At 38.1% G+C, this 72,089-nt stretch overlaps 2 protein-coding genes across 2 annotated transcripts; both read right to left on the reverse strand.

Annotated features, from left to right (window-relative positions):
- Positions 1–29,735: 29,735 nt before the first annotated feature.
- On the reverse strand, positions 29,736–34,415 carry LOC149815593 (cysteine-rich receptor-like protein kinase 3). The gene is made up of 7 exons (XM_089988532.1): positions 33,501–34,415; positions 32,497–32,607; positions 32,284–32,423; positions 31,991–32,201; positions 31,649–31,883; positions 30,669–30,813; positions 29,736–30,556 (listed from the first exon to the last, which is right to left on the reverse strand). Exons 1-7 carry the CDS (start codon positions 34,255–34,257, stop codon positions 30,221–30,223), a joined length of 1,935 nt encoding a protein of 644 aa, XP_089844658.1. The 5' UTR covers positions 34,258–34,415; the 3' UTR covers positions 29,736–30,220.
- A 24,833-nt stretch (positions 34,416–59,248) lies between these two features.
- LOC149815594 (uncharacterized) lies at positions 59,249–62,086 on the reverse strand. Its single transcript, XM_089989558.1, has 3 exons — positions 62,008–62,086; positions 61,802–61,931; positions 59,249–59,459 (listed from the first exon to the last, which is right to left on the reverse strand). The coding sequence occupies exons 1-3, from the start codon at positions 62,084–62,086 to the stop codon at positions 59,360–59,362; spliced, it is 309 nt and encodes a 102-aa protein (XP_089845684.1). The 3' UTR covers positions 59,249–59,359.
- Between the last annotated feature and the right edge of the window lie 10,003 nt (positions 62,087–72,089).

Below are 72,089 nucleotides of genomic sequence, written 5' to 3' on the forward strand. Positions count from 1 at the left end.
TCCAATTTTTATAATTTCACTTTTAAGGCAAGAAGGGTTTGGCCCAATGCTCAGCTCATCTAGGAGGAGCTCTCCAAGTTGACAGAAAATCATGGTATGATTTTCTAAAACCACACAGGCCTCCCTAGTCGGACTCGGTAATGATTAGGGTCCAACCTGTTTGCTAGTGATGGGGTTTTGTTGGCCTAGCTTAAAAAAACACACACACACACACAAAAAGAAAAGATGGATTTGGATATGGGTCCGAACCAAACGTACTTATGATGCAACAGCTGCAATAAATCGTGACCGTTCAGGTGGGGGCCGACTCCGTGAAGAACATTGACATCACGAGAGCAGCATTTTCATCATTTTATCAAGACGACGATTCCCCCCTTCAAGTGTGCACTGTGCAGTGTGCACCACTCAACGGCAGAGGTCATCCGTCGTGAGGGAGGAAGGGAGAAGGGAAGCTTCTTCTAGAAGGTGGACGGCGTTCTCCCATCTTTTTCAATATCTTTGAAATATGCGTCCTCCTTAGGCTCCAAGGCACGTCTCGTCTCTTCCTCACCCGAAGCATAAGGAGGAGAGCGTAGAGCCAGAAAACGCAGGTTCTGGCTTTTCCGCCGTTTGGATTACTCGGAAACCCTAGTTTTTAGTAGTTTTCGTCTCGATTTGTCTTTTATGATGCAGGATGGAAAGGAATTACAAATGGAGGGAAAAGGACGAGAGCCGTGCGATTCCGATGCCGAAGAAGCCCTCTCGCTGCGCGATCTGCCGATCTCGTCGGGATCGGTAGAACGCCCGCCGGAGGAGCGCCGATCATCGACGTCCATCGCCGATCTCGATTGCTTCGAGTTTGCTAAAGGCGGGGCCGGCGAACTGTTCGGGGCGGAAGAAGTCTTCTCTTCGTCCGGAGAGATTCTTCCCTGGAGCAACAACTCCGTCGTCAAGCACCGGGTTCTGTCGAAAAGCCGATCGGAGGAGTTCCGAGCGAAATCTTCGAGCTCGGGTTCTTTCCTTCAGATGAGTTTTGAGGCTAGGACGGGACGGAGCGACTGGCGTGGAGGATACCGGAAACTCGAGAGCGTTGAGCGAACCGGGAGCCTCCGAGAGTGGCTGATGCCGTCAAGGTCGTGGTTGCGCTTGTTCGTGCCGATGAAGGCGCCAGAGATCGAGCTCAAGGATCTGCGGTTGCGGAAAAATAGGAGGTTTCCGGCGGGTCCGTGCGGAGAGGGAGGGGTCGTAGAGGGGGGGAGGAGGAGGAGGGACGCGGAAGTGGAGGCGAGGATGCAGTGGAAAGTGATCCGGGCGCTGAGCTGCAACGGCAACGATAGCACCGTCGTCGCCCCCTCGCTCGTCTGCGTGTCGCATGTGTGATAACTTTCTCCAATCGTGCCCAAGTAACAGACCATCCTGGCCGTCCGTTTGATCACACCGTTGAGGCCGTTGATTGTGTACGCTGTTTCTGTTACAATTTCACTTGTGACCCTGCTCGTTCGAACCAACTATCCGACAATATTACTAGTGAACAAACGTTGCTAACAAGTTTAAATCTGCATAAATATCAATGGGAGAATATTGGCTACACTCTAAGGTACGGTACTCTCTAGCTAATCTAACAGGTGTCAGCTTTATTTCATGAATCCAAACTCCACGGAAGTGTTCATCATAGAATTAAACGTGTTTTTGATATTTTGTTGCAGTGTGGGCCGTTCAATTTTGTAGCCCTTAAAAATCAATCTTATATAACCCAATTGGATGATCAAAAACATGTTTTTGACTACACAAACATATAGATCATATCCATAGAACTTGATCTACAAAAAGAAAATAGCGAAAATGAAGGTGAGCTGGTGAGGGTTGTTTCTACTAGAGTATACTGTACATTTGATTATAGCCAATATTTTCCTGGTATGAATAATTTTTATATTTTCCTACACAAATTCATAAACCCAGTTGACCCAACACTACTGCGACTTTTTTTTTATATATTTATACGGATCAGATGCCTAGTTGCGCTACCGTCGCTGTCCTGGCAGTGCAAAACTCTGTAGGTTATTCAGACCTGTTTATCTCTCTATCTCCGAAAAAAAGCGACCTAATTATAAGGCAACGGTTTGAAAAAGATATTTTCTCATCTGAGGCGGTTACTATGTATATGGTCAGAATGGGGTGGACACTGACACGTCCATGTCGGGTTTGGGTCGAATATCTGATCCATGATCACCATTGGTCGGGTCCTATAGGCTCGGCTCCTTAAAGTCCTGGCAAGTTAAATAATGAGGCATGGCTTGCGGTTCTCATACCAGACTAATGAAAATCAGAATCCAGTTAAGTTCCAAAATTCTTTATAAAAATCATGATTCAACACATTTTTTTTTGCTTTTATTTGCATATATATTTTCTTGTATTTTTAAACTATATATTCCGATATGCTCCAAAGATTTTTCATAAAAAAAATTAATTTATAGTCAAACTTTTTCCTCTTTGAGAAAACATTCGCAGTCATTTTTGAAATCGGTAGGGGTGGTCAATGTGGCTTGCTGACCCAGAAGGGCCGCTAATAGTCTAGTCCATTTGATTTGGGCCCAGTTGACATTTTTGAGATCAAACTCGGTCCAATAAAACAATTACATGGAAAAAGGGCAGGGCTGCTTACGGGCTGGCCCAGCTTATTGATGAGCCGGATCTGACTAGCTAGGTCCAGCATGTTATTGGGCCCGTCGTCCTTTTCGGGAAACCGGCAGATGTTAGTAGATTGTTTACTGGATCCAGATCTGGTACATGCTCGATAATCTGGTTATGTCAGATTTGGTAAATAAGTGGGTCATACTCGATCCAAACCGTTTAATCCTGGCATCGTGTGTTCGCTTGCTGAAAGGACACGTTTTGTCAGCTGCTCTCTCCTAGGGATGTAAATGGGCCAGACTCAGGTCAGGTTTAGGCATTACGAAGTCCAACTTGATCGGGTATGGCCTAATCGGGTTTGGTTTTGGATTCGAGTTTGGATGGAATTAGATAAAAACAAACCTAGAACCTACTAGCTTAAAACCCGACATTTACACTTAATCAGATTGGGTTCCGAGTTTTGTCGATTTTGGGTTTGAATGCTAAACTCAAAACCAAACCCGAGTCCGATTATTACCTGCCAAACTCGAGTAAACAGGTTCGGTTCAGCTTGGTCAGGCACCAGATCAAAACCACGTGGCATTCATCCAAAATGCAAACAGACGGCCATGATGTCGGCATGAGCAAAAACGCTAATGTTCAGCATGACCTGATCTGCTTCCAAAAAAGGAGGGGCTATGTCATATTATCTTGGCTTGGAGATGTCATGGTTCAAGTTTGCCACTGAACAGAAACCCGTATACTTGGCTCCATAGTTAGGGGTGTCAATGGGTCGTGTTTGATCCAGACCAGTACCAAATCCTGTAGGGTTTGGTGATAAATAAGAAGGCCTGATTAGAATTTGGATGGGACGGGTCTGATTAATATATGAGCCGGGTATCATTTGAGAAATTTCATATCAGACCCATGCCTGACCTGAGCTTCGATTAAGATCTAACGAATATTATTTTACCGACTATGTTTCAGGTATGGTTCATGTAATTCTTATAGGATCCAGGTATGTTTTTTTGTTATGAAGGGTCCGACTAGACCTGGGTCCGAACCCAGTACCATCATCTCAACCAGGTTTGAGTCTGGCTCCACCTGGATCCGAACCAAACCCAACCCGTTTTCACTGCTACCCATAGTTCACCATCTCGGCAAAAGAGTTTTTTTTTTAGAAAAATTATCAAAAAAATAGTATATTTTAATTGTAATAATATATAAGAATATAAATAAATAAATAAATAAAAAATATATATATATATATATATATATATATATATATATATATATATATATATATATATATATATATATATATACAATATAATTATAAAAAATATACCAATATATAGATTTTGTATCAGTAATAAAAAATGTCATGAGATTTTCAAACGATTGGCCCAGGAAATCATTAATTCCTGGGCTCCCACTGATACAGGAGGCTGCAGTATCAGAAGTGACATGTTTCTTTAATGAGGGAACAGAAAACACACGCACACAAGCTTACCTTTAGGGCTGCACAACGAGCCCAACTATAGCTTGAGCTCGTCTCGGGCTCGGTCTTAAATGGGCCGAAGTTAAACAAAGCCTCAGGTTCGGTGCAATCTAGCTCGGTTAGACTCGATTGGCCCGATTAAGGTAGGTTTTGTGGGTTTGGAAAAGGCTATAAATGGGCTTGATGGGCTCATTTGACCAAAGATTTTTTAAGGGCATTTTGGTCTTTATGGCAGAAACAACAGCTGCAGTTGCTGCACAGCTCAGCCAAGCCAGCAAGTCAGACCAGCCAAGGGCAGTTGGACCCATGCCATGCGACAGGGCTTTTCTTTTAGCTGACTACTTGTTGGCTAGATCAACTAGGTTGGTACCTAGTTAACCCAACTAGTGGGCTAATTAACTAGAAACCCACACCCCTGGCTGGATGAAACCCAACTAGATCTGGACCCAGTGTGCCCAGATCTATACCCATGCATGATATATGAGATCCTATTTGAGATTCCAAAATCCACGCCCCTCATTTTCTTTCTTTGGTTGAACTTTCTCTCCCACCTTCACTCTCACACTCACTTTCTCTTTTTCCCTACACTCCCACCTTATTCCTCACCTTGGTGGATGCCCCACCTGCTCCACCATTATCTCGGGGTCGAGTTGCACCAATGTTGGAGCTTTGTTGCAGCTGGAACGAGGTGTGGAGGTACCTCAATCCATACATAGGCATTGGTTTGGAGTGAATGACTCCCTAGTGTGTGTGTTGTAGCTGGGATACTCGTGTCATGTGTGGGAGCTACACATAGAGTGTTAGTAGTTTGTGTTATACATTTTTTTTATCCTATTCTAGTTAGATATAGTGGTGCAAGGTAGATGATCGATTTATTTTCTAGTAGGTAGTGAGCATGCTAGGACTACATGTAGTTTTTGTGATGTTTATGAAATATCATGTTTAGAATATTTTTATATGCTAGAAAATTTAATTTTTGGTGATGTTTGTGGTTAATGAATTTAACCGAGTTGCAACACCCCTAAGAGTGTTGGGGTTGAGTTCATTTGAGTTGGATGCTTCAATCCACGAGATTTCAGTGTTTCAAAAGTGTGAAACTCAACTAGAATGCCTCAGGAGTTGACTATTGCATTTCTAAGGTCGAGTATTTTCAGGTTCTGGTTGACTCGAGGATCGACTCCTGTATAATAGGGGTCAATTGTTCCTTACATGTTCTGTTTGGCATAGTTAAGTAGCAGAAGAGTCGACTCCTGCAACATTTGCTGAGTTGACTCCTGAATGCAAGAGTCAACCCTTGCAGTGCAAGAGTCTACTCCTGCACTTTAAGAGTTGATTCCTACAACACAAGAGTCTACTCCTGAAATAGAAGAGTTGAATCTTATGTGTAGTTTATATTTATTTAGCTCAAGAATCGACTCTTGTGCGCAGGAGAGTCGACTTATGAGTTGGTAAAGTGATAAACATTGTGGATTGTGTGCGATTATGGACTGTATAGCTTGAGATTTGGAAGAATCAGCCCAAAAGATTCCTGCATAGGTTGGTTGGACCAGTGGTTGCTATTCCTTTTGGTTTGCGCTCACATTCTTCATGAATTTTCAACTGAACCATGTGCTTTTTCTCGTGCATTTGCTCAAGTTAAGTTTTAAGAACAAAAATATGTTCTTATTGCTATTATAAATTATGTATATGCAAATTTGTATCTGCTTTCTATTGCAAAGAATGTTTAAACTTCTAATTTTTGTAACTATTAGATGAGCTAAAATTTCTAAAGTTCTTTCTTGTTACAAAAGTATTGAAAAATCTGGTTTTTGTACCTCATACATGAACTAAAATTCTATTTTAGCACATTGGCTATTTTTAAATGTATTTTTTTTAAATATAGACTATTAATTTTTTAGAAAAAGTCATGTTTTAAATTATGGTATTTTTAGAAACTATATGCACAACTAATTTCATGTGAAGAATGCATGATTTAGCATGTTTTTTGGATTTACAAGCTTCCAACTATGTAGATATTTAGATTGTTTGGTAAGAGCTATGCTAGAAATTGAGAAGTACAGTTTTAAGAACGAAATTGGGGGTTTGAGAGCTTGGAAAAGATGAATCTTGGGTTAAAATCGATGGTTTGAGAGCTTGAAAAAGATGAATCTTGAGTTGCAAAAATGTATATGTTCTTTCTTGTATAGCCCAAGTTCATATTCATGGCTATGGTTGCTTAAAATTTTGTCTTATGCTTGAGATTTTTACGAACCATGTATGTGGGTGTGTTTTATCTCACACCTAGAAGGTTGGGTTTGAGTTTGATGGGGTAGAACCACTATTTGGTGGAGTTTCATAGCTCGTAAAGGAGTTTTGAAGAAGCTACCCAAATCTACAAAGCATAAGAGTCAACCTTTGCTGAGCTAGAGTCGACCCCTACTACTTTGTAGCTGTTGGGAAGACCTGAGGGTCGATGCCTTCTTCCTGGAGGTCAACTTCTCTCTGGATAGGGTCGACTCCTGCTTCTGAGAAGAGTTGACTCTTTGTTAAAGAGTCAGCTCCTTTCAAAAGAGACAACCCCTGTTTCAGAAGAGTTGACTCTTGTTCCCTATAAAGTTGACTTTTGTAGACTGAGAGTCGACCCCTACAATGAAAGAGTCAACTCTAGAATCAACAATGTTGACTCTTGTGAGTTGGTAGTGAGATGTCTGACCCAAGAGTCGACTCTTGAAAGATGTTTAAGTTATGTTTAGCCTAAAGGTCGACTCTTGTATTTAGAAGAGTCAACTCTTGTTTTTCAGATTGTGGTTTTTAGATGTTTTGAGCTTGGGTAATGGTTGTTGAGCCTGAGATTCAAGTGAATCACCCCGGGAACATGCTGAAAGGCCTGTATTTATTGTAATTTTGGAAGTGATCATTGGTATGAGTTTGATGGTCCAAGGGGGGATCTGATTTGTGTTGCGATGCTCAAATATGCAAGTATGCATGCATGGGATGATGCATCTGAATGTGTTTATGTTTTTTATTTTCAGTATTATTATTGAAAAGTTATTGTTATGTCAATAATGCAAGTGTGACATTACGTGGTTTGAGCATTTATAGTTTTGCTTGGTTGTGGTTCATATTTATAAGTATGACAATGCGAAGTTGTAGTGCTGATGTGGGCATAAAATTCTGGTTTTATTTTGCAGTAATGAACAATACATAGATGTATGCATGACATGATGCAGTTTGGGGTATAAGAGTGACCTCATGTGTGCAATAAGGATGTTTGCATAAATAGAATGTATATTACTTAATTAAATTGTATAGCTTGTTGGGCAAATACCCAAGGTACTGGTGTAGGTACCTAGATACTTTGCATTAATGCACGTAAACTAACGATAAAGTAAAATAAGTTACACAGAGTTGTGTGGTTATGCCTTGAAAAATGGGGTAACTTGTCACCTTGAGTGACTTTGTACTCATCTTATGAGTGGGTTTACACCAACCCCGTGTAATATACTGAGTTGCCGATGGACTCCTTCTCAGGTAACGGTGGCATGTTGTTGTTGTGGGTCTCATCTTGGTCACTAGGGTAGATTAGTCTCCAACTATGGTGGTTTAGGGGACAAGGACTCTTTTGTGTTGGAGGTCCTGCTAAATACGCTAGTGATAGTGTACTACGACTTTGTCTAGAGAAAATAACACCTTGACAAAGGGTTATGAACCTTGGTGCTGGTGTAACAGAGTGCTCTTGGGGTTTATAAAAGATGTAAAATATTAGTATATGAAATTACACCCCATGTAGACCGATAAGCCTATAGTATCCCAAGGCAGTGGTGCCCTCATGAAAACAATAACTAATATCGAAACAAAGTAATTGTATTTGCATCGAGTAAAAAGCAAAAGAATAACTTAAATGGAGAAAGTAATTAAAAGATGTTCATCCATCTCGATCTCCCTCTTGAGTTAGAGGTTGAGTTGAGTTATATTTCGTAGAGAGTCAGGTGTTGGACTCTTGTAGAGATATGGACTTGGTTGGAGTCCAATTAGGCTCATTGACCTATCCCTGTTTGCTATCACAAGATGTGATCTAGAGTTTCTTGCTGAGACATGTGTTAGTCTTACCCTTGCTTACTTTCCCTTTTTGAGGTACCCATGGCTAGACGTGCTTTGGTGGCTATGGATATGATGAACTCGTGTACTTCTCAAGATCGAACCTGGGACCCTTGTATTCCTGAGACCTTAACTTTTTAGGATTTTTTGGTGTTATAATTTTGATATTTTGTAACTGTATGAATAAACTTTCTTTTGTATGAAATGAAAAAGATCAGTTGGATTTAAATGTTGAGTTCATTTCAATGTTGAGAATATTTTTGTTTAAATCAATTTTTCTAAATCAAGTTTCTTCCGTTGTTGTTCTTCTATATTCATTTAAAAAAACTATAAATTTCAGTAGTGTCAATTTTCATATCAAAGTTGAGTTTTCAGAATGGTCCAAGATTCGATTCAAAAACATTGAGATCTGCATCCTGCCGACCTTCTAACCCTATTAGAATGGATAGTAGTTCTGTGTAGTGACACTTTGTGATAGCTGTTTTTTTTGTAAAGTTGTTTGATTAGACAATTTGTTTTTTTATGCATGTTGTGTAGCTCAGTAGCCGTGGTAGTGATTACATTTATTTGTGCGTTTTTATATGTCGAGGTATCCAAATGACTGGATGAGTCAAAGGGATTTTGTTATAAAGGCTCTCTCAACCTTGACCCAGTTAGCACAGACTCATTAAGGGATGACGTATAAGAGTTTCATGGACATGGATCCCCACTCATTTTGGAGTAATTCGGATCCAAAGCAAGCCAAGTTTTGGATCCAAAAGATCGAGAGCGTGTTTGAGCTTCTCAGTGCACCAGAGGAGAAGAAGACCTTATTTGGGTCTTATCGATTGATTGACGATACGGTGAAAGGGTGAAAGACTACCAAAGAGATTCAGTTCAGAGGTGTTGCCATAATTTCTTGGGAGGAGTTCTCTTCAATGTTCTTAGATATGTAGTTTTTGGAGTACACTAGGGACAAGAAGGTTCAAGAATTCTTGGAACTGAGACAAGGTAGTTCTACTCTGATGGAGTGTATGGGCAAGTTTCAACACTTAGAGAGATATTGCCTGAATACATTCCTGACAGAGAAAGCCCGAGCGTTGAAGTTTTTTCAAGGGCTTTACAATGGGATTCACAGCAAGGCCCTCATGAGGCGACCTTAGACACTGTTGAAAGTGCAGTAGGATCGAGGCAACGAGCACTAGAGGGGGGGTGAATAGTGCTTTTAAAAATTGTCTGCGGAATATTAACGGATTTTGCAATTTAAAAAGCAATCACACAAAGGAACACAAGAATTTATCCTGGTTCGGTCTTTCCCGACCTACATCCAGTCCCCAAGCAAAACCCGCTTGAGATTTCCACTATCAACCTTGTGTAACTACAAGATCATACACAGACCAAATCCGGTCCCACTTCCAGTAACACACCTACTGAAAGCAAACAACTCCTTTAAACCAAGGAGTCCTTCCTTTTACAGAAAATTGAAATAAGTAATAACTTACAATACAACCTATGAGCCCTTCTTTTGAATGCAAATGAGATGCAATTGGCTTTTGAGGTTGTTGAAATACTCTACTCACGAATTCACTATCTCTCAAAGGAATTTGAGTGAAAAGCTGAAGTGAAAAATATCACGTGAGTGAGAAAATGAATATGAGTGAAAAACAAAGAGTAAATGATTCAAATTGATTGAATTGAAGTTATTTTGAGTGTAAAATGCACTCATATTTATAGTTGAAAGTTTCTATACGTTGAGGGTATGAAAGGGTGTCAAAACAGTTCATTTTGAACGATCAAAATGTTTGAAAAATGAAAAGACACGCCTTTTTAAAGTTTCAGGAAAAACGGCAAAATTAGTCGACTGGAACAGTAGTTAGTCGACTAATAGTTAGTTATTAGTAGACTGACAGTTATCGTCGGTCGACTGATCTGTTTATCGAGCCGTTTGAAAATCTGAACTTTTGAAACTTAGTCGACTAGAGAAAAGTTAGTCGACTGATAATATCATCAGTAGACTGAAAAACCTTTCAGTCGACTGCTGCTAAAATCTTCTGAAAAACAAACATTCTGTCTGGTCGACTGATAAAAGCATTAGTCGACTGCTGCTAAATTTTTCAGAAAACAGACATTCTGTCCAGTCGACTGATAAAACCTTCGGTCGACTAATTTGACAAAAATGACTTTTTAGAAAATATGGCGTGAAAGGATTAGTCGACTGGTGAGTCTATTGGTCGACTAATAAACACGAAAATTTAAGAAAAGAGTTTTCTAAAAAGATTTTCATGAGGGGTCCTTTTAGAAAAGTTTTTCTAAAGACTTTTTAGTTGAAATGCAACCAAAATATGCACTCTAAGTAAGGCTCTTACAAGAATCTAAGACTTTTAATGAATTTAACATTTGCACACTAGTCTTCAAAGATTCTTTATCGAATTCTTCAATGTTTGTCATCTTTCTTCATCGCCTTAGCTGAAATGCAGTTGATTTACTTGTTCATCATCAAAACCTTGTACTTGAAGTATCATGTATGACTTCATTGTCGTAACAATCTCCCTCTTTTTTGATGATGACAAACTTAATCAAAGATGAAGCATTTAGATGCATAGATGGAGATTTTACTCCCCTATCAATATGCTGCAAAACATTAAAAGTTAGCACATTTAAAGCACATATTGATTGGTTTGCATTTCCATTCATCATTACTTCATGCATTAAATTTTTTTTTTTATAAATGCAATTTTTAATGTTTTCTTTTTCTCTTAATTTCGCATTTCTCATGCAAGATCTCCTACAATTTTGATTTTTATCTTTTTCTCCCCCTTTGTCAGAATCAAAAAGAGTAAGGGCAGAAATAACATAAGCAAAATGGAGATACAAGTTTAAAATATTACAACCCATAAAGTATCAAAGTTTAGACAACAAAGATCAGAAAAGTGAGTTGAGCAAATCCTTGATTGAAGTAATCTCTTTCTAAATCGAAGATAGTTGTTGAGTCACATCTTCACGAAAAGTGCGTTGATGCAGCTCCAAAGCTTCCAGTCGCTGCAAAACTTCATCATTGTCTTGACTTGTAGAAAATTTCTTTCGTTTTGCTTGAGATGAAGGTGTCGCAGAAGATGGTGAGGGTTCAGAAATTGATGGTTCAGTAGGATCAGATGGTTCAGTTTGATCAACATTTAAAGGAGGCAGATATTTAATTTTCATTCTTTTAAAAATAGTTTGATCAAAGAACTCCTTTTGCTCAATATATTTTTCATTTGTTAAAGGAACTTTGAAATGTCTGAAAATACGAGTTAGAAGACCTCCGTAAGGAAGAAATGGTTTTTGTTTCCACAAATTAGTAAAATACACATTGGCCCAATTTACAGAAATATTTCCAAATAAAACATAAAGAGCCGTAGAAAGATCTGTGGAATAATAATCAAAAGAACCAGTTTTAGGTAGAACATTGTGGGCAAGAATTCATCCAGCAATGCGTGCACGAGTTTGAAGATTAGTATTTTTGAAAGGAGGGCAGTGAGGTGCACCTGGAAGAAGAATTTGTTCAAAAATTCTCTCATCATTCAGTTCAATAGTATTGAAAAGAGTGTCTGAAGATGGAATTTCTAGGATTTCTCCAAGTAGTTTAGAATCAAACTCGATTTCAACATCACGAACAAGAGAGGACATAACTCCAGTTTCATGATCAAAATGTAAATTTGTATAAAACAAGTGAATCAGAAAAGGATAGTGAAGGGTGTCTACACAGGCATCAAAAAGATGTGAAATTCCTGGAAATAATTCTCTTATTTTGTAACGAGAAAACAGGTGAAACAGTACATTTCGGTCTGGTAAAATAGGTAGTGCAGAAATCGATCCAAAAGTATCATATAAAAGAGGATTTCAGAGTAATCTGAGAGAAAATCCATGTCTTGAAGAAGGTGTATGAGAAGGAGAACCTAAACCTTTTGCAGATGCAGTCTTCAAACGAGGCATGGTTAAAAACAGATTTACCAAAAAGAATGTCGGCTTCCAAACAACGTCCGACAGAGGAAGATATTGTCCGGCGTTGTGAAGGAAAACCAATGCAACAGAAACAGTGAATAGACGAGGAGGAGTCCGCGGTGGATGACGGTAGATGCGAGGAGGCTGCCACAAAGGGGATTCCGACGAGAACTGAAGATGCACCATCACGGCAAGAGGATTCCGACGAGATTTGAAGATGCGCCGGTTACTGCAAGAGGATTCTGGCATCTCCCTGTCACGGCAAGAGGATTCCGGCGAGGATAGGTTCGAACGGCACTCCGAGGGTTTTTCAGAAGAGAGAGAGGAAAGAAAGAGAGAGAGGGTTTCGTTTTAAGGGTTTCGTTCCTTTTAAAAAAAAATGAAAAGGTACAAAAATGAAACGATGCCAAAAAAAAAAATGGGTGTTAAAAAAAATCCAAGGGCTATCGGGTCCCTTCAGTTAAAAATTTAAAAATTTTTAGTCGACTAAAATTTTATCGGTCGACTAAGAATGTGTGACTCATTCTAAAATTTTAAGGCATCAGTTGACTAAAATTTTATCGGTCGACTAATATAGTGCGATTTTGAGATTTTGTTCAAAAATCAGCATTTTTATAAATCCAAAAACGAGCAAATGCCTAGTTCTCTCCTAATTCTCATAAAATCTTCATTTTTAAGTGGTTTAGTGAAGATATCGGCATGTTGTTCTTTAGTGGAAATAAAATTTAACGAAATATCTCCTTTCAACACATGATCTCTTAAGAAATGATGTCTAACTTCAATATGCTTAGTTCTTGAGTGCTGAACAGGATTTTTCGAAAGATTTATAGTACTGGTGTTATCACAATAAATAGTTGTTGTGGAGTAATTCAAACCAAAATCTTTTAAGGTCTGTTTCATCCATAGTACTTATGAACACGCTAAACTAGCCGCTATATATTCTGCTTCAGTTGTTGAGAGTGACACTGAATTTTGCTTTTTACTAAACCAAGAGACTAAGGAATTTCCTAAGAAATGACAAGTTCCACTAGTACTCTTGCGATCAAATTTACTTCCTGCAAAATCTGCATCACTATATGAAACTAAATCAAAGGAAGATGATTTTGGGTAAAACAAACCGAAATCTGAAGTATCTTTCAAATAACAAAGAATTTGTTTTACTGCAGTTAAATGAGATTCCTTTGGATTAGCTTGAAATCTTGCACACATACAAACACTAAACATTATATCAGGTCGACTAGCAGTTAAGTATAATAGAGATTCGATCATACCTCTGTAGAGCTTAGTATCTACACTTTTACCATTTTCATCTTTATCAAGAGAAGTAGTTGTACTCATAGGATTCCTTCTTGATTTCGATGAGTCCATCCCAAATCTCTTGAGAAGTTCTTTTGTATACTTAGCCTGATTGATGAAGATTCCTTCTTCAGTTTGCTTTATTTGAAGTCCAAGGAAGTAGTTTAATTCGTCCATCAAGCTCATTTCAAACTCTTCCTGCATAGCTTTAGCAAATTCTTTACAAAGAGAATCATTAGTAGAACCAAATATTATGTCATCAACATAAATTTGCACAATAAGAATATCTGAATTAAGATTTTTAATAAATAAAGCGGAGTCTACCCGACCAATGGAAAAACCAGATTGTTCTAGAAAATTTCGTAGTCTTTCATACCACGCTCTTGGTGCTTGTTTAAGTCCATACAAAGCTCTTTTCAATTTGTAGACTTTTTCTGGATATTTCTCATTTTCAAAGCCTGGAGGTTACTCTACATAAACTTCTTCATTGATGTGTCCATTTAAGAATGCACACTTAACATCAATTTGATATAACTTGGAGTTCATGTAACTAGCAAAAGCAAGCGTCATTCGAATTGAATCCAATCGAGCCACTGGTGCATAGGTTTCATCAAAATCTATGCCTTCTTCTTGATTATAGCCTTGTGCTACTAGCCTTGCTTTGTTACGAATGACTTCACCATTTTCGTCCAGCTTATTTCGGAAGACCCATCTTGTTCCAATTACTGGATGATCCTTTGGTCTATCAACTAGATCCCAAACATCATTCCTAGTAAATTGGTTAAGTTCTTCAGACATGGCCAAAAGCCAAAATTCATCATCACAAGCCTCATTCATATTCTTTGGTTCTATTTTAAATATGAAAGCAACATTTGCAATATATTTTTCTAATTGTCTTCTAGTTTAGACACCACTCTTTATTTCTCCAATAACTTGTTCATGTGGATGATTAGGAACTTCTTTCCAAACAGGTTGAAGAAGAACATTTTCTTGAGAAGTATTCTCTATCAAGGGTTCTTCTTGAAGTATTACTTCTTCTCCTTCGCTTAGAGGTATAACCTGCTCACAATTCTCATCAAATGCAACATGTAAAGATTCTTCAATGCAAGATGTTCTTTTATTGAAAATACGATAAGCTTTACTTCTAGAAGAATATCCAAGAAATATTGATTCATCTGATTTTGAATCAAACTTATCAAGATTATCTTTGGTATTTAACAAGAAGCATTTACTACCAAAAATTTTGAAATATGAGATCTTTGGTATACGATCATAATACAATTCAAAACATGTTTTATGTAAGATTGGTTGAATAAGAACACGGTTTAAAACATAACATGATGTATTTATTGCTTCAGCCTAAAAGTATTTTGGTAAATTTTTATCTTGAAGCATGGTTATAGCACATTCTTGCAAAGTTTTATTCTTTCTTTCAACAACTCCATTTTGTGGAGCCGCTCTAGGAAAAACAAAGTTGTGAGATATACCATGTAGATCACAAAACTTTAGAAAAGATTCATTTTCAAATTCACCACCATGATCACTACGAATTTTAATAATAGATGTAGATTTTTCATTTGTAATTCTTTTACAAAGTTTGGAAAATTCAGAAAAAGCATAATTTTTGCTTTTTAGAAAAATCACCCATGTAAATCGAGAATAATCATCTACTATAACAAAAGCATACTTGCTACCATTCAAACTTTGAATTCTAGAAGGTCCAAATAGATCTAAATGTAAAAGTTCAAGAGGACGTTTTGTTGAAACTATATCTTTGCTTTAAAAGAACTCTTGATTTGTTTACCCCTTTGGCAAGCATCACATAAGTGATCTTTCTTATATGGTATTCTAGGTGGGCCTCTTACAAGATCATTCTTGGATAACTTGGAAATAATTTTAAAGTTAACATGTCCAAGTCTCTTGTGCCATAACCATTGAATTTCATTTGAAACAATAAGACATTTTTCATTAAAAGTGGGTAACTCATCTAGATATAGTTCATACACATTGTTCTTTCTTTTACCTTTAAAAATGATCTTTTTAGATTGAAAATCAGAAATTAAGCATAAATCATTTTCAAAAGAAGCATGAAAACCTTTATCACATAATTGACTAATAGATAATAAATTATGCATTAAACCATCTACTAAAAGAACATTTTCTATTAAGGGAAATTTTGGATTACCAATATTACCAATACCGATTACTTTTCCCTTGCTATTGTCACCAAAGGTGACGGTTCCTCCATCCTTACTTTGGAGGGTGAAAAATAACTCCGGCCTTCCAGTCATATGTTTGGAACAATCGCTGTCCAATATCCATTTGCTCTTTATTTTGTGTACCTACAACAAAATTAGAAGACAGAGCATTTGACCCCTTTTTATTTTCGGGTCCATGAGAGTTAGTCTTAGGAACCCATATCCATTTGGATTTTGGTTTCCTTTGATAATAAATATTCTTTCTATAAAAAGATTTAGCATTTCTAGAATAATCATGTCTAGGCTTATAAGCATTATAAGTTTCATGATTAGATGCATTTCTATTAGAACTAGAAAATTTAGTTCTATTAACAAATGGTTGAGAATATTGTCTTTGATTTTTCACAACATAGTTTGGTCTATTTTGAGTATCAAAGAAACTATATCCCAATCCGGTTTTATTAACCGAGCATCTTTGAGAACCAAGAAGTCTTTCTAGATTCTCTTGACCATTTGTGAATTTGGTCACTATAGAAAGAAGATCATTTGATTTTTCTTTTAGACTAGTTATTTCTTTTTGTAAGAGATTGGTTATAACTCCAATTTCTTTTATCTCAAATGCTTGGCAAGAGCTTTCCTTCTTGAGATCTTCTATCTCTTGAAGTAATGCTTTGTTTTGAGAGTCAAGAGTTGAATTTTCAGTTTTTAACTCTTTATTTTTAGAACTTAGACTCTTAAATTTAGCATATAAATCATTAAATGCTTCTAATAACTCATCATAGTCAAATTTACTTACCGAATCTTCTTGTGCTATAAAGCACATGTTGGCGACTTCTTCATTTGATTCTTCATCGAAAGAGGAGTCACTATCATCCCAACATGCTTGAAATGCCTTTTTCTTCTTGAATTGGTCCTTGGGCTTGATTTTGAGAAGAGGACAATATTTCTTGATATGTCCATCCTTTTTGTAATTAAAACACTTGACTTCATTGGGATTGGAAGAATCCGCTTTCTTTACCTTTCTTTGAAATCTTCCCTTTTTGATGAATCTTCTGAATTGCCTTGTGATGAGGGCAATATCTTCATCTCCATCTTCTTCTGAATTTTCAGAGTCAGAAGTAGCCTTAAAAGCAAGAGATTTCTTCTTGGGTTCTTCTTCTTGTCTGTCTTGAAGTTGGACTTCATATGCCATTAGGTTACCAAGCAAATCTTCAAGAGTGAGAGTGTTTAAATCATTTGCCTCTTCAATAGCAGTGGTTTTTCTCTCCCATTCAGGAGTTAAACACCTTAGGATCTTTCTGACTAAATCCACTTGTGAATATTCTTTTTCAAGGGATTTCAGAGTGTTCGTTATATCGGTCATTCTTGTTACCATGTCCGATATAGATTCATTTTGCTTCATTTTAAACAATTCAAATTTATGAACTAAAGAAGCAATTTTAGATTCCTTTACCTTTGGCGTACCTTCGTGAGTCACGAGAAGAGTATGCCAGATTTCATTTGCTGTAGAGCATTAAGAGATGCGATTGAACTCTACCTTGTCAATGGCGCAATACAATGCATTCATCGCCTTGGCATTCAGTGAAGCGATCTTCTTTTCTTCATCGGTCCATCGGCTAAAATCAGTTGATGGAATTTGATACTTATCTGAAACAACTCTCCAAATATCGAGATCCATGGATTGCAAGAATATTGTCATTCTCACTTTCCAGTATCCATAGTTTGTTCCATCAAAGAGAGGAGGACGAACAGAGGAGCATCCTTCTTTGTGCTGAGATGTTGTAGTTGCCATGCTAGATGATGGTCAAATCAAAATAATAGCAAACCTCGCTCTGACACCAAATGAAAGTGCAGTAGGATCGAGGCAACGAGCACTAGAGGGGGGGTGAATAGTGCTTTTAAAATTTGTCTGCAGAATATTAACGGATTTTGCAATTTAAAAAGCAATCACACAAAGGAACACAAGAATTTATCCTGGTTCGGTCTTTCCCGACCTACATCCAGTCCCCAAGCAAAACCCGCTTGAGATTTCCACTATCAACCTTGTGTAACTACAAGATCATACACAGACCAAATCCGGTCCCACTTCCAGTAACACACCTACTGAAAGCAAACAACTCCTTTAAACCAAGGAGTCCTTCCTTTTACAGAAAATTGAAATAAGTAATAACTTACAATACAACCTATAATCCCTTCTTTTGAATGCAAATGATATGCAATTGGCTTTTGAGGTTGTTGAAATACTCTACTCACGAATTCACTATCTCTCAAAGGAATTTGAGTGAAAAGCTGAAGTGAAAAATATCACGTGAGTGAGAAAATGAATATGAGTGAAAAACAAAGAGTAAATGATTCAAATTGATTGAATTGAAGTTATTTTGAGTGTAAAATGCACTCATATTTATAGTTGAAAGTTTCTATACGTTGAGGGTATGAAAGGGTGTCAAAACAGTTCATTTTGAACGATCAAAACGTTTGAAAAATGAAAAGACACGCCTTTTTAAAGTTTCAGGAAAAGCGGCAAAATTAGTCGACTGGAACAGTAGTTAGTCGACTAATAGTTAGTTATTAGTAGACTGACAGTTATCGTCGGTCGACTGATCTGTTTATCGAGCCGTTTGAAAATCTGAACTTTTGAAACTTAGTCGAATAGAGAAAAGTTAGTCGACTGATAATATCATCAGTAGACTGAAAAACCTTTCAGTCGACTGTTGCTAAAATCTTCTGAAAAACAAACATTCTGTCTGGTCGACTGATAAAAGCATTAGTCGACTGCTGCTAAATTTTTCAGAAAACAGACATCATGTCCAGTCGACTGATAAAACCTTCGGTCGACTAATTTGACAAAAATGACTTTTTAGAAAATATGGCGCGAAAGGATTAGTCGACTGGTGAGTCTATTGGTCGACTAATAAACACGAAAATTTAAGAAAAGAGTTTTCTAAAAAGATTTTCATGAGGGGTTCTTTTAGAAAAGTTTTTCTAAAGACTTTTTAGTTGAAATGCAACCGAAATATGCACTCTAAGTAAGGCTCTTACAAGAATCTAAGACTTTTAATGAATTTAACATTTGCACACTAGTCTTCAAAGATTCTTCATCGAATTCTTCAATGTTTGTCATCTTTCTTCATCGCCTTAGCTGAAATGCAGTTGATTTACTTGTTCATCATCAAAACCTTGTACTTGAAGTATTATGTATGGCTTCATTGTCGTAACAACTGCTAGAGGCAATAGAGGTGACAAACATCATCGACGGGGATTAATAAAAGTCCTTAAAGACGAGTCAAACCATAGTAGAGCCACAACCATCGTCATTTGGGACGAAAAAGGATTCTCAGAAGTCCTTCAAGAAGTCATTCCAGAAGAATCATCATTAGCAGCTAGCCTCATACCAAATGCAACAAAGGTTTAGGGGCAGACAATAGTAGCAGCAGAGACAATCTGTTGAGAAATGTTGAAGATGCTAGAAGGACCACGAGGGTTATCCTTGTCTCCGTGAAGCTGGAGCATGCTTGCAGTGTGGCCAGAAGGGACACTACATCAGGTTTTATCTGTAGAGGTTGGCCTTACCCTAGCCTTTGCAGTATTGATTGTTGCTGCAACAGATCCAAAAACATTTGATCTAGCCAGTTCAACTACGGAAGAGGACCGTGAGCCATGTGTATGCAACCACCGTTGATAAGGCAGGCCCAAGTCATTAGGTCATCGAAGGTACTTTGAATATTACAAATTTTTTCGCTTGTGTATTATTTGATTATGGTGCGATACATTCTTTTATATCAAAAGAGTTCACTTAGTTATTGGATATTCCAATCGTCGAGATGGATAGTTGTGTGACAATAACCACACCCTTAAGAGCAAAGACCTTTTGTGTGTTGCATATTCTGAGGGTTATTGTTTCGATTGAGGGTTGTGTTTCCAATAAACCTTATCCTCTTTGAGATAATGGGCTTTGATGTCATTCTTGAGATAGATTGGCTTTGCAAACACTTTGTTAGTTTAGACTGTCATGAGCGTAGGGTCTTGCTAGAGAGACTTGGTCAACCCATATTGGAGTTTTGTACGGTTTGACCTTCTAATGATGGGAGAGTGATCTCTTTATTGAAGGCTTCGAGATTCATTCATTATGGAGATCAAATGTTTCTTGCTAACATGGTTGCCTTGAACCATGAGGAGGCATTGGTCTATGACATGGAGATGATTCATGAGTTTGCGAATGTGTTTTCCAAAGACTTGTCAAGATTACCACTACCAAGAGAATAGGCATCAGGAGCTCAAAATTTTCAATATCGGCTTCAGCTTGCCAGTGCTCATACCATATACGCTGGTCCTAGAAAGAAAAGAAAGCTTGATGGGGTAAGCCACCGAGACTCTGAAAAAAGCCAAAACACGAACAATATACAAAGGTTAGGAAATTCTACACTGATTATATAAATAAAAAAATAAATAAACATAAAGAAACAAAACCAAATTTCATATCGATTTTAAGTATCCCTTTCCTATGATGTGACAAATGGCAATATTATGGCTAAGCACAAGCTCCAAAGGTCGGTGAGATAAAAAATATGAGTCATAGGCTAAGTTGAGTGGGTTCAGCTAGGATAAAATGTTGAGTCTAGTTGTGCAAAGATTTTGGCTGAATGTAGAGGAGGCCAAATCTCAAACCCAATATGTTGGAATAGGGAGAGTGAATCCCTATTTATAATTCTTCTATCAGTTCCTGACACAATTCTCATAAATCGAGGATTCATAGAGTTGGATATGTTCAAACATGAGATGGCAGGATCATATTGACGAAAATTTGAAAAGATTCTTCTGATTAGCCAAGTGTTCTTTTTACTCTTAATGTAGGGATTAGGTAGGCTAGATAGTATTTAGGGGCTCTAGGATTAAGGTAGATTCTATCTCATAATTTTGAGAGATAGAGATAAAAAATGAGTAGTTTATCTTGAAAATTGTGTGTTTTTTAATCAAATGAATTGCTAACAATAATGCTCCTAATGACACATAATACTAATGACACTGCAGAAGTGCTAACGATACTCTAAAATGCTAATGACAATTCATTATTTTTGGACCCTTCTTATAACACATGAAAAAAATTGCTAACAATACTTTACAATTTCTTACGTTAATCTATGTATCATTAGCATTTTCCTAGCGATACATGGATTGTCGCTAGCAAAATAGGCTAAAATATGCTTGATAACACTACAAGAAAAACATTAATTAGCGACGAAAATTTACAACAAATTAGCTAGAGAAAACTAGTCGTCCCTAAAATTGGAATTAGTTGTGGAATTAGCGACAAAAAAAATTTTGTCTCAAAATCCATCACTAATTAGCGATGGAAACTTTCTGTCTCAAACTCTGTCACAACTTCGCGACAACATTTTTTCGTTGCTACTCCGTCACTAATTTGTGGTGGCATTTGAGACAGAATGTTTTTGTCGCTACTTTCCGATATAAAATGGCCAACTAGGGCACGAAATTATCTCCTCCCCTGCTCTCTCTCTCTCCCCTCTTTCGCCGATCACCCCGTGCTGCTCGCCTTCTCCACCCCCGCTCTTCGGTGACCCACCATCTGACAACTCCCTCCCCCTCTCATGCAACTCTTCCCCTCCTTCTGTGATTGCTCCCCACCTGTCCGACCTACGAGCTTTGGCCTGCAGCTCGTCAGAGACCTCGCCGATCACCTCCCTTTCTCCTCCCTCGCTTGTTCCCCCCTGTTGCTCCTTTCCCTCGAGTGAGCCCTCTCTCCCGCTCACCGTATTCCGTCCACCTAATGCTGGCGACCTCCACTCCGCATTCGGCCCTCTCAGGTGATCTCTTACATCCTCTTCGTTGTCTTCTTCTTCATCTTCTTTCTTCTGGTCTCTCTTTTCCTTCTTCGATTGTTTGCGACAGAGGCGAGGACGTCACTGCCCTCCCCCTCGCTTGCTCTGGGTCGGGCTCAGGCAAGCCCACCCCCTCGCTTTCTCCCTCTTCTCGTTTGATAGGGGAGGGGCTCGGCTCCCTCCCTATTTCCCTCTCTTTTGGCACCGACCAGAAGGCATTGGTCCTCCGACCTCCCTTTTCTCCCCCCCCCCCCTTTGCAGGGTCAGGCTCAGGTTGGGCTCGATTAGGTTGTCGATCCCACCCCAGCCTCAGGCTGATTTGTCTATCCTTTCTTACGAGCCCCTAGTTTGCAAGCGGTGCAGAGCCGTGCTGAACCCCTATGCACGGGTGGACTACCAGACCTGCCTTTGGGCTTGCCCCTTTTGCTACCAGAAGAACCCATTCTCGGGTTCCTACACCGGCATTAGCGAGAACAATCTCCCGACTGAGCTCTTCCCCACGTACAACACAGTCGAGTATCGACTCAATCAGGGAAGGCCCAATTAAAGTAGTGGGCAGTTTCCATCTTCCTCCTCTTCGTTCTCCTCTCTGTACGCGAGCAACGAGTTTAGTTCGAGGTTTGAAGGGCTTGCTTTCATGTTCATTGTGGACACGGTGACCGTAGAGGAGGAATTTCAGGTTTTGAAGAGGGAGATATTGCATGTGGTAACTCAGTTGCTGGATAATTGTTTGGTGTGATTGGTTAGTTTTGGGTCGATGGTGCACGTGCACGTGGTATGATCTTTTCGATTGCACGTTCATGTTTTTGGGTTTTTCTGAATCAATTAGTGTTCTTTAAATGCTTTGGAGTGTGAGTTGATGTTCACTTCTGGTTTCTTGCAAAGCTAATATATTGGATATTAGCAAGTATAGGGGAAGAATACTGTTTGAATTATCCACTTGAGTTGAATTGATGGTTTTCAAGAAGAGCTATTGACTATCTTTGAAAGTTTGAAATATTGATCTGAATTGGTTATTTGTGAATGGTAGAGGAAACTTTAGTTTGTTGCTCTAGTTTTACATGAAGTTGATGGGTAGTTTGAATTTTATGATTGATGTATTTGGCATTATGTTATTCTGGTATAGGTATTTGAATGATGCTTACTTGGCAATAGAACTTGGTTCTCTGATGTAATATAATGGACAAACTTGCTTTTAAAGAGTACCATATGCTAAGAGTTTTTCTTCATGTAGGTTTTGCATGTTAGAAATATTATGCAAAATTCAAAGGATTGGCAGTTTTAAAACATTTACAAGACTTGTTCAAGATAGACTCCTCTGATGATTAAGGCTAGTACGTTTGATCAACTTTGACACACTCAACGTTCTACGACTCTCATGAAACTTCCTAATTTTCTTGAGGATTTAAAAAATCTTACTTTTTTGATATAAGCTAGTGAAATACATCTTGTAATACATACCACATCACTTTCTCATATGCACCATCTATTTTAACATTATATCTTGCATATCATGTTACATTCCATGTATACTTAGCATGTACATGCACAATTCATACATAGTTATAAAACTGATTCATGTAGGACCTTTAAATCTTTATATTTCATGTATATGTCATGTCCATGCATGCCATGCTAAGATCAAGAGTTATGTAACTGATCCAAATAACATTTTTATTTGTTAGAATATGGTTCGTGGAGGTCGCAGTGGTCGAGCGCCTAGTGCTTGAGGACCAAGTGGAGGCCGTGAGACAACATTAAGTAGATGTCTTTGTGTTATATTTAAATATAGGCATTCATTATGTTTTTGCTTATATGTTGATATAAAAATTATTACTTGTTAATCATCTTTATAGGATCCCAGCTCAGTGATCACCAGTCTCAGCCTTCGTTTTCACGTACAACTTCGATAAGTATATCATTTAAATAATTATATACTTGATTAGTTTAAATGTGCATTATGTGAATTTCTAACTTATTATTCTATAGATGATGTTTCGCTTGCACATGACCCACCTACACCAGCTACTCATACACATCACGAGTCAACGTTGATTGATATGTATAGTTTCATAATGGTTAAAGTTATTTGCTCAACATGTAGATATAATGCATACATGGATTTTCTTATTTTTGTACAACAGTCCAAGAGAGTCATACAGATGCTAGGTCTTCTCAGTCTGAGACACAATGACTCATTGAAATAGTGTATATCGATAGTTGATCGTAAGTATTTCATTGTCACTTATCTAAGACTTATCTTATAAATAGTGTATATCGATAGTCGATTGTTAATGTGTACTAATTTATATGCAACGCGAGGTTCAAGCCATAAGAAGTGATTCGAGAGATTAGGAAGTCACTAGTTCAACATCTTTCAGGACCGATCGTTCAATGAAAAGAGTACCTGAAGGAGGTGTTGGACATATTATGGTCCTCATTCATGGTATACAATTATTTATCATAGCTAATGTGTTTCATATTTAATTTTTTGTTATAGTCATGTGTACTAACTTTATGAAATTATTTGTAGGTTTCGAATCGCTTTGCGACTGCGAAGAAGGAGCAAGACACGAGGCTAGTGTGGCAGAAGGTGACTGCCAGTCGATTTGCCGACATGCTTCACAATATAAAGACTGCAACAAAAAAACAACTGATAAGATAGATGATACACTATAGTGGAAGGGCCATGATCCTTCTACTATCATGACAGATTATTGGGATGCAATATGCGATGCATGGGCGAGCCATGAATTTCAAAATCACTCAGCAAAGGCTGCACAGAACCGAGTGAAGATGCCCGATATCCATCTACACATTGGTGGTTCTAGGACTTTTAGGAGCCACCAGAAGAAAATGGTAACTCATCAATGTATATATATTGTAAAATTTATAAGTATTTTTGCATAATTTCTAATTGATTTTTTATCATTTAACCTTGTAGGAAGCTGAAAAAGGAGGCCATGTGCTTTATAAAGATGTGTTTGTTGAAACACATAAACGTAAGAGCACGGGAGAGTTTGTATCAGAGAAGACGAGAATGACAATGGTATGTATTTATTGTATTAATAAACATTGTAATATATAAGTAACCATGAATTACATTATCATAAACATTGTAATTCTTAATTATTAATTCATATTGTAATCATTACTTTGTAGGAGTCATACGAGCAACAAATGGTAGAGCAATATGGCAGTGACTTCACTCAGCATCTGCCTTTTGATCATGTAGCATGGGTGACTGCAACCGGTGAACCCAAAAAAGGTCGTGTGTTTGGGTTTAGGAGTAATATGAACACCACAACAGTCGTTGCCTCCTCCAGCCAAGGCTCTTAGAGTTCTCTCACCAACATCAACTCTCAGCGTCCGATTGACCCTACTATTTCTTGGGATGGTGTCTGCCAGCTTCTTCAGGACACAATGCGTGACTTTTTACATGAAGTCATTCTCAACCTTGTCCATAATGAGTTGTGCAACTTTTTTTGAGACAAGAGAACTCTATCTGCCTTCAACATGAGATTCGGTGCCCGTCAGGTACGTATAATGTTTATTTCAATACATATCTAAAGTTTCATGTCATTAGATTTCAATACGTATATGCCTAAAACATTTCATTATGTCATTAGTTTTTACGGACTCTAGTATTGTTTGTTGGTCTATGAATTCTATTAATGTCCTTTACTTTATTGCTAGTTTATGTGTAATTCAGCCATGTTACTTTGATTGCCATAGATTAGGTGCAATGTATATAATTTATTTCATTATATTTTGTTTATCAATACTAACATTTTAGTTCTCTTGTAGGATGCTGAAAATGATCAGTGTAGAGGAGCTGATGGAGGCATGGATGAAGGGGCAAATCGAGACAATGAAAAGCATGATGCTCCGAATCTTGGCGAGGAGTAGCTTCACGTGTTGAATTTGTTTCACGTACTTATTGTTTCACGTACTTATTGTTTCAAACAAAATTCTTTGTATATGTTCACCTACTTGTTAAATTTGTTTCACTTATAACTTGTGTTAAATTTGTTTTACCTACTTTGTATATGTATTTTTATGTGTACTTTGTCTTTTATACACAAGTTATATAAATTGTATAACGAGAATTTTTTTATCAATATTTATATTTCAAACAAAATTGTTTTATTTTTTAAAAATTTTGCGACGGATTAGCGACAGATATTATCTGTCTCAAAAATTGAATCAGCCGAAGTTTTGAGATGGAATGTAATCCATTGCTAAATTGGCAAAAAAATTTAGAGACGGATACGTATTCGTCGTTAAATTTTTGCGACGGATATGTATCTGTCGCAAAACCAAATCAGTGCTTATTTAGCGACGGATACCCCGACGAATCATGACATTCACTAATCTATCGCAAATTAGTGACGAAAGTAGCGACAAATCAGTTCTGTCGCTAATTAGCGACCAAGGAATTGCTACGGACGCTATCCATCGCTAAGTCGTCGCCAATCCATCGCTAAACAGCTCAATGATGGATTTGCGATGAATTTATGATGGATTAACGTCGGATAGCATCCGTCGCTAATTCACAAAATTCTTGTAGTGTAAGTTAACTTATTTTAGCCATAATTTCTAATATGAATATCCTTTTGAGGTAATTTTTGTGTTGAAAAGCTAACATCCTCTACTTGAATGCATCATTTAAATGCAATACCATATTAGATCATTTTGGTGGTCAAAATGCACTTAAAGTGGGTCATACCTAAAAAATAGAATTCTTACTGAACAAATCACCTTTTTTGGTTATAAGTTTTGACTTAGATATCAGATTATCCAATTTTTTGGCTTGTTTGAAAGCTAAAATCATAGTTTTGGCTATAACAAGTCACCTAGTTTAATTGATCATTTGAACAAAAATCCTAAAGATGTCGTTTTAAAGGCAAAAATAAAGTTGAAATTAACATAACTTTGAAATGAGCCCAAAACACTAGATTTTGGCATATGACTCTTGACATGAAATGACTCAGTCAAAATTGGTTGAGATAAATCTAATGTATTGGGGCCAACATGTGTGTTGGTTGGGAACCCAAATTTTTTTGAGTGTCAACATATAGCAAGGCAATAGTGTGTAGTAATCGAATGATCTTGCTATGATATCTTGAAAAAACAACAACTGATAAGGAGAAGAAAGATGGCCAGGACCAGGGCCCCAACTCTGATACCATATGAAGAAAAAGCGCTTCAATGGTAAATTTCTATAGTAGAAGTGCATTACTCTTGGTATTTGTCCCACATGTTCTTTGCAAAACTTTTGAAAGAGAAATTCATAAATGTATAAAAAATCAAAATGAGCATAAAAGGTGTGAAAGGGAGCTACACACCTCTTGTGCTGCTCTCACCTGATGCCCAACATTTTACTTTCTCATGCATAAAGTTGTCGATGGGAGCCAAGAGTTGTTACAGGTCTTTACCAAGTCAGCCATATCATGCCACCTGAGTTACGGGTTCTTGAGAGAAGCCTGGATCAATACCCAATGTTCTTCAAGCATTGGCCCGACCTCATTCGGCATGACTCAAATGGTTCTCACAACCTAGTGGTTTTCAAACTAGCCTGACCTTGTTCGGCGAGACCAATCACCATCTCGACAACCCAATTTTCTTGCAAAAAATATTGGCTCGATCTCGTTCAGTGGAAACCAAACAATCTCTACAATCCAGTGGTTTTCAAACTGGCCTGACCTCATTCGGAGAGACTAACCACAGTCTTTATAATTCAGTTTTCTCATAGAAAACAATGGTTTGACCTCGTTCGGTGGGACCCGGTCGATCCCCACAACCCAATGGTTTTCAAAAAACTGACTAGACCTTGTTCATCTTGACTAAGAATGATCTCGGTAACCAAAATTTCCTCCAATAACAATGACCCGACCTCAGTGTGCAAGACTAAGCATGGTCTCGATAACCCAATTGTTTCAAAATTTGAGTGTATCTATTTTTTTGTCATAAATCAAATCACATCGATTAATGACAAATATGGGCATCTATAGACACCCAAAATTTTTAAAATGCTCAAAACCCTAAAAAATCTATTTGTGCTACCCTGCGAAGCCACACATGAGGTGTCATCCAAACCCTGAGTCTTGTCATGAGACATTATACTATGTGTCATCCTCCTTGTCTAGGCCATTCTCACTCTTGATAGGTCATCGCTCTCCTGGGACAGTTCGTCTTGCCCTAGGACATTGCATCCTAACATGTTCTAGGTAGGGAAGGCACAATCCTTATCCTTTCACCCCTGTGTATCTTAGCCAAGGCTAGGGATGACACCCTAGAAGTGTCATCCTATCCTTGTATGGCACCCTAGGTTTGGACATTAATTGTGGCCCAGTCAGTCCCCTTGCTTGGGATGATAGAACATGATCTGCCATCCCAGACTGCCCTACCTCATCCTCGTCCCCTTCTTCAGCTTGTCCCAATATGTCCTTTTGTTCATTGGGACGCTCCTCCCAATTAGGCTGCCACACCTTGGGCCCCCTTGTTCGATCATCCTACCTTGGCATGTCCCCTCTATTCGATCATCCCACCTTAAGAGTTTTTATAGGTTTAGCACGTGTCATACTAGCACAATTTAAGAACTCAAAGATATATTTCCTTTGAGACAAGAGCAACCCTTTATCTAAGGATTGAACTTCATTTCCCAAAAAATAGTGTAGGCCCCCCAAATCTTTCAAGGCAAATTCAGAATCAAGTTGCGATATAAAAATATGTTATGAACTTGTCTAAATTTCCTATTACGCTTATGTCATCTACATATAACCTAAAAATTATATGTTTTTAAAAATAGACAATGAAGTACCAATTTTTACACTAATGAAGGCCACTAATTGGAGTAATTTAACCATGAAAACCACACACGTGGAACCTGCTTCAGGCCATACAAAGATCTTTGTATCTTCCGGACATGTTCCAGATACTTGGGGTCTCCAAACCTTGGACAAGAAATCCTATAAACATCTAATTGCTTGATCTGCCATCCTCGACTAACTATAGAAAAAATTATTCTAATAGTTGTTAGGTTTACCACAGGGCTAAAACATTCAAAATAATGAACTCTTTCCTGATGGTTGTAGCCCTTAACCACTAAGCTAACTTTATACCTCTCTATAGAACCATCTGCTTTGCATTCATTTTATTTTAGAAATATATTTGCACCCTATAACATGTTCATTTTTTTTAGGAACTCTTGTGATTTTTGACAAGAACATCAAATTTAAGTTGCTTGAAAGTTTGCCACTTAGGATCCTGATATGGTTCCATAAAGGTGATGTTCTCATTGTCTTAATTTAAAACAGCTAGGAGGGCTTCAACTATGAGATACTTGGTGTTTGTGTAAATTTTAAGTTTTAGGGCACCATCTTGAAAATGGGTTATCATATGATGAGTCCGGATAAGTTGAGTGGCTTGAGTAGTTGAGATTGATATGTACTAGTTTGAAAAGTCTACTCAGTAGAAGGCCAGGCCGGTTGAGAAGAGGTGGGACATAACAAACTATTTTCTCCTTCATTTGGCATAGTGTTGACTGGAGATACATCTTGGTTGATAACATGACTAGGTAAGGGTTGAACAAAGCTTATGGGAGGACTCGGGACGGTAAGACTTTATGAGACAAAGTTTCTTGGATCTAAGTGATGGGCTTCTGTTTTTTCAACTGAAGGGAATGATCTTCTCATCAAATATCACATGCTGAGAAATAAACATTCTCCCAATCTTTAAATTCAAATAATAATAGTCATAATGACGAGAAACATATCCCACCAAAACACATTTTTTTGATTTGTAATCGAATTTATGTTTTCTATCCGGACTGAGGCAAGGAACGCAAGCACAACAAAAAAATTCTGAGAAAATTACAATATGGTTGGGCTTTAAATAAAACTTCAAAGGGCGACTTTCCTCTGAGCACCTTTATAGAGGCTGTATTTATGAGGTATGAAAGATGTCACTCTTTTTCGTTGTCACTCGTGCCTAGGATTTGTTTCCGTAACCAAGAGCCACAACCGAGGCATGACACAGATACAGCGGTGATCAGGCTTGAATATATAGCAAGGTACTCGGGCCCTCAAAATGCAACACGTGTCCCTGTGCTGCCTCCCGCCCCCCTGATGAGAGTGGTGAAACTAACCAGATATCACTAATTGACAATTGAACGAAGCTAAAAGGCTGGTTCTGCCTTAAAAAAGAACAAATAATGTGAAACTTATAGCACTCAAATCTGGAATATAAAGGCACAGTCACTATCACATAACTATATGTTCTGTACAAAAGAATATATTTATCCAATAATTTTTACAACAAATGGATGATACAGAGCTTTAGAGTAGCAACAGATTGTGCAAATAGCATGATGGAAAGTTCTTGAATGTGAGGGATCCATATCACTAATCACAAGAACATAGTCCTTATTGGTGATATCAGACTTGCCAAATTTACTCAGTAAAAAAAATTCTAAAGACTAGCTCAAGGTCTGAGCTCAGTCATACCCAAGTTCTGTCAGTTCAAGGTTCAGAAAGTGTCCAGCCAATCTTAAGAGGCTAACTATCTTTGATCATTGAATCTCATATCAAAAGCTTGAGGGTCAGATGATTATGACATGCTTGCATGAAGTCTTTGTGGTCGCGCCTTTGGCTTTTGACATTCTTATGACTTAACAGAAGTCAGTTGGTAACAAGGAGTACAATCTATAATCTGCAAATGCCATACTTTAGGGTACACGAATCGTCCAAGAGCAACATACTTCATCTTGGATCAAGCATAGTGATTGTCATACTATTTCCTGAGGATTGGGTGGTAGAGTCTTGTTGAGAAAGAAATGTGCTAGGCAGGGGGAAAGGAATTTCTTGGCCTGCCACATTAGAATTTAGAAATGGAGGCTGCGCCGGAGAAGGGATGGTATAATTTCTATCAGTGAGCATCTTCACCACAATGGACATCGGTGGCCGCAGTTCAGCTGATGCTTGAGAGCAGAGTAGCCCAACTTTAAGCACGTGGACAGCATCATCTGTTGAAAAATTACCTTCTAGCTTTGGATCAATAATTTCACTTAGTCTATTTGATAAATAGAAGCTCCAAACCTGAAAAGTTCACTTCGATCATGAATTATAAAGAATCAAGAATTTCATGTTTTGAAAGAAAATACTATTCTCTCATTTCAAAGTCAATCAAGTTCTAAGATATGACTATCACCATTTGTAGAGCATATCCAAAGTTTCGTTGGGAAGAATTATTCCTTCTCCCAGTAACTATCTCAATTACTAGCACTCCAAAGCTGTAAACATCTGCTTTCTCTGTCAACTTTCCACGGACAAGATACTCTGGTGCCATATATCCCCTACAACATTTGAAATGCATTTGAAAATGGATGAGTATATTGTTTTTGAGAGAGAGAGAGGGGTGCATTCATGTGCCCGGAATGTCCTTTGTCTTTTAACTAGTCACAAATATCGACAATACTTTAAAAATATTGGCGATATTACCACCGTTATAAAATAAAAAAATGATTTTATAGGCAAAATATCATGATATTTTGAAAATATTTGATATTTAAATTTATCGCAAAAAAATCTGGATGATGTCAGAAAATTCTTGGTAAAATCTCAGGAATCTATATTCACGTTTTATGTTCAAGTTTTATTGTTTCTTTGCTTAACATATATTTCTTATTATTTACATTTATATTCATGTGTTATTGCTTCTTTCTTAACATGTATATTTTCTTATTTTTTGTATTTTTTTTCTAAATTTTATTTTTCAAGATTTTCCTGCAATTTTCTTGACAATTATTAAAAAGTCTATAATATCCTGAGTTTTTTCCTCAACAAGATATAGCCCAGACTGATATTTGTAACTATGCTTTCAAGTTATAACTCAAATTGGCTTCAGCTAGGTGCAGTGTGCTGCTGTAACCATTGCAGTTATTAGCTGCCCCTGCGCACTGCACCGGTGTAAATATTGCAGTCAAAATTCTGTCCAAGGCACAAAAAAATCTTTATGGTTTTAATACTCTTTATCCCTTTAGGTGGTGAAACACGACCACCAAAGGAATTCCTATACAATTACCGTGTTGAAGATTGATGATGCTAATGGTGATTCATGTATCTGTAAACCAAACATAAACACATCTATAGCACAAAATATATGAAATGATAATGAGGCGAAGTGCTTACAGGGTGCCAGCGACCCCAGTGCTAATATGAGTTCTATCTTGTGGGAAACATCTAGCAAGACCAAAATCTGCAATCTTGGCTGTAAAATTCTCATCAAGAAGTACGTTGCTTAGTTTTATGTCTCTGTGTATAATCCTCAGCTTTGATTCCTCATGAAGATAGGCCAAGCCTTCAGCAGTTCCTAGTATGATATTCTGCCTCATATTCCAGCTCAAAATTTGAGGGTTCTCCCTGTCTGCATAAAAAAATAAATCTTGTTAATATTTTTGATGGAGCAAGCTGCACAAAACAAATTGATAGAGCAAGCTGCCAAAATAAAAAAGCAGAGAGATAGAATGAGACCAAATAAAAATTTATCAAGGCTTTTGTTGGGAACATATTCATAAACAAGGAGACTTTCTGGGCCTGTAATGCTGCAGCCCAACAGTTTAACAAGATTTTTATGCTGAGCACCACTAATCAAATTGATCTCATTGAAGAACTCGTCCACCCACTGCCTTGTATTGAAAAACAGCCGTTTTACTGCGATAGTCTTCCCATCTGGTAGTACACCCTGTTGAACATAATACTTTTGTAAGTTCATTAAAGTCATCCTCCAGAGTTTGTACATCACCTTTATGATTGAAAACATTTACCTTGTAAACTGAACCAGATCCTCCTTGGCCCAGTTTATTTGACTGATCAAAGTAATTGGTGGCTCTTTCAAGTGTTTCATACTTGAAGTTTAGTGCAGATTTCTTCACAGTAGAAGCTAGGCCACCAAGTTGCTTCCTCTCTGGAATGGAAATCAATTTTAGCAATAGAAGAATGACCATAAGCAAAATATTCATGTCAAAAAATTATATGACCTTTTCTTCTCTGATCAATTCTCCTCTTTCCAAAGAAAGCAGCCGCAGCTGAAATTATGAGAACCACTAAAGCGGAAGAAGATATGGCAAGTATAATTGGAATTTTACGACCTGATTATGCACAATGCAAAAATCGTCAAAAAATTGTGAAGAAGAAAACAGAAAAAATAACATCTAAGAATTGAATGATACAAAACTAAGAAGACTATAGAAAGTACAAGTAGAAAAAATTTCAAGCACAATGATAAACATTTTACAGTAACAAAAATTCCATGAAAACAGCAGCATCCTGAATATTTTGAAACATTAATTTGTTCAATGCAGCTCAGTTTTTTCACATTTTCCAATAAACCAAGCCTTCTGATTTTCATTAAAATTTGTATATTAGGAAATATTTACACCAAGAAGGGTAACACACTGGGACAGAGGTTCAGCTACAACCAGGAGCTATCCTGAATTCTGAAACCTCTTCTACAGAGAACGGTTCAGCTAGGACCTACCTAAATAAAAGGTTTTACATTCAGAAGTAATAAATTCAACCGAAATTAAAGCCTTGATCTTCTGTATTATATTTAAGCAACGGTAATGATCGCATCAGCTAATACCATATAGCCAGAACAGAAAATCATTTTTTGATTGTTAGCCACTACAGGAGTGTTTTAACCATCCTTAAAAAAGTGCGATTAATCGAAAACCAGACCACTACATAGAAGTACTTCACAGAAACAGAAAAGTGGCACCAAATCAAGGAATTTATAAGCATCACACACTACAAACCCCAGAAACGCGTTTTTCGTTATAGTAAACCACAGAAATGTCAAAAAAATCTTTAAGATAAAAATGCTAAAACTTGTCAGAATAACAACAGCCACCACCACCACTGCCACCAAAACAACAGATAAATAAAACTACCGAGAGATAAAAATTTATTCTGCAAAAAGTTGCCAGGATATGTAAAACCCAATTAAAAAAAGTAGAAAACAGTAAAATGTTTCATAAATTACCTCTAGATGATACAGTTGTAGTTGAAGAATCATTGTAGAACTGATAATCCGAATACCTCAAGTAACAACCCGAGCTCAGAACCCTCCCTTCCATAGAAGGAAGACACGAACCGATTGAAGAAGCCGCCGCATCCAAGCAAATCTTGCAGGAGCTCATATTCAATGTCTCCCAACACTGGCCGATCGCATAAACCGTCGAATTTCCGCCGCCAAAAGAACCCCTCCAAAACCCCTTATTCGAAACCGCCCGAGAACTAAAATTCCTTATAATTCCCTTCGCGTTAAGCACAAAATCACTCTGGTTACCGTAAATTCTCGTTGAATTGCACAGGGTCCTATCCATCGGACTCGTGATTTCGTGGGAGAAATCGTAGTAGTCGTACCGGAGGTAGCACCCGTCGAGATAATTGCGGCCTTCCTTTATAATTCGCTGGAAAGGGAGGCATCTGAGGATGCCTGTTTTGCACTGAGCGAAGCAGAGGTCGCAATCCGACTGCGAGAGGTCGTCCATACATTGCCCGAACGCGTAAACTCGATCGGCAGCTGATTCGGTGACGAATTGTGCGTAGCGTTGCCGGGAGATTTGTGGCGTGACGGCATCGAGTGCAGATAGGAAATTGGGGATGAAGATGGATCGGTTTGTGGCGGACTGGTTGCCGCAGATGAGGCCAGCTTGGCTGATTCGTGGGTCGGCAAGTACAGGAAGTAAGAAGAAGAAGAAGGAAGAGAGGAAGAAAAGGAGGGTGGGAGACGCCATGGTGAAAGAGAAGGGAAGGGGGGGATGGAAACGTGGGGAGGGGGTAGACAGAGTTTTTGCAGAGGGAAGGCGAACTGGGTGGGGAGGGATCGGGGGAAGTCAAAGCACGCTGCAAAGATAATACCGCGTTCTTTTCGACCGTTGCGTCAACTACGAATAACATAATAGTATATGGTGGTACAGCCTTATTTGCACTAATCTAGCTAACAAATGCTCTATCTAACTGTACTTATTTACCTACCATTTTAGTAGGTTTAATCGTCTCTAACACAAACAGTTCATAAAGATTTTCTTTATTTTCTTTTTTTTTTTTATAATCAAGCTGGGGTTAGGCAGACCCCATGTGAAAATTGAAGTAACCTGTATACAAAATCACCCATATGACATATGGTGCCAATCTTGGGGGTGATCTTTCCACATTTTGTTCATCCCCCCCCCCCCCACGCTAGTTTTGCTAAAGTTTCTAACAAAAAATTTGGATTTACAATAATTAAAGTTTACCTGAAATCTCTTCAAGCTGTACACAGTGTGTCAAGTAATGCTGCAGGTACTTTTCTTTGTGGTCCTTGTCTTCCAGCCTGCTTGCCTGCAATGCATACCCCCACATGACACCTTTCCCTATAAATACTGTTCACGTTGAGATTCACCCACCCTTTGGGAGGGAGGATCCCATGCTCGCAAATGTCTTCATCTTGCTGCCACAGGAGATACCGCGTTCTTGAGAGTGTGCATAACATGTTCTCTCACTCTCTCACCACCTAATGGTTGAATCAAAGTATCAATATTCAGAGACTATCTGTCTCTATGGAGCAGTGTTATCAAAAACGTGCCTTGAGGCGCAAAAGGTGTGCCTCCCTCGCCTTGAGGCACGGCCCTCTGTGCCTCAAGGCGCAAGCCTGAGGCGATTTTTTTTTTTTTTACAACAAGATTTCAAAGACATGATCAACGAAGTTTTTTAGGTTAATCTCATATATTTTCCAGTTATTTCAGTTATGTAATAAGTTTATTAGTATATTACTATGTTTTAACTTTTGTCGGTTAATCTCGTATATTTTTCAGTTATTTGAGTCATGTAATTAGTTTCTTAATATATTTTAACTTTTGTTGGTTAATCTCATATATTTTTCAGTTATGTAATCAGTTTTTTAGTTACTTTTATATGTTAATCTCATATTTTTTAGAATAATCTCATATATTTTAACTTTTATAGGTTAATTTCATATATTTTTCAGTTATGCAATCAGTTTTTTAGTATATTTTAACTTTTATTGGTTAATGTCATATATTTTTCAGTTATGTAATCAATTTTTAGTTACTTTTATATGTTAATCTCACATTTTTTAGAATAATCTCATATATTTTAACTTTTGTAGGTTAATCTTATATATTTTCCAGTTATTTCAGTTATGTAATTAGTTTCTTAGTATATTTTAACTTTTTTTTGGTTAATCTCATATATTATCCAGTTATGTAATCAGTTTTTTAGTTACTTTTATATGTTAATCTCATATTTTTTAGAATAATCTCATATATTTTAACTTTTATTGGTTAATCTCATATATTTTCCAGTTATGTAATCATTTTTTAGTTACTTTTATATGTTAATCTCATATTTTTTTGAATAATCTCATATATTTTCCAGTTATTTCAGTTATGTAATCAGTTTCTTAGTAAATTTTAAGTTTTTTTGGTTAATCTCATATATTTTCCAGTTATATAATTAGTTACTTTTATATGTTAATCTCATATTTTTTAGTACTTATTTGAGATTTTTTATTTCTTATTGGTTGTTATTTTATCAATAAAGCATTTCTTTATTTATTTGTATTTTTTTATAATTTTTTTAAAGTTTTCAAAAAAAAAATTGAGGCTTACGCTGCATGCCTTGAGGCTTACACCTCGCCTCGGTTTTTGGTGGAGCGCCTCGCTACGCCTCAACGCTTTTCACAACACTGCTATGGAGTTTCTGTTAAACTATTTGTAGCCCACTTTTTAATTGCTGCCTGTTTCTCGGCGAAAATGCATGAAGAGGTTCGGGAGTGGATGTGGTGGCCGCTCGATCTCATTAAAGATATTTCTGATCACCATCGTTACTATTGAATCTTCAAGACTATATGTCGTTAGTTTCATTCAAAATACATTGAAAGGGAGAGAGCAGAACTTTATTACTTAGCCCACATTTGATCACTAAGCTTAATGCTTTTCGAGTGGAGATCACCCAAATGCAACAACTATATGGCCTGGAACTTGACCAAGCTCGCCTCTTTGGGAATCCATTTCTTGTGGGAGGGTGGTGTATGTTCTCCCCTGATGATTCACTGAATCCCACGTCTGTGTTTGGGGGTCTGAATGAGCACCACGTATACAAGCACATGGGGCTCGTATTCCCGTGTATATTGACATCACTTAGCATTGGAGTCCGGTGTGGTTGCAAAGACTTAAATACCCTTTCTTACTATTCTTCTGATAAAACGACGGTTTGAGAAAATAACAAAAATGCTCTTCATTCAAAAAAGAAAAAACAAACGGTTCAAAAAAAGGACAAACATGTCCTCCATCCAGAAAGTCGAGGATGATGTTGACTCTTCAAAGTCTACACAACGAAATGAACCTTAATCGTTTAGTCGATGGTGATCGGCGAAACGATGGTGAGCTGACGATCTGATGGTGAGCCGACGATCCGATGGTCATCCGGTGAAACGAACCTGAGCCATCAAAAATGTCTGTTTGAACTTTTCATCGTCATCTTCTTCTTTTTCCTTCTCCGTAAAACACTGTAAAACCCTCTCTCTCTCTAGAGAAGAAATCAAGGGAGGCAAAGAGTTCTCCCTCGAGAAGGCCATGAACATCAACCCTCTCACTCTCTCACCCTTCTCTTTCTACTTCTGTGCACATCCAGCAGACGATTCTACATTGCTCCATTAAACACCGACTGACCTGCACAGTGATTGTAGCATCGTTCCACTTGATAAGTTGTGGAGCCTGATTCATAGTTTTTGCCCTTACGGGAGGGGGTTTGGGGGCTCCTCCTATCATGGGTAGCATCATTCAAGTTGATGAGTTGTGGAGCCTGATTTAGAGTTTTTGCCCTTACATAAGGGGGGTCCGGGGGCTCCTCCCTAGCGCGGGTCCCGCTGCGCGGTCAGCGGGCGGGGGTCCAGGGGGGGGGGCTCAGGGGGCAGCGCCCCCTGGACCAAATTTTTTTGGGGCCTTGTATAATTTTTTTATTTTCTTTCCCTCTTTTAACTATCGAAAAAGAGCAATAAAACGTTTTGTTTAATCGTGGGGCTCATGTTTCCTTCGGTTGTTTCTTGCTTGAGGTTTTTGTAACACCTCTTCCCACGATTTTTCTATTTTTCTATTTTTGTTTATTTCCCACAAATTTTTCATTGACTACCCTACAATGATTTTTAGTGTTGTCGGGTCTCCAACGAGCCCCACAGCGATTTATAGTGTTGTCCGGTCTTCCAACAACGATTTGTAGTATTGTTGGACCTTTCTACAGCGATTTATAGTATTTTTGGGTCTCCAACGAGCCCAACAACGATTTATAGTGTTATCTGGTCCTAATTTGGGTAGCGATTTACAACGATTTGCTTACTGAATAACACTACAAATCGCTATAGTGATTTGCAGAAGATACTACAAATCGCTATAGTGAGATCCAACAACACTATAAATTGCTATGGGGCTCGATAGAGACCTCAAAATACTACGAATCGCTATAGTGATCTGTGAAAGACACCACAAATCGCTGTTGGAAGACCGGATAACACTATAAATTGCTGTGGGGCTTGTTGGAGACCCAAAAATACTACAAAGCGTTGTAGAAAGGCCTGTCAATACTACAAATCGTTGTTGGAGGACCGGATAACACTATAAATTGTTGTTAGGCTCGTTGAAGACCTGAAAACACTACAAATCGTTGTAGGAAGGTCTGACAATACTATAAATCACTGTTGAAAGACCGGATAACACTATAAATTACTGTGAGGCTTGTTGGAGACCCGAAAACACTATAAATCGCTGTAGAAAGCCCCAATAATACTACAAATCGCTGTTGGAAGACCAAATAACACTATAAATCGATGTGAGGCTTGTTGGAGACCCAAAAACACTATAAATTGTTGTAGAAAGGCTCGACAATAGTATAAATCGCTGTTGAAAGGCCGGATAACACTATAAATTGTTGTGGGGCTCGTTGGAGACCCCAAAGCACTACAAATTGTTATAGGAAGGCCCAACAATACTACAAAATGTTGTTGGAAGATTAGACAATACTATAAATCGTTGTGGGGCTTGTTGGAGACCCGACAACACTAAAAATCGTTGTAGGGGAGTCATTGAAAAAATCGCGGGAAAGAAACAGAAAAAGAAAAATAGAAAAATCGTGGGAAGGGGTGTTACGAAAACCTCGAGCAAGAAACAACTGAAGGAAACATGAGCCACACGATTAAACAAATTTATTTATTGCTCTTTTTTGATAGTTAAAAGAGAGAAAGAAAATAAAAAAAATATACAAGGCCCCCAAAAAACCGCGCTTGGGGGTGGGGGAGCCCCCGGACCCTCCTTTTGTAAGGGCAAAAACTCTAAATCAGGCTCCATAACTCATCAAGTTGAATGATGCTACCCACGCTGGGAGGAGCCCTCAAACCCCCTCCTTTAAGGGCAAAAACTATGAATTAGGCTCCACAACTCATCAAGTTGAATGATGCTACCCACGCTGAGAGGAGCCCCCAAACCTCCTCCTGTAAGGGTAAAAACTATGAATCAGGCTCCACAACTCATCAAGTTGAACGATGCTACCCACGCTGACAGGAGCCCCCAAATCCCCTCCTGTAAGGGCAAAAACTTTGAATCAGGCTCCACAACTCATCAAGTTGAATGATGCTATCCACACTGAGAGGAGCCCCCAAACCCTCCTCCTGTAAGGGAAAAAACTCTAAATCAAGCTCCATAACTCATCAAGTTGAATGATGCTACCCACGCTAGGAGGAACCCTCAGACCCCTCTTCTGTAAGGGTAAAAACTCTGAATTAGGCTCCACAACTTATTTAGTTGAATGATGCTACCCACGCTGGGAGGAGCCCCCAGACCCCTCTCCTGTAAGGGTAAAAACTCTGAATCAGGATCTACAACTCATTTAGTTGAATGATGCTACCCACGCTGGAAGGAACCCCCAAACCCTCCTTCTGTAAGGGTAAAAACTCTGAATCAAGCTCCATAACAGTCAATGTACAGGTCGGTCAGTGCTTGATGGAGCAATGTAGGATCTTCTGCTGGATGTGCACAGAAGCAGAAAGAGAAGGGAAAGAGAATGAGTGAGAGGGTTGATGTTCATGGCCTCCTCCAGGAGAGATTTCTTTCTCGAATAATCCTGCAGTGCAGAGACTGGGTCTTAAATAATCATCTTCGAGGCACTTAAGTCTTTACAATCACTCCTTTTCTAGAATCGTCATTTTTTTTTGGCACCAATGGAGGAGAGGGTACTTAAGTCTTTGCAATCGCATCAAACTCCAACGCTAATTAATGTTGACAAACATGGGGATACGAGATGCACATGCTTAAATACGTGGTACTTTTTGGGACCCCCGAGCATGAGATGCCCTGTTCGGGGGGTAACATATAACCTGCTTCGATTTCTTGTGGATGGATAAACCTCCAAACTGGTCACCATACGTGGAGATGATATGTAACATTTTTTTTTTGGTATTTTGTCTCTGGTAAGGGGGGGGGGGGGGGGGGGGGGCTAACCCCAGCTTGCTTATCAAAAAAAGAAACTTTTAACTCGTGAAAATAGTAATTAGATCATGCTAAGCATAGCCCATCCATTAGTTTTTTATTTTGAGACTGATCTATATAAATCAAGAGTTTGGCGCCAAAAGTTATAGTTGTCTACGTAATACAATAAAGGAACCCCCCCTCTCACTCTATACATATACATGAACTGCTGCAGTGTGTGTGCACATTAATAATAAAACCAACATTTAGCAGCGGTCGCAACTGCAGCTGCTTCACTTAAATCAACACCTAACGTTTTGGCCATCTACTATGAGAAGCGGGATGGTCCTAATCATACTTTGAAGTGTTTTTTGGTTCAAGATGAACCGTTAGATGTGTCTATCATTGATTATTTACTAAGAAAAAAGCTTTCATTCAAATTGATTTGAGGTAAGAAACTCTCTTATCATCAAACGTTAATATTATATCAACCATTAATTTTTTCACCTCTTAAAAGTACACATCTGAGCATTAAAAAAATCTTAATCAAATACATTCTCCCTATTAAGTAAACAATAATAAACACATGATATACATCGAGCAAAAAATACTTGAAAGTACGCTTTTCCTAAGGAAAAAAAGGTTAAGAGCATCCTCTCTCTCTCTCTCTCTCTATATATATATATATATATATATATATATATATATATATATATATATATATATATATATATATATATATATATGGAGGTTTTGTACCATGATACCATACATGCGGTGGTTTTATATATGTAAAACCTTTTGGATTTGAGAATGAAATTAAAAAGTCTCTCTCTCTCTCCACATTTTAAATCCTTTGGACGAATATGGTGAGGATAATCTTAATTTTTCCAATTTGAAAATAAATTAGACACAGGACCCAGCTGACCACATGGGTGACCACTGCAGTGGTGTTTGAACTTCCGATGTAAAAAAGTGGGACTTTGAGAAATCTCCTGTAGAGTATCTGAGTGAGAGGGATAAAAAACAGTATAATTCAGTTTGCTTTGAATCTACTTTTGCAAATATCAGCATCTTGTAAATGTTTTTTTCGTTATAATTTATAAAAATGTGTGCCACCAAATCTTTTGCAGCCACCAATGAAACCTTTTAGGCATCTATTACAATCTGAAAATTTTAAACTGAGTAGGCATCTCACTACAATATGAGATCTAGGATATGAGAATTAGAAATACGAGCATTTCCAACACCTTTTTTGGCTAGGAATCAACTGTTGGATATTGTATTTTGCATGAAAAAATGTGATTTCTGAATGTTTGAATATTTATGAAGTTTATGAACCACTGATTTTAAAGCCTAAAAAAAATCTTGTTTATGCATCATAATTGGATAACTCAAAAGCTAGAACTTATAAAACCAAAAATGTAGATGACATCCGTATGATTATATTTAAGAGAACAAAAAAATTCATGACAATCATGGTTTTCCCTGTAATTCTCATATTCTAGTGACTCAAGTATGTTAAATTTGTGATAATGCAGGTTACTCTCACCTCCCACGCCTTTAACCACTTATTTCATACTTTCCACTATTCAAAAGATTCGTTTTTTCCTAATCAATTATTTAATTAACTTTATCCATTTGATATGACAAGATAATTCCGATATAAAATGGTTACTAGGAAATAATAAGAAAAAGTAATTGAGATGAGATAGCATGCTTAGATCGGTTTGGTATGTAGATAAGAAAGATCCTAAATGTATCTTCGAAACCTAATATTTTTGAAAAGGATAGTGTATGGAGAACCATTATGATCTATAACATAATGGGCCATTCAAAAAGTCACAGGATAAATTTCAGTCCTAATTGATTAAAAAACTCATTCTTTTTACTACAAGAGATGAAAATCAAAATACTTCCCCACTGAAACAAACCATGATAACACCTGCTTGCCCTTCAATATTTTATTGTCCTCCAATGCAATGGGTCCCTCGTGGTTATCCAAGTCCTTGAGAAAAGTAGAGGGCTCACCAACTCTTATCTTTGAAAATTGAAATGGATGGATCGCCAGAAATCAACCTCAGTTAGATCATCGATTCTTGAAAAGATCTCCAAAATTATATATGTGAAATAGGAAAATAACAACATTCAGAGGTAAGGTCTAAAAGCAGCACTTGCGTGAGAACCAGAGTCGGACCTGTAAAGAGGCCAATGAGGCTTGGGCCTCAGGGTCCCTGGGCCCAAAAAAATTTTAGGGGCCCATTTTTAAGGCCCGAGCTCCTCATTTGATATAATATAAATATTTAGAATATCATATTTGTTTAGTAAAAATATAAATCTTATCGTTATTTGAATGATGATACTATGAGGTTGTGTCTTATTCTCTTGACTTTTTTGTTTCACTGTAATTTCTGATTTCTAATTTCTAATTTCTGTTAACAGTTTATTTTTTGTTAGTTAATTACTATTAATTATTGTTAGTTAATTTCTGTTAATTGATGTTATTGCTATTTAAATCTAAAAATAATATAAATATTTGTATTAGTTAATCTCTGTTAATTAATGTTGAACAACTTGATTAAACTGATTTGATAACTATTTTTGCCTCTAAAACAATCAGACGAGTATTTTTTAGATAGTTTATATAAATATTTTATATATTTTTATTTAATATAATATAAATATTTGGAATATTATATTTGTTTAATTAATGTGAATGCAAATTTTATTGTTATTTTGATTCTTTAAAAAAAATTTGGAGGCGCTGCCCCAGAACTCCTACTATTAATAGGGGGCCCATTTTTTCCCTCCCCCTCAGACCCCATAAAACACAGGTACGGCTCTGGTGAGAACCATGCACATGTGAATGCCAAGCATTTCCATGGATGATGTAACCAAAATTTTCAAATAAAGAAAGTGCACATGTGAATGAGATATCTTGGCCATTCAGAGATTGAGAGGGTGAGGTGCAACGACCTTTCAACCTACCGATGGATTAAAGAAATAAGCACGAAAAAAACAAAAAGAAAAACAATCACACGCAAACAAGGATTTTAAGTAGTTCCGCAAAAAATATTTACGTCCATGGCTGCATTAAGCCTTTTTCTTTTATTGATTGGGTTACACAATACAGAGAATGATGCTTCCTTAAATAGGAGTAGTTTACCAATTTTACAAGAAGTTTATTACTGTTGTCGGATACAGGAGTTCATGGTAAAATTATAAAACTACCTTTCCAAAGAAATTTATCTTACGAGCAGAAGCCCACCTCCTGACTAATTCATCGTAAAGTTGGATCCACAAAAATTTATGATTTACATCAACCTAGAAAACAAGCTTCACACTCCTCCAACATAAAGTGCACTGATATTGATTCAAATAAAATCAGCTTCTCAACTAAATGAAACTGGGGGCGATTTAGGCAGAGCTTATTTTTTAGCTGATTCTGCCTTGAATCGATTCTTTTGTGTGTTTAAAAAAGATATATTTATCAAAACTAATTAAATAAAAATGTAATCATGAAAAAGGTCGGATTCAAAAGCAGTTCAATTCAATCCAACTCGAATCGATCTTATCGTTTTTTTTTTGTTTTCTAAGTCGTTCACTTTGTCAACCTATTTTAACAACACTGGTTTCAACTCATTACCATGGTGCATTTCTCACTGATATCTTCTAGATGAACGATGTAAAGGTCATTCCTCTGTTGCAGAATGACAGCAGAAATCCTGTTGTAAATGCGTCGGTCAACTTAGTGGGGGCCAACTTATCAATGGGGGAAATTTATCCCAAGGGCCAACTTAACTAAGTAGCTGTTTTTGTAATCATTTTAAAAGCATTTTTAAGTCTATTCAATTTGAAAGAGGGTGAGTCCTTTTGAAATCTGTGCACCTAAAGAATCTGTAGGATAAAAAAGTCCAACCCTCAGAGGTGGTGCAAGACTACTTTCTCCAAAAAACAGTTAAAATCTAGAGAGAAATTCTTTATGTGGGGTTGAAGAAATTAAGAGAGTGCTTATCAGGACAGAGGTACCTGATCCGATGGTAAACCTGGGGTCCCTTGGATTTCGTTCATCTATGGTGATGAACGGCATTAAATTGCTCTAGATGCTGATCATTTGCTTTTTGTTTCAGCTATCCATTCTTTGGTTCCTAGATGCTGATCATTGCAAGCATCAATTGCTCTAAGAATTTTTCTGGGATCCAGATATTCAACTATAGTCGTTTGATGCCGTTCATTTTACCATGGAGGAATATATATCATCCAAAGGACCCCTAAACTGATCCCCACCCCCCAAGAAAAAAGACTCATGAATATAAAACCAACTTTATCAATTCAACGTAATGGGGTAGCTCAGCAGCTTCAAGTTGGCCTGATAAATACAAAATAAAGGAGAGGCAAGCGGAGTCCAAGGGCTCATGATGGAGACTGCCGAGTGATCATTTCGTCAACCCAATGCCATAATTGGTGATGCATTTTGTCACTTAGTCTTTCCACGTATGTGTAAGTGACAAAAGAATGTGGTTATGTTTTGAAAATGGTGTCTTGACTTTTACCCATGACGTTGCTGAATTTTGTTTGTTGGTGGTAAAAAAGATGGACTTTATTCAAAAAGGAAGAAATAAATTATAACGGAAGAAAAGCTCATCGAAGGTCGGCAGGGTCTCCACCACTACGGCATCGGAATTCCACCAGAAATCCAGCTTGTGGCCCTTTCAACTCAAATAGAACGACTTTAATCTCTTCTTAAACAACTCCGCGTTGATCTGTACTCGAAAGAGAAACCCTAGACCCCGAAAACAATGAAAAAGAAATACACAAATGATGATGATTTTCCTAGAGAGAAAGTTTCTAACATTATTTTTGTTATTAAACACAAACATGCAAAATTTTTAGAAAACCCTCGTGAAAGAATGTTTCCTGTAAAAAGTGTATTTTTTAGAAAAACTTTTAGCAAAAAAAGTTTCTTTGGCTTGAAAGGATTGAAAAATCTGTACTAATCTTTTCATTTTGCATCACTTTTCCAACATCTTTCTCGCTTCCAAACGTGCCCTTCAGTTGATTTTAGTGCCTACTAAATAAACATACGGACGGTCTGTTCAGGACAAGTATAAATGCCTCTGTCAACACAAAATTTAATGTGATAAGCGAAAGCCAATCTCCAGCCTATTAAAATGCTTTTTTAATGGCAAAGCGTCAAATTAAGGCCTTTAATTTATTGTTTTGCTATTCCACTCGTCCTGTCATTAATAGGATTGTCCTCTCTCTCTCTCTGCATTTGGATCGGTAGATATTTGATGTTTGGCCATTGCAGAAATATGAGAGGGTGGTGGATGTTCCCCCGATGATTCATTGAATCCCACGTCTGTGTTTGGGGCTTTGAATGAGCACCACGTATACAAGCATAACTTTGCATCGGACTCTGGTGTTGTTGCAAAGACTTAAGTACCCTTTCTTGTTATTCTTCTCATAAAGTGATGGTTCGAGAAAATGACAAACATGTTCTTCATCCAAAAAGTCGAGAATGATGTTGACTCTTTAAAGTCTTCTTTTTCTTTCTCCGTTCAAAAAAAGGACAAACATGTCCTCCATCCAGAAAGTCGAGGATGATGTTGACTCTTCAAAGTCTTCTTCTTCTTTCTCCGTAAAACACTGTAAAACCCTCTCTCTCTCTCTCTCTCTAGAGAAGAAATCAAGGGAGGCAAAGAGTTCTCCCTGGAGAAGGCCATGAGCATCAACCCTCTCACTCTCTCCCCCTTCTCTCTCTACTTCTGTGCACATCCAACAGACGATCCTACATTGCTCCATCAAACACCGACTGACCTGCACACTGATTGTAGCATCGTTCAACTTGAAGAGTTGTGGAGTCTGATTCAGAGTTTTTTCCCTTACAGGAGAAGGGTTTGAGGGTTCCTCCCAGCGTGGGTAGCATCGTTCAACTTGATTCGTTGTGGAGCCTGATTTAGAGTTTTTGCCCTTACAGAAGGGGGGTCCGGGGGATCCACCCCGGCGCAGATCCCGCTGCGCGGTCAGTGGGCGGGGGGTCCAGGGGGGGCCGCCCCTGGCGGGGGCTCGGGGGGCAGCGCCCTCCGGACCAAATTTTTTTGGAGCCTTCCAACAGTGATTTGTAGTGTTATCGGGCTTTCCTACAACGATTTGTAGTATTTTCGGGTCTCCAACGAGCCCCACAACGATTTATAGTGTTATTCGGGTTTTCAACAACGATTTGTAGTGTCTTCCGCAAATCGCTATAACGATTTATAGTGTTTTTGGATCTCACTATAGCGATTTATAGTGTTTTTGAATCTCACTATAGCGATTTGTAGTGTCTTTCGCAAAATCGTTATAGCGATTTATAGTGTTTTTGAATCTCACTATAGCGATTTGTAGTATCTTCCGCAAATCGCTATAGCGATTTATAGTGTTATTCAGTAAGCAAATCGCTGTAAATCGCTACCCGAATTAGGACCAACTTGTCAGGGCCATATCTCCCTAACCGGAGGTCATATTTCAAATCCGTAAAAAATGGTGTCTTTGTTATTGAGTCTAGTTTATTGCTGTAAATTTTAAGCAATTTCTATTGTCATTTCATTCCCCATTTTAACTAAAAACCAGACCCTTATTATTTTGTGTTATTTGAGTTGCACAACACCATTCTCGCTTGACATCCACATCTTGATTCTGGCATGCTCCTTGTTGGATTTTCCATTGATTTCTTCCAACCTTGCTTGGAACAAACATATGTCTTTCTCACCACGACACTCTGTGCATTTTTTGACCATGACACCCGGGACCCGTGATGGGGGGGGGAACCCCCGGATCCCCCTCCTGTAAGGGCAAAAACTCTAAATCAGGCTCCACAATGAATCAAGTTGAACGATGCTACCCACGCTGGGAGGAGCCCCCAAACCCTTCTCCTGTAAGGGCAAAAACTCTCAATTTGGCTCTACAACGAATCAAGTTGAACGATGTTATCCACGTTGGGAGGAGCCCCCAAACCCTCCTCCTATAAGGGTAAAAACTCTGAATCAGACTCCACAACTCATCAAGTTGAATGATGCTACCTACACTGGGAGGAGCCCTCAGACCCCCCTTTTCTGTAAGGGTAAAAACTTTGAATCAGACTCCACAACTCTTCAAGTTGAATGATGCTACCCACGTTGGGAGGAGCCCCCAGACCCCTCTCCTGTAAGGGTAAAAACTCTGAATCAGGATCTACAACTCATTTAGTTGAATGATGCTACCCACGCTGGGATGAGCCCCCAAACTCTCCTCCTGTAAGGGTAAAAACTCTGAATCAGGCTCTACAACAGTCAATGTGCAGGTCAGCCGATGCTTGATGGAGCAATGTAAGATCTTCTGTTGGATGTGCATAGAAGCAGAAATAGAAGGGAGAGAGTGAGTGAGAGGGTTGATGTTCATGGCCTCCTTCAGGGGAGATTTCTTTCTCAGATAATCCTGCAGTGCAGAGACTGGGTCTTAAATAATCATCTTCGGAGCACTTAAGTCTTTACAACCACTCCTTTTCAAGAATCGTCATTTTTTTGACACCAATGGAGGAGAGGGTACTTAAGTCTTTGCAATCACATCAAACTCCAACGCTAATTAATGTTGACAAACATGGGGATACGAGACGCACATGCTTACATACGTGGTGCTCTTTGGGACCCCCGAACATGAGATGTAGCTAACTGCCCTGTTCGGGGGGGGGGGGGGGACCATATGACCTGCTTCGCAGAAATTTGCTATAGAGGATCTTGCATGGATTAGGAAAAAAAAGCATATATAATTCAATGTGCTCTGAGTCCATTTTAGTGACATCAAAATATTGTTAATAATTTTTCATTCTAGTTTATAAAATTGTATTTTATCAATTCATTTGCATCCAGTAGTGCATCCTATTCAGATTACAGATATATACTGCTATCTTCAAACATTAAGACCGACTAGTATGAAACAATATATAGTATTAATGATAATGCATGTTAATCTCATGAACATCTTAGTCCCCATCCCCAAATTAACATTTTTATCATTTTCACACCTTCCTAACAATAAGCCCTCTAAAATTCCAAGATGAAACACAGCCGCCCTTATTTGTCTCTCTCATTCTTAATTTTCTCTACAATGGTGGAGACAAAAAACGGAATATGCCCATTAGAACTTGTGTCCCACATAAAAGAAACCAAACTAACACCTACTTTCCCTTAAATATTGCATTATCCTTCCAACTCCGATGGGTCCCTTGCGCTCATGCAAGTCCTTAAGAAAAGAAGGGGAATCACCAACTCTTGTATTTTAAATGGGTTGATCTCATAACTTAAGCTTTCATATATACTTGGAAGGATCACTGTGAACAAGATCAAGACCCAATAGAAGCTTCTGTTTTTCCCTTCAAGAAAGAAAAACAAGGTCATAGCTTATTTGCGTGGCAACCACATTTTTAATACAATGCAACCTACAACCCATGTACAGCCACTGTAAGGCCATGTGGCCTCTTGAAGATGAAGGGATTTTTTTAAGGGTCTGTCGCAAAAACTTGAAGGCATTCAAACTTATGAAAAGGTTGAGTGCGGAACCCCTACTGATTTTGAGCATAACAGTGACATCATTCACCTCTTTTTCTTTCTGCATTCGTGCATAGAGGTCTCTACAGCCACAGCATTGTCTATTTTGACATGGATTGTAACGGATAATGCAACTTCAGCATCTAAATTCCTTGTCCATTTTGAGAGAGAGACCAGGGGAAATTCCTTAGCCATGTTAAGAGAGAGAGAGAGAGAGAGAGAGAGAGAGAGAGAGAGAGAGAGAGGTGGTTGTATAGGTTGGTTGGTGTGGAGACTAAATGCGAAATAATTGCAAGTATTCAATGGTTTCAACCAACGTTCCTCATTGATTTGTGCATTCAATGATGTAGGCCTCACGTGATTGCACTCTTCTGTATAATGAATAATGAAGGAATCCAGTGGTAAACGTATCTGTCAACTGAGGGACAACTAAGGTTTCCTAGAAGCCCAAGCTGGCCTTCGGTTGTCTAGTAGGAGCAGCTAGTATACGTTACCTTGTGTTGGGACGTTGCAAGTTCGAATCTCAATGGTAGCGTTTTATAACTGGTAGGGGTCAGCTTGCCTATCAAAAACAAAAAAAAGCAAGTAGAACATAAGAGCTGCTGAGGGGGGGACAACCAAGTGTAAGCATTTCCCAAAAGACCAAGTGTAATTAAGCATTTTGACATTGCAATGCAATCCCAAAGATAAGAGAGTCTAGTGGAACTCGGTCCAAACGGAGGCATTACCGAATCTGAATCAGATCTAGCCATTTCGGATTCTGGTAAGCAGGATCTGAATCCGATGAACCCTTCAGGTTTATTTTACATGTAATCGAGCTGGATTATCCCATGGGTTTGGGGTTAGGATTCAGATGTGCAAGACTGCATAACAAATCTGAGTACAATTATTAATTGCATTCTATTTTCTTTGCTGAATCTGATTAATTGTATTTGGATAGTCCTATATCTGACTTTAATCCTAACTGTTTATATACTTGGCAATTATATTGGTGATGCATTTTGTCATTTTACCCTTGAAAGTGCTGAGAAGCTAGAAAAGTAATTTGTCAGTTTTTAAGGAACGGAGTTGAATTTTTTGCATTTGTTTTTGGTAATGAAAAAGATTGATTTTACCAAAAGAAAAAAATAAATAGAAAAGCAGTAGGTGACTATTCCATCTTTTCCATTTACGGTTTACTTTCTTATTTGTTCAATATGCATATAGTATGTTTGAGACATGAATAAATGGCTCTCAGTATTTGATTTAATGTGATAAAATTTGAGCCAATCTCAGGATCACTCTAGACTTGCTTAAGAAAAAGCGTCAAATTAAGTGGCCATCTTGTACTTTAGAGAGCTTGACTGATTGAACACTCATAGATAACGCTGGGAAAACAAAACAAGCAGCTTGTGGGTGGGCTTATTCTCAGATTCAAAAGGGCTAGCTCATTCGAACTCGTAAAATAGGCTTAGGGAGCAAAGCCAAGAGCAGCTCATGAAGCTTAAGGCATTGTTTAGATGACACCTAGTTTTGTGTGAAAACCAAGTTTTAAAACCCAAACTAGGTTTTGTGTCTGTTTGGAAGCCAAAAAACTTGGTTTTAATCCATTAGTTTTTTTCATCAAAACCCGGTTTACAAAAAAGCAACTCAACCTCGTTTTTTCATTTGAAAACCAGGTTTATCTTGTCCTTGCATTAAGGGTGGCAAAACCTGACACGACCCGCCAACCCGACCCGCCAACCCGCCTCTTAGGTGGGTTCGGGTTTGGAAAAAATGAACCCGTTTAATAAACGGGTCAACCCGCCTAACCCGTTTATTAAACGGGTCGGGTTCGTGTTAGGGGTATGCCAACCCGCCAACCCGCCTGACCCGTTTAATAAACAGGTTAGGCGGGTGGGTCGACCCGCCAACCCGACCCGCCGACCCGCCAACTCGTCTGCCAACCTGCCTACCTGCCAACCCGATCCGTCAACCCGCCAACCCGACCCGCGAACCTGAAAACCCGTTTACCCGACCCAACCCAACACATTTATTAAATGGGTTGGCGGGTCGTGTCGGGTTACCCGTTTATTAAATGGGTCGGGTTCGTGTTTGCCACAGCCGACCCGTTTAATAAACGGGTCAGGTTCGGGTTGAGGTATGCTGACACGCCAACCCGCCAACCCGACCCGATTGCCACCCCTACCTTGCATCTCATGCCCCTCTCAAACCTCATGCCTACCTTCCCTTTGCAATAACCCATTGACCCACCACCTTTGTCCAGCCACGTTCCAGCTAGCCACCAGCCGAAAAGTGGCCTGGCTGGTGCCATCCACGCCGGAGAGTATCAGCCCGGCCACTTTTCGGCTGGTGGCTTGCTAGAAAATGGCCAGGCAGTTTCTTTTTTTTTTTAGTCTTTTTCTCTAAAACATCAATTTTTGACTATTTTCCAGCCATCCACTTGTCAAACAATGGCTGGCTGGTGTTTTCTAGCATGGACAGCACCAGACCAGTTGTTTTCCAGCTGATAGCTGGCCGAAAAATGACCAGGCAGTTTTCCCTTTGTTTTGTAAAACTTACCATGTCAGGTCGTTTTCCGACCAGACACTAGCCCAAAAATAGCCGGTATGGTGCCATCTATGCCACAGCATCAGACCGGCCATTTTCCAGTTAGTGGCTGGCCGAAAAATGGCCAGCCAATTTTTTTTTTTGGTTTTGGCCTTTTTTTAACATTTTTTTTATTGTTTTACTTTCCGTCCATTTTTTCCGACAAGCCACCAGCAGGAAAATGGTCACACTGATACCACCCTCATGGGGTGGTATTAGTCTGGCCATGTTCTAGCCAGTGGCTGGCCAGAAAATGTTTGGCTAAATTTTTTTATTTTTGCCTTTTTTAATATTTTTTCTGTAATTTTCACTTTTCGACCATTTTTCAGTCAGCCACCATTCAGATAATGACTGGGCTGGTACTGCCCTCATGGGGTGGTACTTGTATACTATTTTTGGGCTAGTGGCTGGCCATAAAATGGCTGGCCAAATTATTTTTAGTTTTTTAACATTTTTTGTAATTTTCACTTTCCAACCATTTTCGGCTAGCTATCTGCCGGAAAATAGCCAGTCATTTATTTTTCTTTTTCTTTTTAAGTTTTTGAGTTTTGAAAATCTATGACTTGGTTTTTAAGTTTTTTGGTCATCCAGACACAAATAAAACTTGATCTTTGGCCAACAAAGTTTGCCAAAAACCAGGTTTATGAAATACCTGGTTTTGCCTCTTGTCATCCTAACGGAGCCCAACATGTTTGGAGCGAATAAAGATGCTCACCACGGGCTTGTCTTGTCTTGGCTCATCATGAGTTGCTAGCTTGAGCTTGTTTGTGTAGCTCAGGCTTGTCACAAGCTCAAGTTAGGGCTCGGTTTAGACAAGCCTGCCTTGAACACCATTTTTTGATGATCTTTTGGATGATTTCTACCAATCTGAAAACAACTTCTTTTATTTTTTACTTTATTCTTTTGATAGGCAAGCTGGGATTTGAAGGACCCCTACAGTTTTTTTTTTTTTGAAAGGCAAGCTGGGGATAGGCAGACCCCCACCAGTTATTCAATATACCACTCGGTTTTGAACCTGCAACGTCCCACCATAAGGAGACTTGAACAGACATCTCCTACCAACCACATGAAGCACCCGTCGGTAAAACATAAAGCAACCCTACCTGCTTATTTCATAATGAACATTCAGTTACAAAAACCGCATACCGTCTTGTAGAGGCAGTCTTGGGGATGATCCTTCCAAGATTTTAGTAATGCCTAAATTCGAATTGACTATGATCTGAAAAAAAAATGTATTCAATTATATTCTTCATAAATATGCTTTCTAAAACATTTAAGTGAATCGATTCAGGATAGAGCTCGACTTTGCTGATTCGATCAGAAATCGACTGAGTATTACACAGAGCAAAATCGGTGTCTTGACAAAGAGATGATTCAATCTAAATCAGCTCATTCAGGCTGATTCAGATCGATTTAGCGACACAGGCTTACACGTCTACTGTTTCTCCCACATCAATCAAACCTATAGAGCTGCCTATGGCTTAAACTTGAGCTAGGTTCATGTGGGTTTGGACAGAGATCCAACTTTTAAGTGCTGACTCTGGATCTGGTTCCTAATCTGTCGAGACTTGGATTAAGCAGGATGAAATCAAGGTTTGGAATCAAATAGCCAGAATCAAACCATCTCAGTTCTTTTAAAAAATTCTACATACAAAAATATTGATCTAAATTGGACATTGGGTCCAAATTGACCCTTGTTTATAATTTTCAAACCAAACCTGGATCCATATGCTACTATATTTCATGGATCCAACCATGCTATCTGGCCTATCTTACTAGGAGAGACCCTAACATTGTTGGGTTGAGTAAAACCGGGCTGTTGATCGACCTACGTGCTGCATTCAAACTTGCCCAAATAGCTAGTTGTCGGGTTCAGGGTCGTGTTCATATTTTGTTGCGTCAAGGGAATGAAATCCCAAAGTGGGATCCATACAATCGATGAGCTCATTTTCACCAAAAACTCATACAACATTCCTAGGTCAAGCATTTTAGGGTTGGACATCTGACAAAACTCATAAACCAAATCCGACCTGCATACTACTCAGGTAGGGTTCAGGATGACATTTTTCTATGCCCATATCCGTCTGTTCAGGTTCGGGTCGGTACTGTTTCTCGATACATGCAATGGACTTCATGCCTAGCTGCCTGTCCCAGTTAGTGACAAACCTACCCGTTGCCCGAAGCAGGTTATATGTCCTCTCCACCCCCCCCCAAACAGGGCATCTCATGATCGGGAAAAAGGGTACTTAAGTCTTTGCAACTGCACCAGACTCCAATGCTAAGTGATGTCAACATACATGGGAATACGAGCCCCATGTGCTTATATACGTGGTGCTCATTCAAACCCCCAATTACACAGATGTGGGATTCAGTGAATCATCGGGGGAGAGCATACACTACTTTCTCTTTGCTTTTGTTTGCGTTGCCCTAATATTATTAGAGAGCTCCCTTCAGACAAAGATGCCCACCATCACCGGTCATCACCCTCTCTTATATATCTCAGTGGGAGACACCTCTCTCTAGATCTCTCTGTATTTTCCAAACTTCGTCATAAGTTTAACAGTATCTCGGTGGCTTTTCCTTGTACAATTTTTATTTTTTAGGTGGTTTGATAACGATGAACGCCTTTGATGCCAGCCCAAGATTTACTTTGTTGCCTATAATTGCAGATCGACCATATCAAGATTTGTTGGTTATTGCCTTTTCTGTTACAGATAACTATGGAATCTGTTTTTTGTACTCTATATATAAACTCGTGTAGCTCATTCTAAGAAATAACAACTCAACAATCTTGGTTGGTGCTTCTTTCGTGCATGTAGGTCATATAGACCAAAATCACATTATATTGTGTGTTGCTATCTTCTTGCTGAAATATTCTTGAGCACCGTCTCTCTAACATGGTATCATAGCAACAAGTTCGTTCTCTCAATATATGATATTCTTATTGTGTTTGTTTTACTCCTTCCATGGCCTCCACCATGATCGATAATCAAGCTCAACCTGCTTTGATTCAAGAAGAAAGCAATGCGTCTCTCAAGATCATCACCGTCCCATTAAATGGACGGAATTATACTGTTTGGGCAAAATTTGCGTCGCTCTTCCTCAACGACAAATCTAGATTCAGACATGTGAATGGTAGGGAAATGAAACCTGCTAAAAGCGACCCCAATCTAGAAGAATGACAGTCTCATGATGATATGGTTATGGCATGACTCTTAAATTCAATGGAGCCACGCATTGCCAATAGCTTCATGTATCTCGATTTTGCCAAAGAAGTACGAGACACAACCAGGAATTTATATGGACAACAATATAACATTGCTCGACGTTACCAACTAGAGCAAGATATTCATACTAAAAAATTAGAAAACTTATCAGCTAGTGATTATCTTGCATCTCTGAGAGGCATGTGGGATGGATTCGATTCCTATATCCCACCGATTACTGATGCCATTTCTTTCAAAAAATGGCATGAATAAGAAAAGCTATTTCAAATGCTTGCTGGTTTGGGTTCACAATATGAACAACTTAGAATGTCGTCAGAATTACCTTCCTTAAATGCCGCATGTGCTACTATTATGCCTGAAGAATCACGATGTAGTGTGATGAATTTTTCTACAAAGGAGCAAGATGGTGACAAGTCAGCTCTCATTTCTCTACATATAGTTGCCTCAAAATCTGAAGTAAAAGTTGAGGATGGAATTGAGTTTCAACATTTTAAAGGGAAGAAGATGTATTGTTCCTATTGCAAAAGAGACAATCACACAAGGGAGCGGTGCTGGAAATTGAATGAAAAACCAAACAATTTCAAAGGAAAAGGAAGCTGAATGAAGCAGCAGGCTAATACAGTGTAGTCGAATTCAAAGACACAGGAGCATAAAAATGAGTTTCTAACTATGGAACAACTGATACAAATCCTATAAGATCTTCGTTTGGCTAAAAATAATATGACAGCCATGGCAACTAGAGAGCTAGGCAATTCTTTACATTCCTATTTTGCAACTTATCTAAATGATTCAACTAGTTGGATAGTCAACTTAGGTGCTTTCGATCAAATGATCAAACATATTTCGTGTTTAAAGTGTGTGCAGTCTATGATTCTCTTAAACATGTTTCTGCTGCAAATGGATCCTTAATAGATATTAAGGGAGTAGGAAAAGTGGAATTGCTGGGTAAATTTGATAATGCCTTCTTTATGCCAACATTGACTACTACTTTCTGTTAGTAAAATCACCAAAGCATTAAATTGTAGTGTTGTTTTTACTCCTACTGAAGTCTTGTTTCAGCATCAGACAACATGGAGGATGATTGGTAGAGGGACAAAGTCACGTGGTATTTACATTCTTGAAAAAAAGAATAAAGCACTGACAACAAGTAGAATGGATAAAGGATGTTTATGGCACTACAGATTGGGGCATCCATCTAATCGTGTTCTACAAAATTAAAACAAAAGCTTGTTTTTTATTGCAATGAATTTGAAACATGTAGGTTTGCTAAAATGACCCAGCAACCATTTTTGATTTCTGAAAGTACATCTCATAATTTTGATTTGATTAATTCTGATGTTTGGGGGCTATCCCCAATTATGTCTTACAATGGTCACAAGTATTATTTGACATTCATTGATGACTTTTCAAAGGTTACGTGGGTTTATCTTCTTAAAGCTAAAAATAAGGTATTTGATAAATTTGTGAGTTTCTATATGATAGTGCAAACTCATTTTGGGTGCAATATCAAAACATTGAGAACTGATAATAGTATTGAATATGTTAATGGCAAATTTATAGAGTTCAGAAACAATTATGAATTGTTGTACGAAACCACATGTGTAGGAACATCTCAGCAAAATGGGGTTGCAGAGAGAAAAAATTGACACCTTCTTGAGGTAACAAGAGCTTTATTGTTTCAAATGAATATTCCTGAAATTTTTTGGAGTGATGCCATTCACACCGCTTGTTACACTATAAACCGTCTTTCGACACAATTTTTGAATTTTAAAATGTTCATTCAAGTTCTCAAGAGAGCGGATCATTATATCTCTCAGCTTAAAACCTTTGGATGTATTTTTTATGTGTGAAAATTGCCAATGTATAGGAACAAACTGGAACATAGAGCTGTCAAATGTATGTTTCTTGGTTACTCACCTTCGCAAAAGGGGTATAAGTGTTGTGATGACCAGAATCATAAAGTTTATGTATCTCAAAATGTTTCATTCGATGAAGGAAAATCATTTTTTAAAAAACATCATAATTAATGAGGTTCAAGAAGGAATGGCCTATGTTCCAACATTGCCTAATATTGATCCACACAGTGAGGTCACTGTCAGAAATGTTCAAGATAATCATGCCCAGCATGAACAAGATGCTCAAACACCAAGTATTGATCAAAATGAAAATATTGTTCATTTGCGTCATTCAGAACGTGTCACACGCATGCCTGCAAGACTACAAGATTTTGTCACATATTCAACTGTTTCTCATCCTATTGAAAAACAAATTCAATATAATAACGTTTTTCAAAGTTATGTGACTTATCTGGCCAAGATATCTGAATATCGAGAACCAACTACTTATGAAGAGGCATGTAAAGACAGTAGATGGGTGGTAGCTATGAAGGAGGAATTGAAGGCCCTTAAACAAAATGGAACCTGGGAGATCGTGAATTTGCCCCAAAACAAAAAGATCGTTGGATGCAGATGGGTGTACAAAGTTAAATTCAAAAGTGATGGGTCCATAGAAAGATTCAAAGCTCGACTAGTGACAAAGGCATATTCTCAAACTGAGGGAATTGACTACACAAAAACTTTCACACCAGTGGCAAAAATGAATACTCTTAGAATCTTATTGTCCATCACTTGCAACCAGAACTGGGATTTGTTTCAATTAGAAGTTAAAAATGCATTCTTGCAAGAAGATCTTACTGAAGAAGTTTTCACAGAAATACCTCCGGAACATCCTCAAAAATAATTTAAATGTTGTCTGCAGACTAAGGAAGGCTATATATGGTTTAAAACAGTCTCCAAGAGCATGGTAAGCTAAGTTAAGTCAGGCATTGGAGAACAAGGGCTTCAAAAGGTGCATGTCTTATAACTCCTTGTTTGTCAAAATAAAGATCCATCATGTTACTATTATATTAGTTTATGTTGATGATATAATAGTAATAGAAAATTATGAGCGTGAGATTAAAGAGGTAAAATGATATTTGCATGAAGTCTTTCATATTAAAGACTTGGAAAGGCTAAAATACTTTCTTGAAATTGAGATTGCACATTTAAAAAAGGGTTTGTCTCTATCTCAAAGGAAATATGCTATTGACTTGTTGACAGAAAACAGGAAAGCTAGGAGTCAAGCCCATCGACACTCCTATTGAGGTAAATCATAAACTTGAGAAAGATGAGTTTGGACCACTTCAAAACATGAAACAATATCAGACTATTGTAGGGAAGCTTATATATTTGACGGTTACAAGACCACATATATAAATATATATATATATATATATATATATATATATATATATATATATATATATATATATATGTATATATATATATATATATATATATTATGTTGTAGGAGAAGTCAGCAAATTTATGCATAAACCTCAGAAGGTATATATGGATGCAGTCGATAGAATTCTGTGATACATCAAGAAATCTCCAAGACAAGGCCTTCACTTTAAACAGAATAATCATCTTAATATTATTGGCTATTCAAATTTAGATTGGGCAGGAAGTGCTCTTGATAGAAAATCCACCACTGGTTTTTGTGTTCTTGTTGGAGGAAACCTGGTTGCTTGGAAAAGTAAAAGGAAAAATGTGGTCTCAAGATCAAGTATTGAAGTCTAATACAAAGCAATGGCTAGCACAACATGTGAGTTGATATGGACCAAGGCTCGTATGAAGGAAAATGGGATTTGAAATTCAAAATCCAACTCCCATGTATTGTGGCAATCAGACAACAATTCATATAACTGCAAACCCAATTTTTCATAAAAGAACGAAACATATAGAAATAGATTTTCATTTTGTAAGGGATAAAGTACAAAGTAAAGAAATATCAACTCCCTTCACATCCCGTTCAGATCAGCTCGCTGATATATTTACTAAAGTTGTCACCAAGGACACTCTAAATCATGTCTTGAACAGGCTGGGAATATTAGATATTTACGCACCTCTGCTTGAGGGGGTGATAACGATGAACGTCTTTAACTCCATCCCAAGATTTACCTTGTTGCCTATTATTACAGATTGGCCATATCATCTTCAAATGTTAAAGATTTGTTGGTTATTGCCTTTCCTCTTCTGTTACACATAACTATAGAATCTGTTTTTTATACTCTCTATATAAACTCGTGTATCTCATTCTAAGAAATAACAACATATCAATTTTGCTTGGTGCTCCTTTCGTAGATGTAGGTCATATCGATCGAACCACGTTATATCATGTGTTGCTATCTTCTTGCTGAAATATTCTTGGGCGTTGTCTCTCTAACATGGTTGTTAATCCGTTATCTACATTGGTATTCTTTTTCTCTCTTTTTCCCTCTAGATCTTGAGCTTTATTATAAGTTCACGAATATTTCACTGACTTTTTTCTTATCCCATTTTTTTATCATCTTTTGTATTGTTAATTTGTCATGTTAGATGGGTATTATTTTCTCTTTTCCTCTAGATCATGGTGATGAGCTAATAGTGACACTACAACAAAGCAGTAGATTAGCGACGACCACATTCCGTCGCTAATCCGTCGCTAATCCGTCGCTAACCATGTTAGCGACGGATTAGCGACAACGCGGCGACAGTATGCTTACGTCGCGAATATTTCGACGCTAACTGGCGACGGAATAATTCCGTCGCCAAGTCCGTCGCTAATTGCGACGGAATAACGAGCGCTATATTCCGTCGCCAATCCGCCGGTACTAAACGGCGACCACGGCGTGGCGACGGATTTAATTCCGTCGCTAAGCCGTCGCTAGATTAATATGAATAGCGACGGAATCATCCGTCGCTAATCCGTCGCAAAAACGAAAAAAATCAAAAAAAATTTATTTAAAAATTAATTACCGAGAACTGTACAATTTATATTTCCTGTACAATTTATATTTCCTGTAAATAAAAAACAAACCACACAAAAAAATTCATATAACAAGTATCTATAATAATTAATCGTTCCACCTTAAAACTAAGAAGTTTAATTATTTACAATTCAACAATTACAATTAGGAAAAATAAAAAAATTAGAACTTCTTCAACACAGTCCTCTAATCATCGCCAAGATTTTGTGCGTCTTCTTGTTCATTGTCTTTATCTGTCCCTTCAGCTCCACTACCCTGATTATCGCTAGCAGCCTACACAAGAAAAGAACAGTCAGTATTGATAAACAAAATATAATGAAATAAATTACACACTATATGTGATTCTATCATGTGCTCATGTGTGATCTAAGGCAATAAAAAAACTCTATATGTGATTCTATCATGCTCATATGTGTGCTAAGGCAGTCAAAAAATTGAATATGTGATTATAGCATGTTCATATGTGTTCTAAGGCATATAAAAAAACTCTATATGTGATTCTACCATGCTCAGATGTGCTTTAAGGCAGGCAAAAAACTATATATGTGATTCGATCATGCTCGTATGTGTGCTAAGGCAGTCAAAAAATTGAATATGTGAATATAGCATGCTCATATGTGCTCTAAGGCAGGCAAAGCCAAAAATTTTATATGTGATTCTATCATAAATGATATATAACATGTTCATATGTGTTCTAAGGCAGTTAAAAAACTCTATATGTTATTATAGCATGCTCATATGTGTGCTAAGGCAGTCAAAAAACAGAATATGTGATTATAATATGCTCATATGTGTTCTTAGGCAGTAAAAAAACTGAATATGTGATTATAGCATGCTTATGTGTTCTAATGCAATCAAAAAAACTTTATATGTGATTCTATCATGCTCATATGTGCTCTAAGACAGACAAAAAGTTAAATATATATATATATATATATATATGTGATTCTATCATGCTCATATGTGTGCTAAGGCAGTCAAAAAATTGAATATGTGATTATAGCATGTTCATATGTGTTCTAAGGCATATAAAAAAACTCTATATGTGATTCTACCATGCTCAGATGTGCTTTAAGGCAGGCAAAAAACTATATATGTGATTCGATCATGCTCGTATGTGTGCTAAGGCAGTAAAAAAATTGAATATGTGAATATAGCATGCTCATATGTGCTCTAAGGCAGACAAAGCAACTTTATATGTGATTCTATCATGCTCATATGTGTGCTAAGGCAGTAAAAAAATTGAATATGTGATTATAGCATGTTCATATGTGTTCTAAGGCATCTAGAAAAACTCTATATGTGATTCTACCATGCTCAGATGTGCTTTAAGACAGTCAAAAAAACTATATATGTGATTATACCTGAGAGGGACCTGGAATCGAAGATCCCCTATCCTGAACAGCGGCCTTGATCTCATTTCGGAGAAAGGGGGCGACGGTGTATTGGAAGTAGTTATTCAGTGATTCATTAATGATCTCGCGTACATCATCACCGGAAAGAATAGTTGGCTGCTTGGAGCTTATGTCGGCGCAAGAAGTCGGTGAGCCGTAACTGGAAGAACCAATAACTGGTGAAGTGTTCATATTACTCCCAAACCCGAACACGCGACCTTTTTTGGGTTCACCTGCTGCAGTCACCCATGCTGTAGGATCAAATGATGGATGCTGAGTAGCGTCTTCGCCATATCGCTCTACCATCTGTTGCTCATATGCCTCCTACAAAATAATGTTTAAAGTATTCATTAATAATTAATGATAACATTATGATGACTTGCATATATATTGCAATGATTATTAATAGAATTAATACATACCGTTGTCGTTCTCGCCTTCTCTGATACGAAGACTCCCGTGGTCTTCCGTTTATGTGTTTCTACAAACACATCCTTATATGGTACACTGCCTCCTTTTTCTGCTTCCTGCGAAGTTAAATGACAAAAGATTTAGTACACAAATTTGCAACAATACTTATAAAATTAATATTATATATTGATGAGTTACCATTTTCTTTAGGTGGCTCCCAAATGTCTTAGATCCACCTGTGTGTAGATGGGCTTCGGGCATCTTCGATCGATTTTGTGAAGCCTTCGCAGAGCGATTTTTAAATGCATCTCCCGCCCACATATCGCACATTTCATCCCAGTAATCTCTCCTGATAGTAATAGGACCATGGCCCTTCCACAGTAATGGATCATCTACTACGCCAGATGCTTTTTTTGCTGCAGTCTTCATAGTGTGCAGCATGTCTGCAAATCGATTGGCAGCCACCTTCTGCCACACCTTCCTTGCATCATTTTCTTCCACCGTAGTTGCAAAGCGATTCGAAGCCTACAAATATTTTCAGAAAGTTAGTAGACATTGCTTAAATAAATTAAATATGAAACACATTAACTATGAGGAACAACTGTATACCATGAATGAGGACCACAATCTGTCTAACACCTCCTTTGGGTACTCTTTCCATTGAGCAACTGGTCCTGGTAGATGTTGAAGAAGTGAATTCCTAATCTCTCGTACTACTTCTTGTGGCTCAAACCTCGTGCTGCACATGAATTGTTACACAGTAAATATCAATATAAAATATTATGCAATAATTGAAAACAAAATACTTACGGTCGATTATCGATATACACTATTCGAATGAGTCTTCTTGTGCCAGCCTGAGAAGACCCTGTTTCCTGTGTTGGCTGTTGACTTGTGCGATCAACTGGTGTAGGTGGGTCGTGTACAGGCGCAACATCATCTGTAAAAAAATACACACCAAGTTCTCAGAATGTGCATTTGAACTAATCAAGCATCTAATTAGTTATATGATATACCTATCACAGGAGCCCGTGAAGATGAAGGTTGAGCCTGGCTACTACTGGATGAGCGACCACTATAACCTCCACGAACCATATTCTAACAAATAACATATGTCATACAATACATTCAAATAATTCACATCAAGTATTACAATGCATTCAAGTCATTCACATCAAGCATTGCAATGCATTCAAATAATTCAAATCATTGGCATCAAGTATTGCACTAATTCAAATCATTCGTTAATTGCATAAATTATAATACATTCAGATAATTGAAATCATTCACATCAAGTATTACAATGCATTCGAATCATTCGTATCAAGTATTACAATACATTCAAATAAAATTTTTAATCATTCACACCAAGTATTGCAATACAACTCACATCAAGTATTACAATGCATTTAAATAGAGGTTTGTAGTATAAGATTTTGCTCACTAGCTTGAGAATTCTTCCTCGTCACTAGTTTGACTTTCTTCTTCTTCTTCTTCTTCTTCTTCTTCTTCTTCTTCTTCTTCTTCTTCTTCTTCTTCATTGTTTGCCCATCCACTTGGTACATCATTTGGATCACATTCCTCTATGAATGTTTCATCAGCCAATGGAGATATGACATGCATATCATGCGCAACATCGTGACCATAAGCGAAGTCACAGACATCATCTGATTGATAGTAATCACTGTCTTCAGCTAACTCATCTTCCTGTAACTGATCATACTCGGGGTATAGTTTGGATTTCACCTTGCAAACTGCCCACCATTCATTTCTATCTGACTTTTTTATACTCGGATATGAAGTATAATAAACTTGTTGAGCTTGCGAGGCTAATATGAATGGTTCATATGTTCCAAACCTGGATTTATGATTCACCTCCACAATGCCTGAAGCTTTGTCGAGTCTTGTTGCAGTTGGATCAAACCAATGACACTTGAATACCGTAACCCTGTTATTCATGCCTAAGTAAGTCAACTCCATTATTTCCTCTATAACACCGTAGTAATCATGTTCATTTTCACCGTAGCTGCTACCCTTGACACACACGCCACTATTTATCGTTGATTTGTTTATACCGTAGTCTTTTGTATGGAATCGATAACCATTTACGATATACCCGTTGTAGCATTGCACAACTTTGGTCGGACCATTTTCTAAATCACATATTCCTTGATCTTTAACATCACCATGGCGAACCTACGCACAGACATAAACAATTATTGTGATCACGATCAATTAAGTAACTTAGTGTTGTTTATAAGTACAAAATTTATGTTAGCTTCTTTACCAACTGTTTCAACCACTCCACAAACTTAGTTTCACGTTCTTTTTGTACTTCTGCATTAGTGAGATGTGAAACTTTGCTTTGCAACTCCAGATCAAATCGTCTACAAACCACAAATACTTATATTACCGAGCCATGTATCCACATAAAGAACATAAAAGGATTTATAATTGAGTTGCATATACATATACTTACTCGATGTATGGGTCGATCGCTGAACAATTAAAAAGAATATAGATGTGTGCTGCATCTTGCTCTCGATCTGTCAATAGCCTTGATCGGCAACTACCAAATGCATGCCCAAGTCGTTGAAATATCGACAGCTTGTCAGCTACAGTTACTTGTTCTCCATCATCGTTACGGGGCGGGCATGTGTAACGTGTTGAAATATGAGGTTCGAAGTACATAGATGAGAAATTTGAAATCTCTTCTAAAGTGTACGCCTCACAAATAGAGCCTTCTACTCTTGCTTTATTACGAACCTTTTTTTTTAGGTCGAACATGCATCTGACAAGAATATACATTTCAAATTTTAAATATCTGTCATTAAAGAGACAAATATAAAAAAACATATACCTTTCAAATGGGTACATCCATCGATATTGCACAGGGCCACCAACCCTTAGTTCATATGGCAAATGTATGATCAAATGTTCCATAACATCGAAAAATGCTGGCGTAAATATCTTTTCTAACAGACAAACAGTGGTGATGACAGAGTCCTCGAGATTCTTTACATCTGATACAATGACCTCCGATGCGCACAATGTTCTGAAAAATCCGCTCAACTCAGACAATACCCCCATATAGGTTTGTCTAACATATCATGGAATGCTAGGGGTATCAATCGTTGCATAAAGATATGACAATCATGGCTCTTCAACCCATATAACTGTCCATCGTCAATCTTCACAGCCCGAGCAATGTTAGAGACATATCCATCTGGAAATCTCAGTTGTCTCAACCATTGACATACATGTTTTATTTGATCAGGTCCGAGCATGTACTTCGCCTTTGGTTTCAGTACTTTGCCATTATACTCTTTGAGTTCCAATTCTGGTCTTTTACATATTAATTTTAAATCCATACGGGCCTTCGGATTATCCTTCGTTTTTCCTTTAATATTCATTACTGTATTGAACACATTATCAAACACATTTTTCTCTACATGCATCACATCCAAATTATGTCGTATCAATAGGGTCGGCCAATACGGTAGTTCCCAAAAAATAGATTTTTTCGTCCAATTGTGTTCCTTCCCAAATCCACGGAAGGGTGTAGGACTGCGGGCATCTGTTAATACATCTGGAAAGTATCGCAATCTTCTTAAAATCTCTATGCCAGACAATCTTGAGGATGGACCTTCCATTTCAGTTGTGCCTGCTGTAAATGCATTCTTTTGACGTCGGAACGGATGATCGCTGGGTAGAAATCGACGATGGCAATCAAACCAGCAAGGCTTCCTTCCATGCCTCAATCTAAAAGCTTTGGAATCCTCCATGCAGTACGGACAAGCCAACCTCCCATGTGTGCTCCAACCAGATAACATACCATATGCAGGGAAGTCACTGATTGTCCATAGAACAGCGGCCTTCATGTTGAAATTTTGTTTTTTGTGGGCATCATACGTGGTAACACCGTCATCCCACAGTACTTTTAATTCATCAATCAATGGCCTTAGATATACATCAAGATTTTGGCCAGGTGAGGTCGGACCAGGGATCAACAGAGACAAGAAAAGATTTGGACGTTTCATACACAAGCTTGGTGGAAGGTTGTATGGAGTTACAAATACTGGCCAGCATGAGTATGGAGTTGATCTACCCCCAAATGGATTAAATCCATCTGTACATAGACCGAGTCTAACATTTCGCACTTCCATTGCGAAGTTCTGATGAGTACGATCAAAGTGCTTCCAAGCTTCAGCGTCAACAGGATGCGTGATCTTGTTTTCATCGTGTCGAACTTTATTTGCATGCCATCTCATGTGTTTAGCTGTCTTTGAAGACATATACAATCGCTGCAATCTAGGAGTGATAGGAAAGTAGCGGAGCGACTTGTATGAAACTTCCTTTGATCTCGTGCTACCATTGCCTCTTGTCTTTGGCTTGAACCGAGGATGCCCACATGACGGGCATGATATGTCGTTTTCCTGCTCCTTGAAATACAACATGCAGTGATTTGGACAAGCATCAATCTTTTTGTAACCCATACTTAGAGCGTTGACCATAACTTTCGCACGATAGAAATTTTGTGGCAATTTCTCATCTTTAGGCAACATACTCTTCACAATCATGCACAAACGGTCAAAACATGATTGACTCAAATTATACTCGGACTTCAAATTCATTAGTTGAAGAACTGCAGACAAGATAGTGTGACTCTCACAACCGTTCCAAAGTGGCTCATCAGCATCTTTAAGTAAATCATAAAATCTACTAGCTGCATCGTTTGGTGATTCTTCATCTACGGCAGTTCTTACATCACTAGAACTCATAGCAGAACCCAGTTCTGTTCCTGCAACATCAAATATCAAATTCGTATATGGATTATCGTGCACCACATTCACCCGTGCATCAAAATCGTTTCTAAATTCTTCTCCATGAAACGTCCAGTTCTGATAATCACTCACAAAACCCTTCCTGTATAGGTGATGTCTAACGCCATGAGGTTCTACAAATCGATTATTCTTACAAATCTTGCAGGGACACCTAATCCGACCTGTGGGATCTACCGTACTGACACTCGCCGTTGCAAATTCAATAAAACTATCGACACCATCCATATATTCATGCGATAACTCATTGTCCACTATCCTACGGTACATCCATTCACGGTTTGCAGTCATTCTGTCGTATGATGTTACGAATAGTATCCTAACGAATTAAGAAAAAAACAATCAGAATGCTACGATGAAGAAAATATCAAATTTATCATGCAATATACTATGTCAAACAATAACAAGAATTTTGATGCATGCATTGATAACTTAATATTTTCATGTGCAAACTATTAATGACATGATACAATCATTTGAAACATGCTTTTATTATAAAATTTCACATGGAAGTCAAAATCAAATTGAAAGTAACTACATGCAAGCATGGATACAATTACATCAAACATTGCAATACATCATAATCATTCATATCAAATAAATGGCAAACATGTACCTGCAGCAAACACACTTCAATATCTCACTAACTACTACCATGCTTAGCATGGACTCCGTACTCCAAAAATAAGAACACTTCCATATTTCTACATTAAAATCATGCTCAGCATGATCTCCGAACTCCAACAAAGCAGTCCTAGATATCAACAACTAAGTGAGTGTGTGAACAATAAAGTGCTGCATTCAATAAATTAAATAACATGTGATACGTTTGCATCACTTACTCACCACGGGTATTTACCCGATTTGCATTGTTTTTGTCATTTACTTACCACAGGTGGCCGAGCACGAGTTGGTTCCGTTGAAAAATCTGCACAAAAACAAAACAAATTAAGTAACAAACTAACTAAGCATGAAACAAGATGAAACACTAACTAAAAAAATTAAAACAAATTAAAACAACTCTAACTAATTGAAAGAAGAGAAAAGAAAAATAGTATATATGTTAAGCCAAATCTAACTAGAAGATGCTAATTTAACAAACCAGCTATAACATGTTGAACCAGTCGACTAACATAAAGTCATCGACAATTTCTAATCTGAACTACTTAGCAAAGGAATAGTAAATCAATCAATTAGTTTACTAGAAAAGATGTGAACTCCGTTTAACCACCACTATCATAAAGAATTCAAATAGCCCTAATCTAACTAACTGATTGTGAGAACATTAAATACCAATCTATCTAAGAAAAATATAATTATAAAAGACTAATAGATTGAAATACTCTAACTAACCAGATTTCAAGAAAACAAATTGAAGTAAAACTAACTACCAGTAGACATTAACAAACTAACAAATTGAACAACATGGACAACTTGTATATATACATTACAAAAAAAATTTCAACTTAAAATCCATATGGACAACATATATGCAAACTACACTTAAAACCATATGGACATCTTATATACACATATTACAAATTTTTTTTCAAGCTAATCACATGGACAACATAGGGATCACATAATAACTTTTTTTTTTTTAAAAAGAGATCACATGGGCAGCATAGGTATCCATAACAAAAATTCTTTTCAAAACAGATCACATAGGCAACGTAGGTATCTCATAACAATTTTTTTTTCTAAAAACAAACACATAGGCAACATAGTATTCCTACTAAAGATTTTTTTTTCAAACTGATTTACATAGGCAGCATATGCATTAAAAAACAGATTTTTTTGAAATCAATTCACATAGACAGCATAATATATCTCATAACAGATTGTTTTTTTCAAAAGCAATACACATCGGCAGCATGTTATTCCTACTACAGATTTTATTTTTCAAACGATTCATATAGGCAGCATAGGCATTCAAAAACAGAATTTTTTTTTTTGACAAGTCACTTAGGCAGCATAACGCAGGGGGTCGACCCCCCCTGCCGGAAAGCACGGCAGGGGGTTAAACCCCCTGCCTTTCCGGCAGGGAAGGGGGTTAAACCCCCTGCCGGAAAGGCAGTTCCGGCATGGGGGGTTGACCCCCTGCCGTGCCTTTACGGCAGGGGGGTCGACCCCCCATGCGTTTCCGGCAGGGGGTCGACCCCCCATGCGTTTCCGGCAGGGGGTCGACCCCCCATGCCTTTCCGACAGGGGGTCGACCCCCCTTGCCGGAAACGCAGGGGGTCGACCCCCCCTGCCGGAAAGCACGGCAGGGGGTTAAACCCCCTCCGTTTCCGGCAGGGAAGGGGCGTACCCCCTGCGTTTAGAAGAAGAAGAAGAAGAAGAAGAAGAAGAAGAAGAAGAAGAAGAAGAAGAATATTACCTGCGCTTCGCCGGACGGTGGCGGGAGGTTGACGGGGAGCGGCAGCTGGCGAGCGCCGGCTGGCGAGCGGTGGACGGGGAGCGGCGGCTGGCGAGCGGCGGTGGCCGGACGGTGGCGAGAGCCGACGGGCGGCGGGAGGGAGCAATACAGCGAAACAGGGAAAAGAGAAAGAGGGATGGGATTAGGGATTTACGCGACATTTAGCGATGGCTTAGCGACGGAAAAATTCCGTCGCTAAGCCGTCGCGAAACCTAAATACCAAAAAAGCGACGGAATATATTCTGTCGCTAAGCCGTCGCTAATTAGCGACGGATTAGCGACGACAGAGTTCCCTCTCTAAATCCGTCGCTAAAATGGTGTTCTTGTAATCAAAAGTAGCGACAAAAACATGCAGTCGCTAATCCGTCGCTAAGTAGCGACAGATTAGCGATAAAAGTCGTTTCTTCGCTAATCCGTCGCAAATTAGCGACAGATTATATCTCTAGCTAATCTGTCGCTAAGTAGCGACGGAAAAAATCCGTCGCTAATTTCCGTCGCTAATTAACAATTTTCTTGTAGTGTGATGATGCATGAAATGCACATCAATTTCATATATTATTTACGTATTTTGGCGTAAGTTATAGGCTAAGAACCCATATATAGATGCATTTGAGTGCAAAAGAACTATGGTTCGAATTTCACTCGAATCAAAGTTAAAACGAGCGAGATAATGCATTTTTAGGGTGTTGGAGCAGTTTTTTAGGCAAAGCAAATCCAGATTCGACTCAAGAGCCTATTTTTGGATCATGGGTCAATAAGTAAATGAAGTTTAACCCATTCACACGAAATCCAAGATCCAAAAGGTTTACTTTTACAGAACCCCCCTGCTTTTCAAGCATCTAGGTAGTCTCTTGCAAATAATAAAGAATTAGAAGTTTTACTAAAAATAAATTTTTCTAGGTGGTAGTTTTTAGAATAGAGGATAAGTATAGAGGTATAAAAGGTTTAGAAAAAAAAGGGGCTGACATTTTTTGGCTTTTGGAAAAAACATCCAGCCACACTCCTCTTCTCTCCCTTCTCTCCTTTTCACGATTTTTCTTTTCTTTTTTCTTCTTTCTTCCTTCTTCCTCCATGTTCCTTCCTCCATTTCTTCCATGTTAGCTGTATATGTGTGCTATTTTTTTTTTTTCTGTAGGAGCTACAACTCGAAGAAGAAGTCCTCCTAATTGGTGTGTCGTCTACATCAACTAGGGTCGGCCGATCCTCTCCCCAATTGGTCTTCATCATCATGGATCTTCCTCCACCTTCTTCAACACAACAACAACTTCTTTTTGGGTGCTGCAATGGCAGACCATGTGAGAGACGTGGGTGAACGTTCCAAGGCAAAGAACCATTCTTCCTTTCCCTTCACTCGTCGGACGACCCTCTAAGGTAACAAACACTCTACAGGTTGAAGGGAGTATGCGTTTGAAGATATAATCATATCATATGCCAAAAGATGAAACTACCCCTAGAATCGCCAGATGCTTACATCAGCATAGTTTAGGCATTTAATTTCCTTATTTAGATTTTATTTTATTTGATGCATGTTTTGTAATTTGTATTGTAAACATCTTGACTTATTAATAAATTGAATTATTATGAGAAAATTTGATTATTATTCTCGTTCCCTGTGGATTCGACCCGTACTTGCCACATTTATAGAAAGTCAGTTTTTAATATTTGGTTGTCGATTTTTCCAAGTTTTTATTGAAAAATACAATTTAAAAATACCATTGCAAAAAGAATAACCAAATTTTGGCGCCATTGCCGAGGAACGACGATTGATAGTCATTGTCTCTAATATTTCAGTTTATTAAAATTTTAAGTATTTTTAGTTTTTTTAGTTTTTAGGGTTAGTAAGTGAATATAGGTTTCACATAGTAAGTACATATAGGATTCACATAATATTTTTATACGATTCACTATATTGCTTGCTACAAGGAGCGATTAGATAGGTGGGTTTTAGAAAATATAGTTTGTGATTTCTTATATGTGTGCTAATTTTGTGATTTAGATTTAGATTTATTTATGTTATTTTAATTTTTTTAGCATAATTAAAGTAGTATGACCTTTCTTAGATTAATTTATTATTTGTACTTTGTGTTTTCTGTTTATTTTTTATTTTGTGTTCAGTAGTTAGATAAATTGGGTTCGAGTGCATACATCTGGGCTTAGTACCAGTGTATGCAAGGGCGAAAGGTGTTAGGTGTCCTATTACATCCTTTTGTCAATGATCCAGAGAGAATTTTACACTCTCCTTGAAGTCCAAGAGAAATAGGTGACATGGATCCTCCAGTTTCAGCTCCTACCCATCCTTTAATGGAGTACTTCATCCCTACGAAGTACATCTAGGCATTCTATATTCGGAGACCCGATGTAGGAGCGCCCCATTTCGAGATTAAGGCTAGTGTAATTTAGATGCTCTCATCTTTTTACGACCTTAATCACGAGGATCCCTATAGGCACTTAGATGAGTTCCTCAAAATCTGTTCTACAGTGAAGATAGAAAATTTCAGGGACGATGCTTTGAGATTAACCCTCTTCTCGTTCTCATTGAAGGACAAGGTCAAATATTGACTAAAGTCCTTATATTCTATAGAAATAGTGTCCTGAGATCAGATGCAGAGGAGTTCTTGAAGAAATACTTTTTCATGGGTAGGACAAACAAGTTTAGACGAGCCATCACTAGCTTCTTAGAGCTAGAGGGCGAGCAATTTCATGAGACTTGAGAGAAGATGAAGGATCTCCTTAGAAAGTGTCTCCATCACCAAGTGCCAAGATGACAATTGGTGCATTGCTTTTATGATGGTCTATCTGAACAGAATCGTCAAATGATCGACTCTTTATGCGGGGGCATTTTCATGTTGAAGAGCAAAGATGACGCATGGTAGTTATTTGACGTTTTGAGCGAGAACTCCCTTAATCATGCCTCTAGCTCTCGTACTGAGCGACCCACACATAGTATCCACAAGCGGGGTGGTGTTTTAGAGATTGGTTCGACCACTAAACTGCAAAGAAAAGTGGATATACTTTCTCAAAAGTTGGATCAACTTTTTGCAGGCTCATCCCAATCTCATCAGGTGTGTGCTCTCTGTGTCAGTCTGACACATTCTGTCACTGAGTGCCCTTCGGCAACTTAGTACACTGAATTTGTTCACGAATAAGTTCAGACTGCTTAGGGGTTCACAAATCCCATTAATGACCCGTATTCAAGTTGGCAAAACCATCCTCATTTATCGTAAAGAAATCCACAAGCACCAATTTTTGTCCCTCCCATTCAGCAGGTTAGGCCTAGCATTCCTTTGCAGACATATCAGAGGCCTAGTTACCCTCAGTCATCTCCTACTTATCCTGCAGTTATTCCTCAGGAACGTCCACAACAGTCATCTTTTGAGGAAAGACTTCTCTAAGCATTTCAAGAGGTGAAAATCTCTAATTAAAATGCCTTCGAGAAGTGCAAACAAGTGCTAAATACTCATACACAGTCTATTGTCAAACTCGAGACGCAAATGAGACAATTAGCAGAGGCCTTAATACAGAGAATTAAGGGTACTTTACCCAGCCAACCTATCATGAATCCCAAGGGCAAGGAACCCATGTTTGGCCTTCACATGATTGATAGTCATGAGCAATAGGCCAAATCAGTTATGACCCTTAGAAGCAGACACGAGTATCATGTAGCCCCGAGAGAGATAACCGATGAGCCTGAAGAGATCATGCTATTTATTTTTTCTCAATCATCCCCCCTTGATGAGAAAAAGGATTCAGGTGAGTCTCCTCAGCAAGAAGAGGAATCACCAGAATACATCCCTAAACCACCCTATCCTAAAGCATTAGAATCTCTCGTTGGCATCAG

Source organism: Nuphar pumila, chromosome 15 (assembly GCF_984573655.1).
Source record: "Nuphar pumila chromosome 15, dmNupPumi1.hap1.1, whole genome shotgun sequence".
In the NCBI taxonomy this organism is placed as follows: Eukaryota; Viridiplantae; Streptophyta; class Magnoliopsida; order Nymphaeales; family Nymphaeaceae; genus Nuphar; species Nuphar pumila.

What these genes read in the sequence shown, in the direction of transcription:
- LOC149815593 (XM_089988532.1), bottom strand. Translation starts at nt 34,257, where the DNA reads ATGGCGTCTCCCACCCTCCTTTTCTTCCTCTCTTCCTTCTTCTTCTTC. An exon ending in TACAACTGTATCATCTAGAG is followed by an intron (nt 32,608 to 33,500) that starts GTAATTTATGAA and finishes GTGCATAATCAG; the next exon opens with GTCGTAAAATTCCAATTATA. An exon ending in ACTGGGGTCGCTGGCACCCT is followed by an intron (nt 30,814 to 31,648) that starts GTAAGCACTTCG and finishes CAAATGTTGTAG; the next exon opens with GGGATATATGGCACCAGAGT.
- LOC149815594 (XM_089989558.1), bottom strand. Translation starts at nt 62,086, where the DNA reads ATGGTTCGTGGAGGTTATAGTGGTCGCTCATCCAGTAGTAGCCAGGCT. An exon ending in TTCACGGGCTCCTGTGATAG is followed by an intron (nt 61,932 to 62,007) that starts GTATATCATATA and finishes ATTTTTTTACAG; the next exon opens with ATGATGTTGCGCCTGTACAC. An exon ending in GTGTATATCGATAATCGACC is followed by an intron (nt 59,460 to 61,801) that starts GTAAGTATTTTG and finishes TTTCTTGTGTAG; the next exon opens with GCTGCTAGCGATAATCAGGG.